General features: G+C 35.0%; 4 protein-coding genes and 1 long non-coding RNA gene across 5 annotated transcripts; 1 reads left to right on the top strand and 4 right to left on the bottom strand.

Annotated features, from left to right (window-relative positions):
- Positions 1 to 21,103: 21,103 nt before the first annotated feature.
- LOC140057671 (uncharacterized) lies at positions 21,104 to 22,975 on the bottom strand. The gene is made up of 4 exons (XM_072103391.1): positions 22,688 to 22,975; positions 22,452 to 22,538; positions 21,346 to 22,362; positions 21,104 to 21,166 (listed from the first exon to the last, which is right to left on the bottom strand). The coding sequence occupies exons 1-4, from the start codon at positions 22,973 to 22,975 to the stop codon at positions 21,104 to 21,106; spliced, it is 1,455 nt and encodes a 484-aa protein (XP_071959492.1).
- Positions 22,976 to 24,968: 1,993 nt separating this feature from the next.
- On the bottom strand, positions 24,969 to 25,874 carry LOC140057672 (uncharacterized). Its single transcript, XM_072103392.1, has one exon. It carries the CDS (start codon positions 25,872 to 25,874, stop codon positions 24,969 to 24,971), a length of 906 nt encoding a protein of 301 aa, XP_071959493.1.
- A 3,698-nt stretch (positions 25,875 to 29,572) lies between these two features.
- On the top strand, positions 29,573 to 30,739 carry LOC140056545 (uncharacterized). The gene is made up of 2 exons (XM_072101949.1): positions 29,573 to 29,978; positions 30,502 to 30,739. The coding sequence occupies exons 1-2, from the start codon at positions 29,860 to 29,862 to the stop codon at positions 30,737 to 30,739; spliced, it is 357 nt and encodes a 118-aa protein (XP_071958050.1). The 5' UTR covers positions 29,573 to 29,859.
- Positions 30,740 to 30,991: 252 nt separating this feature from the next.
- LOC140056544 (uncharacterized) lies at positions 30,992 to 34,741 on the bottom strand. Its single transcript, XM_072101948.1, has 10 exons — positions 34,123 to 34,741; positions 33,687 to 33,797; positions 33,435 to 33,537; positions 33,022 to 33,277; positions 32,369 to 32,903; positions 32,097 to 32,283; positions 31,750 to 32,007; positions 31,494 to 31,665; positions 31,251 to 31,399; positions 30,992 to 31,158 (listed from the first exon to the last, which is right to left on the bottom strand). The coding sequence occupies exons 1-10, from the start codon at positions 34,477 to 34,479 to the stop codon at positions 30,992 to 30,994; spliced, it is 2,295 nt and encodes a 764-aa protein (XP_071958049.1). The 5' UTR covers positions 34,480 to 34,741.
- A 1,007-nt stretch (positions 34,742 to 35,748) lies between these two features.
- On the bottom strand, positions 35,749 to 43,206 carry LOC140056446 (uncharacterized). The gene is made up of 3 exons (XR_011846762.1): positions 42,944 to 43,206; positions 41,817 to 42,120; positions 35,749 to 35,872 (listed from the first exon to the last, which is right to left on the bottom strand). It is a non-coding gene; the product is annotated as an uncharacterized lncRNA (long non-coding RNA).
- Between the last annotated feature and the right edge of the window lie 9,985 nt (positions 43,207 to 53,191).

Genomic DNA, 53,191 nt, shown 5'->3' on the forward strand with positions numbered 1-53,191 from the left:
GCAAGCTACTCAGCCTTACTTAGCTAGCAGCCGACGGAGAAAACATGATACAAAAACAATTTGTGTGTAGGCCGCCTTACCTACAACTATTCATACACAGAGTGTTAACCACGGTAAAAATCAAGCCAATGACATTATGTAGTAGAATATAAATTATAGTTATTTTCCGAGTTTCGATTTCTGAAGCTTTTTTGTTAGTATAATCCATATTTATAAGAATTCAAAACGCGGACGGACACCGACCCCTTTCTCTCTCTCTGTTTAGCCTTCTGCACGTGTATTGTGGACTATACCATTTCCTTGAGTTCGGTAAAAACGCGTTTGGTAATTTAGTGCACGACGTTGTTTAAACAAGATTTTTCGATGATCTGTCTGCTGGATTATTGAGGTGGGTGCGATAAAATATAAATATGATATACTTCCAACGATCTTCGGGTTGAGGTGCAGGTTTAACTTTGGTGCTAAAAGTAAACACCCCTAATTGTACACGTATAATGGACTACACCATGCAGGAACGCACATGGTATTTTGTTATCAGAGGGTGCGTGTACGTCAAAAGGAATTGTTTTTCCAACGATACCATCCTTCGCGTACACGAATAATTTTACACGTATAATGGACTACACCATGCAGGAACGCACATGGTATTTTGTTATCAGAGGGTGCGTGTGCGTCAAATAGAATTGTTTTCCCAATGAATTGCGTGTGTTCGACCGGATCGACGGCGGGAGGATAGGCTAGGCTGGCTAGGAGTGCTAATATGAATATTATTGACATAACAAAATATTTATGCTTATGTTTACCATTATTAGTTAGACTTAAAAAACATAAAAATTGATACCCGTATGTTTTTCCAATTGCAGATGAAACCCAAACAAATTTAATGACACTGCATATTTCACAAAGTTGAACAATATAACACAAACAATAATGATGATGATGATAAATGATGATAATTTAAATTGTGGTGTTATTTAAACGGGAAGACACTTACCGTTATATTTTAAAGGCCAATACATTGGAAGAAAAAGAGATATGGATATTTTTGGGATTAAGTGTACAGTATATAATTAAACATACAGTATAATTAAACATACATTAAGCAACAGTATAAATGATTTACTCTACCTTAAAAACACATATTTTAATTTGACAGATATTATGCTTATTATTTAATTCTTTCCATTTTACGAAAAATATTTACCTGTGGTGATCAAGCATATTCAAGTAAAATGTCGACTACTTTAACGTTCTGCATATCCACCGCTCGCAAGAGTGCGTCCCCAACGTTCACATCGTTTTGTAAAAGAACTTTTACTATTTCTGAAAAGAATTAGGGGATTGATTTTAGAAACCATTGTTGACAAAATAAACATTTTTACCACCTTTATAATTTAAAAGATGAGCTTTCAGAGGAATGTTGAGTTTAAACAAAGTTTAAAAATTTCATCTGTAATTACTCGGATACTTATTTTATTTATTTATTTTTATTTTCAATCTTTCGACAATCACAAACAAAAAAGTTGAACGGGGCTGTCAAGGCAAATGACCCTTCATTTGGGTGGTGGACGCTCATCCTGGAATAGAGAATTGGCAGTACCGTGAAATTATTAAAAGCGGAATATACCTTAATTTGTCGTTTATTTGCATTAAATTATCATTAATTGATCTACACAATATAACAATTTATGCAAGAACTTAGAGAAAGGTTTGAAACATTACCTATTTACCTATGTTGTTTGATTTAATTGCCACTGCTAGTGCATTTTTACCATCTGGGTTTGTACAGTTTTTATCAAAGTCACAATGAGAAAGAGCGAATTCCACAGCATCCAGATCACCACTTTCGGCTCCCTTTAAGTACAGTTGACGAAGGGTATCTTGATCTACCTCCTCTTCCATCATAGAAATATAGCGCGACTCCTAAAAATCGAGGGGGAAAGTAATAAACAATATATTATTTTTATTATATACAAACTGCATCAATGGTTAAGCACCCGTCTATTTACAGGAACTAATTCAGAAGTATAACCCTGTTCGCCAGGGACTCAGATCCACACAAGATATTACTCTTCTTGCTGTTTCTAAAACTAGTAGACTATTTGGTGATAAAACATTTTCTGCCATTGGACCTACTAAGTTATGGAATAATCTACCTCTTAATGTGCGTATTATAGCTCCTCTAAGTGTACAATATTTTAAGAAATTGTTAATTTGTTAAATTTTCTTTTCCCTGCTAATTTGTGGAATAAACTAGAACAGTAATATATAATCAACTCCAAGTATATATGAATATAATATGTACTGTATATAAGTATTTATTATATGAATGTATACATTTTTTAATAAAAATTTTTTTTTAGTGATACTGTATTTTCATCAGCTAAAGAAAAAAAATCTCTATGACCCAAAGGCCAGCTGTCCCTTTAAAAATACATATACAAATAAAAATACATTTAAAAACATGCAAGGGATGCAGAAATTATTTCAAAAAATAGTTATAGCACCCATCCCCTGCGTTTTAGAAGATGTCTCTGGGCAGTCTTTAATTTTGTTCTGTCTGACAGGACTAGGTCTTTGGCCTGGAATTGTGGGTGGCAAATTTGCACACATTTGATTTTGGGGTGATATTAATAAACACTTTGTAAATTTCCCAGTTGTTGTGTTTGAGTTTTTGGATTGTAAAAATGTAGTTTTTCTTTGTGCCGTATCACCAAGTCATATGGTGGAGTTACTGGTTTTTTGAAATAATTTCTGCATCCCTTGCATTTTTTAATTCTGTTTGTTATATTTACTAGTTCATATGGTTGATGCTTCTGCGGCTCCTGTCGTTTTTGTTGTTTTGGTGGTTTTTGCTGCTGCGGCTCTTGATTTTATCAAATAAAGTAAACCTAAGGAAATCGTGCATTGTGTTCCATGTAGTCCAATTCTTTATACTTCATTCTTAGAGTCTTCAATATTGCTGTTTTAATATCAGTTCCTGAAAATTTAATTGAAAATACATGTTACCGTACATATTAAAGTCCACAACACCTTACCCTTATCTTGCCGGATTCTTTTTAAGTGCAGTTCACATGAAAACGCATTCTTTTTTGATAGTGATCATTTTTTCACATTTTTAGAGGCAGTTCCCTTTCTGTTAGTTTTATGGAAAAAGTTTCTAAAAACAAACGTTCCTTATGAAATAAGTACATTGTAAATTTAGTTTTTTGATTTTTTGAGTAATGGTTATAATATAACAAAAAAATGCCAAAAATGCAAAAAAAAAAAATAAATTTTTTTTTTCAATATAAATATTGTTTGAATATAAATATTACATATTTAATGTTTATAAGCAGTATAGAGAACACAAGTATTCAAAAACCTGTGTGAAAAACTATATGATGTTGAATTAGTTAGCCACATATGCAATATGCGACGTCAACAGGGCCGCCACGTGAAGGCTTCAACATGGCCCCGAGGCCCCGGGGAGGGAAGGCAGCAAAAGTGTAATCAAGGTAATCAAGGTGATTGTAATTGAATGATTGATTTAAAAAAATGATGGTTGGAAATTACAGTTACTCTTTCAAAACGCATAGCGATGAATTTGATTGAAAGTGGCTGAATTCCAGCCGTAAACCAGGCGACGCAAGACTAACCATGAAAAACCACAAAGAACTGCAAGAAGAAATTGTAATAGAATTACGGCATTTGTGGTTTTTATACAGTATACAGGTATTAAAAAACAATGCTTTTCACGTCGTCCCTTTAGGCTGTTATTTTCGATGTGTAATAATATGGCCCGCGACCATGGAAGATTTTCATGTCACATGACTCGTACTTAATCACAACTTCTAAAAATCATGACCTTAATCATGAATCCATTACAAGTAAGATCAAAACTATAACAACCTTCTGGTCGAACAGTTTAAGGGTGGACAAGGCGCCAATAACTGAAGCACACTATTAGTTTGTCAGAGTCATCTATGTAATAAAAGCTGTATGTTTTTTTTTTGATTAGGAGTGTATGGAGACTTATTGACAAATTACCACTCATGACCAAACTGTCATTTTGCATTGCCATTCATAGTCAGTAAACCAGAGAATGGCAAGTACGGAACAAAATTGGTAGCTTACGGACCACTTTTTTATGTAGATCTAAAATTATTTTGTGGCCTTGAGTGTGATGTGGCTGTTCTTACCTGTCCTTTTTTGGAGGTGGAGGCCTGGCTGCCGACTTCTCCTCAGAGGCTTTGGCCTGGACCTTTGTGGCAGCCTGCAAAAAAAAATTGGAGTTTGATAATTGCCTTAACTATATACTCTACTACACTCTAAAACTAAATGTCCATTTTAAAATTACATATACAAATACATCATCAATGACGTGCAAGTTGGATGAATCTTTATGCAAATGCGGCTCAAATTGCCCAATAGTAACATGTTAATACACATGGTTTCTATAATATAAAACATTTAATAGGTATGGTAATTAATTATTGGTAAAGCTATGTATGTAAAACTATTAATAAGTAGTTAAAATTTAAACCTATTACAATATTATAAACAATAGTCAAATCTACTCTTGTTGATGTCTTTGCTTAAAGTAAATCTGTCTGTGCGCAGAATCAATCGGAGCTAAATTAAATACTTCGGTTTTGATTAAGTCCATTCTGTTCGCGTCGAGTAGCGCCGTTTTGTCCTGATGTGTTGCAATTTCGTCTTTCTTCCTCGGTGAAGTAGTATTCTGTCAATAGTTGTGCCATCTTTAGTCGGTAAAGCTGAGTAGTTTGTCGCAGTAAGTCCTGTGGAATTTTATTGGGGTCATTGTTCAATGGTGGTTGTTGGTTTATTTCTGCTTGTGGGAGAGAGAGATCCTGCTGCCATGCGGTATGTCCGCCAGGGGAACATATTCTCGACGATACAATTTTTTTTAGAGGGAAAAAGTATCTGTACTTTGTTTCTCTATGTAAATTGCGTTACTATAAAGCGTCGACATATATCCAGATGGCAGTTTGATAATAATCCGAGGTTGTATATCAAATCTTTTCTGTTCGGTTTTCATATATTTTCATCAGTAGAATATTTTGTGAATCTAACCTGTTTCTTGCAGGCGGTTTATACCATCTTAGATCACCACATGATGAAGCAGATAAATACAGTAAAAAAGTAACATCAAAACTATAACAACCTTAAAATAGTAAGACTGATTTAAGAATTTTAATGAATAACTGTATATTTAAAAGAGTTTATACCATTATACGTACATTGAATATTTGATCAGCTTTGAATTCTTGCTAGATGGATAGCTTCTTCTGCTTGGGTTAGATTGCAAAGAACCGTATTGAAACCAGTGGGAAGGCATTTTATAGTGGTGTCGTGTATACTATTTCTGATATTTCTGAAGCACCAGGCTAAAAAATTCCCTCTGAAGTCCTTGATCTATGGCTTTTTCTGTTTGATTTATGGAGTCGGTAAAAAGTATGGATAGCTTCTTTGATGGGCTAAATGATTTCCTTTTAAGGCTCCGAACAGCTCCAGTACAAACGTTCGACCGACAGATATTGAACATGGAGTTTCCGCTCATTTCATCTATAATTGATCAGAATAAAACCAAACAATCTATATCTTCGTTCCTAAAAAATAAATGGAAGAATTGGATTAGCAAATTCATTTAGGAAGCCTACCACCAATCTATTGACTATTGTCAGGAGGGGATGACTGCCATCGCTTTTTGTATCTCAAAAAGTAGATTAGTTCTTGTTCTTTAATTGATGAATCTGTTGACCCATCAGACAAAATAGCCAGATAGCTTGCGTTATCAAGATAATTTGACATTTTTTTTCTTTCAACCTGGGATATTTCATCGGCGAATACTTTTGCCGTTGATTGGTTAGTGTACGTGTTGCCAATGACCAAACTATCTAATTTGCATTGCCATTCATAGTCAGTAAATGGCCTGTTATTCATTGCCAGAGAATGGCAAGTACGGAACAAAATTGGTAGCTTATGGACCACTTTTTTATTTAGATCTAAAATTATTTTGTGGCCTTAAGTGTGATGTGGCTGTTCGTTAGCCTTCACGAGCGCTTTCACTTTTGCGTGTGTTGCCAATGATTCATGTAGTTTTATTGATTCTAGTTTTAAGGCGCTGGAATCTTCATAGAAAGTGTTACTTACGTTAATGCTTGGATCTATTCTCGCTCCATCGACGCACGTCCGACAAGACATGGTACCGGACAAATCGTTGTGGAAAAGCCATGGTCGGCCATGTTGCCATGCTGACAAAAACTTTCTCTTGCATCCTTCTTTTTCATACTTTCTTTGTGATTCTGATTAGCGATTCAGCCCTGCAAAAACAAATAATAAATAATTAGATTTCAGTCAGTAAAAAGTACGGATAGCTTCTTTGATGGGCTAAATGATTTCCTTTTGAGGCTCCGAACAGCTCCGGTACAAATGTTTGACCGACAGATATTGAACATGGAGTTTCCGTAGTACATCTTACCATACATTCAATAATTTGTTTTGAAAACCGAGACATAGAATAGCTCTGCCTACGCCATACTTCCAAATACCAACTCCATTTGCTCTCTAACTTCTTTGGCAGAGTCTGATTAACGGATCGCAATTTATGCCACCAATTTACGGTGGATCAATTGTACCTTTCTGGTTTGGGGACTTTGTAGTCCCCATTGTGATCTTTTTTTTAATCCATCGGCAACATTACTATTTCTTTTTTTGCTTTCTTTTTTGATGGGATGTGCCCTTTTTCGACGGGATGATCCAAATCAGAGGAGGCTACAAAATATAGAAACAAACATTTTGTGTTAAAAATAGCAGAAATTAATTCTAAAAATCTTTGGGAATCTGATTGTCGTTCTGAATTGGTGTATCTGGTTCAGGTTGTCTAACTACTAGTTGTTGTATGGTTGGTGTTTGTTGTTCTAATACATTGATGCGTTGATATAACGGTGCTATTTTTCTACGAGTGCAGCTCAGTCTTTCTTTCTCTTTTTTCTGAAAAATAATTGCTGTTCTATAATAGATGTGTTTTTTCTTCATTTACATGAATTTCCTCAAGTTCCACCTCATCATTTTGGCTGATAGAGAAATTGTGCAAGACGCAACAACTGCTAACTATTAGAGGCACCTTCGAAACATCTGTATAATTCCGTTGCATCAAAATACGCCATCGACCTTTGAGTTGACCAAACGCTTGGTCTACAACCATGCGTGCCCTACTCAGTCGATAATTAAAGGTTCTTTGTTGCCTTTTGAAATTTGCACCTTCTGAGAATCCTTTCATTAGCCAAGGTAGTAGAGGGTAAGCTGGAGGGTAAAAGGAATTGACTGTGTGGCTCTTCGTGTGATTAAATCTTTTAGGCCCAGACCCAACGGGCATTTATGGGCTACTGTCTGGGGCTACTGTCTGGGGAAACTTACAGGATAAAGTTGCTGTCATCGGTATTTTTCGCTATCCCAAGACGTAACAGTTCCAATAAAAAAGGAATTAGCCGTGTGGCTATTCGTGTGATTAAATTTTGTATAGCCCAACGGGCATTTCTGGGCCACTGTCTAGGGCTACTGTTTGGGGCAACTTACAGGATAAAGTTGCTGTCAATGATATTTTTGTGCACCCCAATGTGTAACAGTTGCAATGCAAAAGGAATTAGCCGTGTGGCTCTTGACATGAATAACACCATTTTTTAGTGGTCACTTGGGGCTACTGTCTCGGGCAACTTACAGGATAAAGTTGCTGTCATTGCTGTTTTAACATTGTATACACATATGGGAACAATGTCCAACAACTTTTATCCGTGTGGCTTTTCACATGATTAAATCCATTTTTTACCCCTCCTATTTGGTGTCCCCAGGGTAAATTTACAGGATAGGACCCGGCAGCAATATTGATTATTGAATCTTGGCCATATATCTACCTAATCAGCCCATCAGACCTTTTGTGGCTTTTCACATGAATAAATCTTCTGTTTATTAAATCTTCTGTCTATTCTGATGTCTATTACTGTTGAGCGGCATGCCAGTCTTTTTTCTTGCAAATTTGAGCATACATTTGACAATCATTCGAGTGTGCTTGTGAATGTAGTTCCAAAATGCACTTGTCATTTACCTGTGAGCCAAGTCTCTTCTAAATCCATAACAGTTTTACATTCTAGTAACATAGATGCAAATTCTTCTTCATCACCTGCATCCATTAGGCCCTTTGAAAGGTCATTTCTAAAGACAATATCCAGAAAAAAAAATTGTTTGGATTTCTTTTGTATACCCAGATTTTTCAACTTGTCTTTGACATTTTGTATTTTTAATACTAGAGTAAATCTCTTCCATAGAAATTTTTTTTGTTTCACTTTTAAATTCAACCAAAATCGATTGACTTCAGTCAATTTGACTTTCGCTTGCTTTAAATTACAGTTTTTGTTAAGAAAATCATTTCTTATTTTTTCCATCCAATTTTTTACGATTTGTGTCATTAAAATGGCATATTGAACAACAAAAATTGTAAGAATTATTTTTTCAAGGGGACAATACATCTTAATACTTATACATAGTGAAATTTTAATTTACATTTTCTATATATTTATTCTTCATTATTTGCAATTTCTTGCTCAATTTGTAGAATTTGTTGATTCATTTTTCTCTTAACTTCAATTTGCTTTAGTTTTGGAAACTTGCGGAAAGTTGCAAGGTTTGCTAAAGTAAGATCATATCAGATTCTTTTTGGTCATCTCTTGCCTTATTTGACTTCTCCTTGATGTCTTCCTACATTTTTTCTTTTGCTGCAATTTGATTTAATGTAGTTTATTCATTATTCATTCCTTTATCATCTGCAGGAGCTTCAGATACCTTAACCCCCCCCCCCTCCCAAAAAAAAACAAAAAAAAACAAATTAAATTAAATAACATTAGTCTGAACTTACTCCTGATGCAATATGTGATCAGCCCACTTGTACTTGTTCTTTGATTTGAATTCCTGACCGCTTTTTGGAATCTACAAATCTTTCCATTTCTTAAAAGAATCTCTTGTGCTTTCAAATTTGGTCTTTACATAGTACATATGCTATGCTACGGTAATTAATTGAAAATAAGGTTGTAACTGTATTAAACTACTGTGGAGTAGCTTTGCGTCAGGGATTTGAGTAATTGGTCAGATGTTTTGCCCTACTCTAACGTAACTTGTACTTCATACTTTCATTTGCAAGTAATTCTCGGGTGGAAAGAGTGCACGATAATTGTACCATAATGTAAAATACCTGAGAATTACAAGCCTATAATGTATGTATGTTTGATCAAAAGCTGCAAATTAACCTTATCCCTTCTGTTGTTAATGTTAAGGCATAGAGCCACTTGATTAGAGCCAAGCGATTAGGGAAGTTTCTGGCCACATAGAGTTCTGCGGTGTGACGTTACAATGATAGATGGCGCTGCGTGGTTCCTTTATATCATCATAATTGTCAATAATAACAAAAAAAGTTAAAAGCCTATAGATATTTTGATGTTCCATTGGTCCACTTATTATGCTATCTGAAGTATGCAAATTTTGGTAATATATTACCAAAAATACTCAATAATCATAGTCTATTTCACAATAAAATTAACATGCTGTCTCCATTTCTCTAAACAACTCTTTCAATGTCCTTTTATTCCCCCATAACTGCTCAGTTGGCTGATTATGAACTGAGGACCAAACTGAAGTAGACATTTTGTTCCATTTTTTTAGCATTAACTGCCACACCTTTTATTTTCAACTTTGTTGTCAGGCAATCCATCCTTGATTTTTTTAAATTATTTTTGGTCACAAGATGAACAATTTCATAATTTTCCTTCCTTTCCTTCATCATCTTTTCTTGACCCTCCAGTATCTACAGCCCCTTTTTTATAATTTTGTTATTTACTAAAGCTGCCGTTTATGGCGTTAAGGAAATTTAGGTCTCCATAGATCTAGGACACAAGCATGGACATCAATTATGAATGGTTTTGGAAGCATGTTTTTTTTAGTTGATTCAATCAAAACTAAAGAACAAGGTACTAAAATATGAAACTTCATTTCACAAACAGACTGGTGATGTTATTTCAAGTGTTTTCTGACATCACGTTGTTGTTGAGGTCGCTATGTTACACTGTGTCATCAACAATGCCTTTGTGGGAATAGATGTCTTGCTTCAACTCTGTTCATTGTATCTTAGGACAATACAACCAATTATTCACAACATAAACACAGCAAGCGTCAACATTTTGAACCCATTAATAAGAATATTGTGTGTTTGAATAAATTTGCACAAGAAGTGTCCAGTATGTATGTAGACTATGGTTTCACGTATTTCATGTTGCATAATTGAAAACAAGAACAAATTTCGAAGTAGAAGATGTCATAGAACTGTATTAAACAGGTATTGAATATTGTCTATTATTTTAGACAAGAGAAAGAGATGGAAAACCCAGCAAACATACCTATGGATCGAAGAAATTCATTTAACTTCTAAATTATGGATAATAACAATTGGTTTTTGAAAAACTATATCAATCTCTAGAGAATATTATAAGCCTATTGCACTTGCTGGTCATTGCACCTGTTGTTCATAATGACGTCATATGCCTCTTCTGTTAGTAGATTTAATTATTACATGTGGAAACACGGCGAGAATCAACCAAGCCCACATACTTTAAAAGATGTTGATTACATAAGCAGCCATTACAAAGAATCTAGGTGTATCAAGACCTAGATTTCAACTCTCACTGGCCATCAACATGCTCATAAGACAATGTACGTTGAACTTCTTCCATTTGAAACTCCTCGATAAATTTAGTTGCAACACGTTGAAAGAGATTCAACAAATCAAGTGTTAATTGTTAATACATCAGTAGTGTGGTATGGAAATGAACTGTAACAACAAGAGAAGATATAATACAGAAAAAAAAGAAGAAATTGGTACCCAGATTGGCATAAAATCCTCCAAAACAAACAACAATTAAAAAGGCTGGATGATCATGGAGATCTGTTTCTACAAACAGCAGAACAAAATCAATCAAATATTCAAATTGAAAATTATTTTTTCGGTCTAATCTGCAAACATGTTTACCTTGGAGAAACTGGAATTGAACAATAAGATGCAAGTCCCTGGGACGCCCGTCTTGGGTCCAGAAGATTACAAAGTGTATTCAAACCTGATACAAGTTAAAATACTTAAATAAATCAACCATCACATAAATGTAATTCAATTAAAACATATTGCACATTTGGAAATTCTCCATAAAGAACCATGCTGGTCTAAAAATCCATCTGGATAAAAAAAATCAAAGATACAATGAACTAATATGACACATCTATCTATGATTTAATCATACAGGCGTATAAAAATAAAAGAGTAGCAGGAGCCATTGTCAACACTGCAGTAGTAACACACAACACCCTCAACAACACAGAGGTGAAGCCAGAAAAGAAATTATACCATCAGTCTACTTTAGAGATGTAGTTTGTGTACTTATTTATTTACTTTAGATTGATCAACAAGAAAAGGAACAGCATCTTTAAGATTAATTTCATCATTAAATGAATCCAATCATAAAATGAAATGATTTAGCTCTATTGATCTTCAAAATATTATAATATCATCATTCTCTCTTTACCATTTATTAATTCATGTTGTTAAACTTCACCTTTACGGGATTTTTTTGCCGAATGGTTTATAGTCAACTCGGGAAAGAGTTTAACTCTCGCATAGTTTTTAGCAGAATTGAAATCAATACCACCATTTGGGATGTACAGATACTCCCCTTCTCGGCTAATTGAGCAGCTCTCTTTTTATTTCGATAAGTATAAAGCTTTTTTTGTTTCAGACATGCAAGTGACCAATTTTTGTTGTTGTAATTCTAACCTGCACCCATTGCATGGTCTGACATAATATGATTGTGTAGGTTTGTCATTCTGCACCCATTGCATGGTCTGACATAATATGATTGTGTAGGTTTGTCATTCTGCACCCATGGTCTGACATAATATGATTGTGTAGGTTTGTCATTCTGCACCCATTGCATGGTCTGACATAATATCCTACTCCTACTGGCCAAACAATGTAGGCATCGTACATGAGGTCTACCACTGCCTGACACACTTGCTTGATGAATCTGCATACATTAGACCTGTGCACATCAAACATATTTCCAATTGTGCAAAGGTCGCAACACGTTGAAAACCTCCATAGCGTTATGCCAACTACATGCTCTACGGTCATCCCATTTCCAAAGTTTGTTGTTTCTCTTTGTAAATTAGGCCCCAGTATTCCACATAGAACAAAGTGTCATAAAAAACAATATTAACTTAATTTTGTTGTAGTTTTTGTAATTTATTGATAATTTTGTACCTAAATTTGGCCCGCATAGCATTCGACTGACAACTCCTCTTAGTTCACTTGTCACTCGTTTATTGACATCAAAATCAAACTGTCTGAAATTGCAAAAGCATTTAAATTTACCACAAAAAAAAAAAATCTAGAAAACTGAACCAGCTTTTTAAACAAAAATGTTGTCTTTCAATAATTAAAAATTATTTTAAAAACTATATGTATCATTGACATTTTGTGCAACCTATTGAAAAAAGAAAATTCTTTACTTGCAAGACAGTTAACTGAAACTTTCCCTCATAGAATATGATGCAGGCCACAGCTACCTTTTGTTTACTGCGTTTGTTTACCTCATACATACATGCATAATGTAATGTAGATTTAGAAATTTCTAAAACTGCTATCCATTCCCTTTAGAGCTGTTGTTTGTTTGTAAAATACAGGGCTCTGTATTAAATTTTCCATGCTCTTGCCACAGGGTATCTCGCACTGTGCAGAAAATCCACCCTTATCTTGTCTTGTGGCATTAGAGGTGGACCTCAAATTTTATGACTCTTTGATATATAATTAATACATAGTATGTCGAAAATTAACTAATTCAGTATTCCTTTAATATACTAAAGTAGACAAGTAAACAAATATTGTTTGGTTTCACATCCCATAGTTGAAAGTCCAGTTGAATTTTACACATTTTGGAACACATGATGATACAGTATTTCAATTTTTTGCAAATAGTAAAACAAAATGTTGTGCGGCTCTAAATACAAACTTGCAGATAAATTATTAACACAAATTAAAAACTTGAAACCTATTTTATTAACATCTTAAAACTGCTTAATTTTAACCCAGCACTTCTCGAATCTGGTAGAACAGAAGAAATATCATTTTGGTTGTAAAACACATCTACTTGGATCAGTGTTGCTGATGGTAGCGCATCTGACCTCTTTCTTTGATTCAAGTCTACTTGATATGCTGCACGCTTCATTGTCTTTTAGGCAAGACCATAATTCTTTTTGTAAAGTAGAGTTGCATACTTCTTCTTGACATGCAGAGTTGAGGCCAGCAGACGTTTCATGTATAGATCTTTTTCGTTTCTCTTCTTGTTAATCAAATCCAGATAGTAATCTTTAAAATAAAAATATTTATGTTTAATAATTTTGTGGTAAATAAATTCTAATCAAATTATACAACTGATGGTAAATATACAGTCATAGAGTCTGATGTATCAATTTAACAAATTGAACCGCCCGAACGACGATTATGAGTTACCATTTAAACAATGTTTTCAGGAATAGGCAATTCATGAAAAGTTAAAAAACAATTATTTACAAACCTTTAAAATCCGTGTTCTGTCTAAAACATAAAACTTCACCGCGCTAGAAACAATATGAATTTTTGTATCCATTGCCGTTGTATTTATTCCTGGTATATTTAAGTCCTCGGCCTCTTCCACTGCGGTTTTTAATTAATTACTTCATTAGAACTAAAATAAATATAATGATAATCTTTATAAGCTGTCTTTAATGATTATTAATTTACAAAATATGTTCTACCATTTTTAGTTAGTACCTCCAGATTTGATTTAAAAACGGAATGTGAATTAATGGTGTCTATATCATCAGAAAGAGGCAATTTCAAATCCCTCCCTTTCCCCTGGTCATATATTGTATTGTTGCCTCCTCTGAAGAAATGATTTCAGTTACTGAGCCTATGAACCAGTCCTGTTCATAGGCCATAGCAACAAACAACTGCCTCAGAAAATTGGCCAGGTTAAGGCATATGAATCCTACTGTATAATTCATTTCCTCTGTATACCAGGTCAAGGGATATCAATCCTACTGTATAATTCATTTCCTCTGTATACCAGGTCAAGGGATATCAATCCTACTGTATAATTCATTTCCTCTGTATACCAGGTCAAGGGATATCAATCCTACTGTATAATTCATTTCCTCTGTATACCAGGTCAAGGCATATGAATCCTACTGTATAATTCATTTCCTCTGTATACCAGGTCAAGGCATATCAATCCTACTGTATAATTCATTTCCTCTGTATACCAGGTCAAGGCATATGAATCCTACTGTATAATTCATTTCCTCTGTATACCAGGTCAAGGCATATGAATCCTACTGTATAATTCATTTCCTCTGTATACCAGGTCAAGGGATATCAATCCTACTGTATAATTCATTTCCTCTGTATACCAGGTCAAGGCATATGAATCCTACTGTATAATTCATTTCCTCTGTATACCAGGTTAAGGCATATCAATCCTACTGTATAATTCATTTCCTCTGTATACCAGGTTAAGTCATATGAATCCTACTGTATAATTCATTTCCTCTGTATACCAGGTCAAGGCATATCAATCCTACTGTATAATTCATTTCCTCTGTATACCAGGTTAAGTCATATGAATCCTACTGTATAATTCATTTCCTCTGTATACCAGGTTAAGGCATATGAATCCTACTGTATAATTCATTTCCTCTGTATACCAGGTCAAGGCATATGAATCATACTGTATAATTCATTTCCTCTGTATACCAGGTTAAGGCATATGAATCCTACTGTATAATTCATTTCCTCTGTATACCAGGTCAAGGCATATGAATCATACTGTATAATTCATTTCCTCTGTATACCAGGTCAAGGCATATGAATCCTACTGTATAATTCATTTCCTCTGTATACCAGGTCAAGGCATATGAATCCTACTGTATAATTCATTTCCTCTGTATACCAGGTCAAGGCATATGAATCCTACTGTATAATTCATTTCCTCTGTATACCAGGTCAACGGATATCAATCCTACTGTATAATTCATTTCCTCTGTATACCAGGTTAAGGCATATCAATCCTACTGTATAATTCATTTCCTCTGTATACCAGGTTAAGGCATATCAATCCTACTGTATAATTCATTTCCTCTGTATACCAGGTCAAGGCATATGAATCCTACTGTATAATTCATTTCCTCTGTATACCAGGTCAAGGCATATCAATCCTACTGTATAATTCATTTCCTCTGTATACCAGGTTAAGGCATATGAATCCTACTGTATAATTCATTTCCTCTGTATACCAGGTCAAGGCATATGAATCCTACTGTATAATTCATTTCCTCGACTGTATACCAGGTCAAGGCATATGAATCCTACTGTATAATTCATTTCCTCTGTATACCAGGTCAACGGATATCAATCCTACTGTATAATTCATTTCCTCTGTATACCAGGTCAAGGCATATGAATCCTACTGTATAATTCATTTCCTCTGTATACCAGGTCAAGGCATATCAATCCTACTGTATAATTCATTTCCTCTGTATACCAGGTTAAGGCATATCAATCCTACTGTATAATTCATTTCCTCTGTATACCAGGTTAAGGCATATCAATCCTACTGTATAATTCATTTCCTCTGTATACCAGGTTAAGGCATATCAATCCTACTGTATAATTCATTTCCTCTGTATACCAGGTCAAGGCATATCAATCCTACTGTATAATTCATTTCCTCTGTATACCAGGTCAAGGCATATGAATCCTACTGTATAATTCATTTCCTCTGTATACCAGGTCAACGGATATCAATCCTACTGTATAATTCATTTCCTCTGTATACCAGGGAAAGTTCATAAAGAATTCCTGTGGTAAGAAGAGACAAACAGATAAGAAACTTTTAAGCTATGAACACAGTTTTTGCTTAAAATTTTTTTTTTTAAAGTAATGGAAGACAATGCTATCCCTAATTTATATACGTTCAACAGTACATTACTGTATATGAAAGAAGTAAAAAAGTAACACACTGTCCGACCATTTGCCACTAAACTGACCGACCATTTGCAAAGGAGATCATCGAAATTCCGCTCATCGTCCCCACTAAATTTATCGGTATAAATCATGACGGAAGACAATGCTATCCCTTGTTTATAATACGTTTTACAGAACATTACTGTATAATATGAAAGTAGTAAAAAAGTAACAGAAGACAATGCTATCCCCTGTTTATACTGTATATATTTATAAATTAAAATGAAAAAAAAAAGTAAAAAAGACAATGCTATCTCTTGTTAATATATGTGCTACAGTAAATTATGGAAGTAAATTGAAAAAAATTGTGGCTCTTGCTCTTGAGTCTTGCTCTACTTTGGAAACCATTAATCTGAAATTGCAACATCTTTATCTGGCCGAAGGAAGGTTGAGCACACAGGTGGTGGTGGTGAACTTAATTCAGGAATTGAAAATGTTGCATCTGTCAAAATTGGATAGTTGATATTTTTATGTTAACTTTTAATATGCTATACCAATAGTAAGTGTAAGGATAAGTACCTGCTTAACATGCCATTGTATGAATACCCACCCAAGCATTTTGGGTGTGAAATGTAGTATGGTTCCATGGAACACCTCTACTCCTGATGTTGAGCATGTGGACTTAATTTCTGAACATCCTTTCGTAGATGAGTACTTTCTAGCAGGTCTAGCTGCTTCTCACAAAAGCCTGTTGAAAATTTACACAATTACACAAAACAGTACTAACAAATTATTAGTGATTTTAAAATGCACAAATAAATTAGTACCTGGTTTAAGCCATTTTTTTTCTGCCATCTGGTATGGGTGCATGTAGATATTCTTTAAAATGCTTTTGAATCAGTTGAGCTTTATTAATATTGATACAGTAGGCCTACATCCACTGATGGGACCCCGACACTAAAGGCAACAATGAGATTTGTTTGGATAGATTAATGAAATAGGCCTAGGGGCAGGGGCCTAACTAGGCCTAGGAATGAATACTTACAATAACATCCTGTCTCCGGTGTTTGACAGAACTTGTCCTTTTGCCTTTCTCCGCAGTTTCACTATTTTAATTTTTTCTTATGGTCGGGACTGCATCGGCCTTAAGTTTTAGCGTGGATGGTGTTAAGGTTGTAGGATTGTGAGCCATATCGATAACAGTATTTGACGCAGATACAAATGTTCTATCTAGAACTATAATAACTTTATTGTAATAAACTATACAAAGTACACATCTACACAGTAGGAATAAATATGGAAGAGTGATTCACATAGAAGAATGTTATCATCTTAAGGAGTGAGCAAAGCAATGATGGATTGCTTTGTGGTCTGGGGACAGTTCAGGTATATCATCTATTTCTTAGAACAGGAACTTTCACTTATCATCTATAGGTCAATGACCAGTAGGCTATTGGTAACATTTATTGTACAATGAGAGCACATTTTAACACTCCCACTTGTTCTCATTTTTCTTAATTTTACAGTAATACTAATAATATTAAAAATCAAATATAATACAACATGCATATTCATCAAATTATAAAAGTATAAAAGTGTTTCTCTAATTTACCATATTAATTTTATAAAATGTATTACATTATTACATTGTACAGTGTGTGTATCACAACACATCATTGTCCAAAAATAAAATTCTTAAATTTACTTAACTTTAATTTTGTTGCTGGCTTAGTCATAATATCAGCAACCATTTCAGCTGTTGGACAGTAAACAACATTTATTTTACCATCGTTTAATACATTTCGTATGAAGTGATATCGGATGTCAATGTGCTTGGACCTTTGTCGACTTACTGGGTTTTTAGTTAGGGCGATTGTGCCTTGATTATCTTCAAAAATTTGAATAGGCCCATATTGATATCCGCTAACAATTCCATCTAATAGTTGTATAAGGTACAAACATTCCTGAGTTGTTGCAGCTAGTGCCATGTATTCAGATTCACATGATGACAGTGCTACTGTGGTTTGCTTCTTTGATTTCCAGGAAATAAGTGGACCACAATTATTTAAACTAAAACAGTAGCCAGTAGTACTACGTCTGTCCTCTGGGGATGATGCCCAATCAGCATCACTATAAGCTATCAATCTTAAATTTTCAGAGCACTTACTGTAACACAACTCATGATTAATTGTACCTTTGAGATACCTTAACACATGTTTAGCTGCCACCCAGTGTTCAATTTTTGGATTTGACAAATATTGTGACAACTTTGTAACTATCCAGCCTATATCTGGCCGGGTACATGTCATAGCATAAATTAAACTACCTACAACTTCACGATATTTTGTAGGGTCAATGGCCTCCTGGCTATTACATTCTAGTTTCTGTTCACATGGAGTAGACCTTGGTTTACAAGGTCTACAATCGGTCATTCCAAATTTGTCTAGCATTTTTGCTATATATCGACTTTGATTCATTTTTACGGAACCTTTGGATTGTTTAAAATCAATACCAAGAAAATATGAAAGTTTACCAAGATCTTTCATATGGAATTTAGTTTTAACATTTCTTTAACTTTTGTCATCATGGACTCATTACTTGTCGCAATAATTAAATCATCAACCCATATGAGTAGTACAATCATCTCATTTTCTACATATTTAGTGTATACACAGTGATCAACAGGGTTTTGTACAAAATTATTTTCACATAGAAAAGTATGCAATACATTGTTCCAATTTCTGCCAGATTGTTTCAAACCATACAGTGATTTATTTAATTTGTATACTAACTTTTTGTTAGAATTTGTAGGGACTTCAAAACCCTCTGCTTGCTCCATATAAATTTCACAGTCAATTGGAGCATTAAGATAAGCAGTTTTCACATCCATCTGATGTAAAATCAAATCATGTTGTGCTGCAATTTGCATCAAAATACGTACGGATGTCATACTGGCAGTTGGAGCAAATGTTTCATTATAATCTACACCTCTTATTTGGCTATACCCTTTTGCAACATATCTTGCCTTATAGTTCTTTGAACCATCGGCAGTTTCTTTAGTAGTGTACACCCATCGTCCTCCCACTGAATTCATACCCCAAAAACTATTTAGCATTAATTTGGCCAGAGATCGAAGCCCAGGATTGTACGCAATGTCGTCATGATTCAAGTCGATACCTTCTACGGTTCGATAGTCCGAAATGTATTTTTGTTTATCTTCGGGCGTTTTACACCATTCAGGCCAACCCGAAGCTTCTTGTTTCAATTTTAAAAATGTGTTAATGTAAGAGGCAAATAGACCGGACGAGGGAGAATCTGCAGAGTACGCGCTTTTATTTTTAAAGTGCCATACTACGTGAACTTTACGTATCTCGTACCCAACCTCCACGGCTTTAGCGACCTCGATCGTTGCCCAAGAACCTGTAAATTCTCTATCTGTACCAGAATGATTGCAAGCGGTTTGTTGTTGAGAATCGACGCATGTTCTACAGAGAGCAAACATTAATTTACCGTTTGATCTATAAGGTAAGACTGGATGGAATAAATTTTTAGGCGCTTCGATAGTACACTTTATCAAACCGAAATATTCGTTGATATCTGTGGACAAGTCTTTGCGATCATCGATTTCAGGATGTCCTACGGGGTAGGTACCGTATTTATTTACATAAGGGTACAAGGAAGTATAATCGATGTAATTAATTTCTTCACCCGGTTTTACCTTATAGAACAAACAACTGGCATTAGTCCTCCCACCGAAAAACGCGTCTCTTGGATTCAAAGTTTGCCTAATGAAAGGAACTTTGGAGACGATAGATTTAATGTTAGGGGCCAGCGATTGTTTGATCCGTTTCCATTCGTGTTCCCAAATTTCGACGTACTCAAAATCTGGAAATTGCTCCTTCAGAAACCGTGTTTTCTTACTTGTTTTGACAAAGCATTCCAACATGGCTTCGTTAGTGAAGGGGTTAATGGAATCGGGTCTATAACATTCTTGGCACCCGTGGAACAAACAGCCCATAAATTCAAAAATAATTTTGTTTTCTAAACATGCGCCGTCGACAAAGTAAGGCCCAAACATTTTTTCCCCTCCATTTCTCGCATGATGGATAAAGACCCCCCTTTTATGCGACTCGTAGCACAACCATTCCATGCTAGAGTGAGAATGGTTAACGGTTGTTAGATACCCTGATGGTGGAAATAAAGCGATGGTGGATGGTTTTAAAAAATTTCTAGAAAAGACTACACGCCGAGGCAATTGTCATTAAATTATTTGAAAAGGGGTCAACGCCTCCGAGTAGAGGGTTTTTCGGCGATGTAGTTACTTTAAAAAAAAGATGCCTAAAAGTAAGACAACACTTTCTGAGAATATCTACATCGCTGATGCAATACTCGACGAGTTCTTTTTGGAGATTGAAAATTTGTTTAGTTACAATTTTCTGATTATACCATTTAAAGAATGATTCTCGGCCTGAAGTAGTCATTTTATCGGGGGAATAGGTGTTGAAATAATGAGGAAAGTAACCTTTTTTTAGCTCGGCGATGCCAAAAGTTTTGGGTAATTTGGATAGAGACATGGCTAGAAATGAAAGGGAATCAATGAATCGGATACTCGTTTCTTTAACCTTAATTGAAATAGGTTTACGACCGCGAGCAATAATATCTGGGACAATACAGTTTTTGTATAGGTACTCGAGCACGAAGTAACTATCGTAGCCCTGGAGGTTGTGAGCGATACACGTAATGTTATGATTATATTTGTATTCGTTAAAAACGTAATTGCAAAAATCTACGCATGCAGTCTCCCCGTGAAAAGTCATTGATTTCTCCCCACACACGTCGCACTCGGCAGAGTCATTAGCACCATCGATACAATTAAGACAAGTTTTTTGAAGAACGCATAAATTTGGTTTGTGTTCGCCAGTTTCTTGCGTGCATTCAAAATCAAAAAAGAAATATTTAGTGACAGCCTTTTTTTGGTCCTCCTGATTCTTAAACTTTTTTTCAGTATGTTTAGGGGCTACAACCGGTTCCATGTAGCATTGATGATCGTATGAAACGAAAGTCCGACAAATTCTACAAAAACGGTTTTGACAATTGTGATCTTTTTGAATGATCCTATCACAAGTTGAACAATTTTTAATTTTGTCACATACTGAAACTTTTTTAGAATCAGGAGATTTTTTATGATTGGTGAAGCATTGCAGGTGTTTAAAAAATCTATTGCACTCTTTACACTCTACAGTATTATTTACAGATACGTTAATAGAAGGGTCACATTCGTGATGCTTACAGAGTACACACGTGTATTGACACTTGTGAGAATACTTGTGTGTATAACCTGTAAAACATCTATCACAAAAATAAAAAACTTTTAAAAAGCCTGTCATAGTCGTTATAAGATCATAATGATTAGAATGATGGTAAAGATAAATCTGCTTCTTACAATAATCGCCGCTAAAAATTACAGAATTTAAATTGTCTTTAGAAAGGACAATAATTTGATAATTTGGTAATTTGGATTGCATCTTTTTTAATTCCTCGATGCCGCAAGCTTGCTCCCTAACCCCCGAATCTCTAAGTAAATGAAGGGCGGCTGTCTTTTGCTGGTCATAGCTCTTCCTAATGTTATTCCACCTAGCCACGTTATTAATTTTATCTTCGAGCATAGAAATACCCGTGACAATTGCGCGTGCGCAGCAGATAGTTTCGTTACCATCATTCTTAATCTTAATTATGCTTTTAGCATTAATCATTTTGTCGATACCGTTTCTTCTATAGCCCCCACCCCTAGGCATTCTCATATGGAGAACGTTAAACTTAAATTTGTTGTTAATTAAAATATCCGTTTTGGACTGAAGGACCTTCATGATGGCTGCAAAAATAACATCAGCTGTCAGATGGGCCCTCCGACCAAAAGGAATAGAGATAGGTGTATCCAACCCCTCAGCTTGAATAACTATCCGAAGCATATCGTCGACATGCACGTTAATGCAAAGATTATCAACGACATGTTCGAAAATTCTATATAGAGTGGGAAGGAACACCTCTAAACTTAAATGGTCTACATTAAAAAATTTAACCGTAAAATCGCTAATCGTGGCGTTAAAACGCTGGTTAAACCTATCAGCTAAGCGGTTAATACTACAAAAATGACTCAAATCTACCTCGTCAAGGTTCAATTCATCGCTGTCATTATCGTCAACTTCTTCTTCTTCGGCTATCCTTGGTCTTTTCCTGTTGGCTCCTTTCCCGTATTGTACCGGTACAGGCTGAAATAAAAAAGTATAACGGTAAAGAAATAGAAATAAACGATGTAATACAGTATCAACAATAGCAAAGAAAATAAAATGATAGTTACCTCATCAATAACCGAAGACTCCTGAGAATCACTATCCTCGCCACATTCCCTCATTTTCAAACATTTGGTGTGTGCACCAATACCATACTAAAGAAAAAAAAAATTAAAAAATTAGAAAGGAAACGCATTGGAATTGTAAACGCAGAAGCACATTCGTTTACACAAGCTACTCTACGAGTTATATACGGTAATGAAAAAATTATTACGATAAAAATATATTAAACAAAAACACTTACTTCTACGTGATCAATTATTAAACTTTCCGATAGATCTTGAACAATCTCTATGGCGTTATCACATATATCCGTAAGAGAAAGACTACCGGTTTCAGAAATACTTTGACTGACCGGTAAATCAAAGTCCTGGTCTCCAAACACAAAATCCTCTAGTAAACCCACATCTGGGATATCATTGTCAGGCACATTATTAGCACGCGACAGATTAACTATAGCGTCAACAGCTCTTTGACACTCGATAAATAAACTATCGTTAGAATCAGTTGAGGAAGAAGCGAATTGAGACATTGCAAAACTTTGAAGAAAAAAATCGGTACCAAAACTTTGAAGAATTAGTAAATGAATGATGAACTAAACAAGTAACACACGGTTATTAAAACCTTCCCGCGACGATTACGATTGGTCAGACATTCTTTAGTAATTAGGAAGCCCCCGCCCATAACAGTGACCATTAGAGCTAGCCTTCAACCGTGAATACGGGGGTCGGTAAACGGATTAATTAATAACAGTTGGGAGAATCGTTAAGGATTATTCAAGGTTTTGCAGTGGTCAAACAATATATACACGATTGGAAATTAATTAACAATACCTATTCGAGTAACACTGAAACACTAAGTTATTAAACAAATTTAAAATAAAGCCGCCGTAAACTTTATTAAAATTCAAAAAATTAATCGACAAATTAAGGCCTATTAAGATGCAGGGTAGGGCCAGCCCAGGACCAACTCCCAATTCTGGTCCTCCATCTCCATTGCCCTACCCCGCAGCAGGTACCATAATGTAGTATCTGCCCTTGTTGTGAGCAGTAGTTCTCTAATGTTTTTGTACGAATCGATTCTCTTCACCAGATTCTCCAGGGCTTCAACTGTAATTGAGATTTTTGCTGAATCCATCTATACATCAATACAATAACAATAATTAAAGAGGGTAACAATGATAATAAATAACAAAACAAACGAAAAAATACTAAGAATAAAAATATAAAAAGCAACTTACAGAAACGAATGAGCGATGAACAAAAAAAAAAAGCAAAAGAAAGATCTTCAACTCCGAGCAAAAAAAAACGGTTAATCAGTGGACTAGAGTGAGAGAGAGAGAGAGAGAGAACTATTAAAATCTATAACAAGAGAGAACTCCTCAAAAACAACAAAATACTAAATAAAGTCTACACCATGATAACAACAACTGTACTTACATAACGTGGAAAAATCAGAAAATATTCTTTAAAGAGCAATGTACAAGGAACTACCGTAGCAGTGAATGGATGTACAGGCTGACAGATATCAATGAGTTTTGAGATGATAATTTGGATGTAAAGATGCTTTTATAGGTTTTATAAAACAATCTTTCGATTGTTAAAAGAGGTTCCAATTACGTAAACCCCCCCCCCCCCCCCTAGCCTACACAGAAACCCTGAAATATTTTGAACGGTAACATTGGTAGCCTAGTGTTCAAAGAACAACAAATTTATTGTTAAAGGAATGTTAACATGCCCTCTTGAACTAGTCTTAAAAACGTGTATAGGCTACAAAATAAATAAAACAAACATACTCCTTGAACATGTCTTAAAAACGGGTAACAAAATAAATAATACAACGCATACCCTTAAATGTAGTAATCTACAGTATCTACATTAAAACTATAACCTTGTACCAAACAAAAAGAACAATGAACAAAGAAATTAGAAAATACTATACAAAAGTAACCTTTGCAGTGGACAAGTCGTCGAAATAAAACAATAGCACTCCTCAAACAAAGAATGACCTTTCATTAATTTTTGTAAAATACAAATTCTTTACTAATTAGGAATATAACCTAGGTACCCAACAAAAACCTGTCAAAACAACAAAACCTTCTCAAGCAAAGAATGACCTTTCAATAATATTTTTAAAATACAAATTCTTTACTAATTACAAATATAACACAGGCCAAAACGAAAACCCCGCCAAAATAACAAACCCCCTTCTCTAACAAAGAATGACCTTTCGCTAATTAATATTACAATAACAGGAAATTAAACAATAGAAAATATAATATATACCCTGGGGATATGACATTCCTTTCGGGTCTGGTACAAAGAATGACCTTTCACTAATTATTAATACAATACCTGGAAATTAAACAATAGAAATATGAAATATACCCTGAGGGTATGACATTCCATTCGGGTCTGGTACAAAGAGTGACCTTTCACTAATTATTATTACAATACCTGGAAATTAAACAATAGAAATATGAAATATGCCCTGGGGGTACATTACGGCCTGAAGTCCTACATCTACTACTTATGGGATGTTGCCCCGCAATCTACTAATAAATTACCATTACATAAATTACTATTAATACTTGCTTTGAATGCAAATTCAACTCCATCAGTTTCATCCTTTTCCAGCTGCACTGATTTTGCCGCAGTGACGTTACTTTTCTTCCTGCAAAACTTGGTGTCATGCGTTTTATTCTTGCATACTTTACACCACCTTCCTCGATCCTGTTTACTTCTGCATTCAAAGGATTTATGGCCTTGCTTCCCACATTTAAAACATACAATTCTTTCACTTTCTTGTGTTTTCATTACGCTGTCATCTTTTGTCTCTCTTTGAGCCTTCTCCGACTCTTCGAAGCTTCTCAGCGCAATTTTAAAATCGGTAAAGTTTATCTCCTTTTCTTTTTGCATTATTACGGTCGCAAATGTCCGGAATCGCTGAGGTAGTCCTTTTAGGACCATAGCCACAAGCAAACTGTCGCTGATTTGTTCTTTAGCAGTTTTTAAACTTGTAGCTGCTGTTTCTGCACGAATAACGTAGTCAGTTACACGTTCGTGTTCGTCCATTTTTAATGAAGTAAGCTCAGTATATAGTGATATAATTCTTGGCTTACTTTTTCCCAAATAATGTTCCCGCAGGATTCCTAAAGCCTTTCTTCCATCATTCTTTGCGTCTCTCATTATCAAAGATAGACTTCTATCGTCCAGGTACTGCACAAGTTCGGCGAATGCATTACTATTTTTCGCCTCATCGGGAGCGGCTACTCCACCTTCGCTTTCCGGTACAATAATTTTACTTAATTTTTGTATGTGCAAATGTCCTAGGAACTTGACTTCCCACAACTCGTACTTAGTTTCGTCTCCATTAAATAAAAGCCGTTTACTGGGCCCATAACCTGTTAAGGTTGTAGGATTGTGAGCCATATCGATAACAGTATTTGACGCAGATACAAATGTTCTATCTAGAACTATAATAACTTTATTGTAATAAACTATACAAAGTACACATCTACACAGTAGGAATAAATATGGAAGAGTGATTCACATAGAAGAATGTTATCATCTTAAGGAGTGAGCAAAGCAATGATGGATTGCTTTGTGGTCTGGGGACAGTTCCGGTATATCATCTATTTCTTAGAACAGGAACTTTCACTTATCATCTATAGGTCAATGACCAGTAGGCTATTGGTAACATTTATTGTACAATGAGAGCACATTTTAACAGATGGTAGTCCCAATTTTCTTTTCATCATACAGGACGACTCAAAACATTCGTTTTCCACAAAGTGAACGCTGCATATTTTAGAATATTCATTAGTGCCTAGGAAAATCGGCTCTAGTAAACTGGACAAAACGAATCCACTGGCGTCTTATTCGTTTGAAGTTAGAACACAACCACCAACGACACAATTGACTGGCATAATATCGGAAAATAATGTAAAACTTCGATGAAAATATACTCGCTCAATAGAGATACAATACAACACAATAAGGATAGAGAAGATACTGTGGTACTGTCACACCAAAATCAGTCCGGGCCAAAATCGGTCCGGCGGACCGGTTTTGGCTGCCAAAATCAGTCCGGTGGACCATTTTTGGCGGCCAAAATTGGTCCGGCCTGGATAAAATTTGGCCGCCAAATATGGTACGGTCTTACAAATATATGGTGCGCAAAATGAGTCATAATGTATATATCATTAAAAAAAAAGGCCATGATTAGTCATTATATTGAAAACTACGGGGTTTTATTTGTTATTTTAATATTATAAATTAAGCCTGTTTTTTTTATTATTATTAGTAGTAATTGTTAGGCTTTTTGTATACAATATGTATCTCTGCCAGTTTTTAATCCATTTTGTTCTTTTTTAACATCTTCGTTTCCCCATGATGTTAAAAACAATTTAATCAATATATCAATTCAATACAATTATTATAAAACAATTATCCAATATTGATTAGGCTGAGGAAGGAAAAAGGCCTCAATCATAAATAAAATCTAGCTGGCAATATCAGCATCTCATACCCGTTCGTATGAGTGAATACCTAAGTCATGTTTTTAGATAAAATACATTTATTTATAGTATTTATCCAACAAGATAACTTACTAATATATATAATGGGATATTTTTCTAGCCATAAACAACTTAAAACAGCATCATAGGCCTAGTAATTCAATTAAAATCGACAGAAGAAAAGCCCGGACCGATTTTGGCAGTGGCGGACTGCTTTTGGCCACAATTTTAGAGCCAAAACTGGTCCGGCCGGACCGATTTTGATTGGCTAATAATAAGGCGGACCTGGTCTAAAGCATCCTTCTCTAAACACAGAGAATCACAACATCAATAATATGACAATTATCTAGGCCTAGGCTAGTAGCCTATGCCTGTACTATAATATATTCTTATTTTTAGGACATAAAATTTAGAAGCGTCGACTTTTCTATAATACTTTAAATATTATTTAATGGTTCCAATCAACAATCAACTAGGCCTAGTATTTGATACAATGTAATTATAATTTTATTAAACCGTATTCTACCTTTCTCGGAACAAGGTATCAATCGACGGGTGTGTCCTCGAAAGCGAAGATAAATGGTAGTGTGCACAAAATCTGACAAAAATCGATGACACCTTGAATTTACAGATTCTAAAAAAATATTTCGATTTTAATCGTTATGTTATCAAAAAACATGACTTTATCTGTGAACAAGCTCACGTTTTTTCGCCAATGGAGTTAATATGTGATATAGTTTTACGAACAAACACATTGCGCTATTTGCAAGGCGACGGACACACAAGAAGGACCTCGAATTGAATGCAATATTAAATGTCACTTTTTCCGATAACTTTGTATTGTAGCACACGTCGCCTACAATTTAAAACCATAGCCAACTGTATAGAAAAGTATAGAAATAAACTACAGTAAAGTAAATAAATTAAAGTAAGTAAATTGTAAGAAGTAAAGGATGGCGATAGGCTTATTTAGCCTAATTTTAGAGCCTATAGGCCTATAAAAAGTGTCCGTATCATAGATTTTACACTTGTTTTTAAAAATGTTATACGTACGCGTGAATACAACTTAGAGATCCTTTTTTTTGCCTTTAAATATTATTATGTTGTCTAAATGTATGAATAAATACAATAAGATATTTATTCATCCTTTAGTTATTCTGTATAGTATTTTAAACTTGTACATTTTCCCCATTGTAGCCAATACTACAGTATTACTGATTTAATTATTCGCCAGTTTAAAAATGTTTTTCTAATGTCTTCATAATGGACAAATAATATTATCAGTATCGGTTAGTGTGGTTGGTGAAGCGACAGCACTATGTAAAGAAGAAAAATGTAAAATAAATATTTCATTAACCAACGTATGAACTACTAAACATCCTACCGCAACGTATCGTATTGACGCGCGCGCAACATAAGAAAATACTATTTTTGCATCCCCTCTTCGATCGAGAATCATGATGAACGTAAAGCAGTCGGTGTTGAACACGTCGGTTCCAACTTGTGATGACACGCAAGTTTGTTCTTAAGGCGCACTTTGCGTCGATCTGGAAACTAATTCCAGCTCTTAAAGTATTTCCCGGGCCAAATTTGGCAGAATATATTCAAATTATGATTTGACAAGAAGTAAAAAGAACGAACGATATAGGCATCAGCGTTCTGCAAATTTTGGTTATAAATCGGTCGTTTCCTGCGACATATCATCTGTTTCACGGCTTCCATAATTCCGAATAATTATGCCATTATGTCAACGTTCACAAAGACAAAAGCCATTCAAAACAAAGATTGAAATAGAAAATATTCCCTCCAAAATTACAAGTTGCCGATTTTGTTACGGTTGCAATGTGATTAGTGACGATAGTGTGTTCACGTTTAATTTATTTTTTCGCTAAGACTATTACGAAACTCGTGTTCATCATTCGTCGTATAGCCAAATTCGTGAATGTGGGAACCGGTCGTTCCACTGTGGTGTCGTTTGTCGATTTTTGATCTTAGTATTGCTACCCATATCGATTGTTATTATCGTTGTTGTTTTATACTATTAATAATAAGAGGCCCTTGATGGCCACTTGCGTCCCAAAATGTGGACTGGGAAAAAATAAGGCAGGTGTAATTTCTTACAAAGGAAAAAAAAAAAAATACTGATAGCAGTAATGACAACAACCTAAAATAATTATACTAATAATAATTAACGTTCTATATTTTATTATTAATCATTATTAAATACGCCCAAGACGTGCAACAAAATAAAATAAATATGGACTTATCTTAATACAAAATCAAATGCAACCATTTATAAAATATTATTACATTAAAAAGTATATAAACACTAGGTTATAAAAATACATTCAATACATTTGAGCGAAAAGTAAAAGATTGTGTTATGGAAGGATATTATAAATTTCGTTGCGTTACTAGAGGGCGCTATTAGTTTTAAACGAACTGAACAATAGAATATCCCAAAATCCGTTTAGAGTTTCTTTAATTAGTGTTTCGATAATTTATTTTCGTTTGTACGGTAATATTTAGTATATTTACTTTAAGCTTAGTTTACTTCAACCATTTGGACTGTTTGCAGGCTTCTTAACACATTTTAAAGAATATCACAGATACACCTATATGAGTTGTTGATTTTTGAAGTACTTTTTGTGCTGAACACATATTTGATATAATTTTTTGTTTTTAACAATCGGAAATTGCCGAAAATACATAATTTTAATATTTTTCTAAGCCCCGCCCCCGGCGATGTTCAGCGAAGCGCGTCCAAGCCCTGTGACGTCAAAGCAGTAACATAGCTTTCTTGGGATATCGCTTGCCTCCTCTCCTGCATCGTGCGCTATATACACACAACACAGTACTTTTTTATCAGCTATTCGCTATTTATCGTGTTGAAAGAGATGGATTATATACAGCCGTATCAATTTGAGCCACTAGCAAATGAAGATGAGAGTGCTAGAAGTATTGCAGAAGATGCATTAGTAATCGAAAAACAGAAGAGACTGGAAAATACGGAATGGTAAGTTTCGATTTTAAATTAAAAAGCCCAGCCTCCCCATCCCATTTAACTATTATAGGCCTAGACCTAGCTAGGCTATGCTAAGCATGGATGTATTATCCGTATTAAACCTCCATGGGCTTAGGCTGCCTTACCTTTGATTAGAGCCGGGCCTAGCTAAATAGGCCCTAGTTTAGGAATAATTTGTGACTTTTTAACCCCACTTCAACAGTACAACGAATCCAATCGGTTTTTAAATGTGTTGGAATGGTTTCCGAAATGACGACTACTACTACAGTACCGTACTACTACTACTAGGCCTAGCCCTAATAAATAATACTAGGCCTCTAGGCTAGTAATAATCAAGCAACACTTTCTAGCCTATCTCTTAATTATATTATAATGGATAAAGCCATTGGATAAAGGGTAGTAGTACTGTAGTAGCTGTTATCGGTCACAATCGGTAAGACAATAGAGCCAATTTATTGTTATGTTACATGGTCTCCCTTTTTTAAAAAAAAACAATACTACCATTTTTGTTAAGGTGCACATGTGGGAATTGTAAAATAATGCAGTCCTTTGAAGAGTGCCTATGTTGCACCGAGGTAGCAGATGTCATCAGCACCAGAGACCGTGATGCGGAGATTACAGGAGAATTTCAGTGCATCACCGACCACCCAGGATTTCATGCAAATTGTCTAGATGTGTGGGCTTTACAGATGGCAAGAAAAAATACACCCAAAAAATTCTTGACTAAAGAAGCTAAATCAATGCATGAGTAAGTATTTATGACAACTGTTTTAATAATCAACAATTTTCAGCCAATTCTACAAAATAAATGTATATAACATTATATGGTTTCTGAAATTGACTACAAATCTATATTTTTTGTTATAGAAAGTACAGGCACACAAGTTACAGGAACTTCGTGAAATGGACACATGGATACATGGGTCGAAGCAATCGTGTAATTATCCCAGCATGTGTTGTTTCGAGAATCCGAAACACATTTTCATCCGAGCAATACACCGGTTTCAAATATCCATCTCTTTAGGTTGAAAGCGTGTACGGTGAGCAGCTATTGCTTCAGTTTTGTTGGGACGGGCAAACTCGCTGCATAGTGGCGGTGGCACATCTTCAATTTGCATGATTTCGTTTTTACTGCAAGACATTACCAAGTCAACTAATTTACCAACATACTCTGCAAAATAAAAATTTCACCTTGATAATTTTGTTTAAATCATTTAAAACGTTAGTAATATTCAAAAAAAGTAAATAATTTACTGTACTTACCATAGGTTGGATTCACCATTACACACTTTACAACTGATCCGCCTTTCTTGAACTTTGGAAAATTTATGGCATAACGCATCTCACCATCCTTGGTCTGGGCCTGACAACGTCCACCATTCTCATTGTAATGCAATGCAGCTAATAGTGTTCTGTAATTAACAAATAAACAAAAAGAAATAAAATTTGAAGACTTTTTTTTATATATAAATTGTATTTTAATTATTATTATTTCATATTATTTACCTGCATTTTTGAACCCGAAATGTGAAGTGACATGCCTTTGGCGCATAATGGTTCAGAAGAGAGTGGAATGCTTCTAATTTCGATGTCTGGTGCTTTTCGCTCATCTGTCCAATGTCTTTTACTAACCTCGGATTTGTGACGATGTCTTTAGTTTTGTTGGCAGCAATACTACCTGTTGAAAAAATATATAGTATTATTTGTTTTTTATCAAAACAAGAAAATATTTACATGCGGTTTAAGAAATAGAATATCTCACCTGGGATTAACCATTTCTTCCGTGGTTCACCATCACTGATTTCATCATGGAGGCAACAAGGGAAGAGATCACCATGACCTGTGTGCATATTCTGCATATGCCGCAACAACGAGTTCCACTTTGCAACCATGACTTCCCCGTCCCCGGACGGTGTTGACGTAGCGCACCAATATATGTGGTGGTTGATGCTCTTAGCCCATGGTCTCAAGTCTTGACCACAAACCAACTTTGCTGCTGCGTCAATTTTTTTCTTGATTCCTTAAAAATGCAGAAATAAAATGTTACCAACACCCTATTAAAATAGCCAGATGTGAAATGTAGCGTTTCTAAACATTTGAAAGTCTCACCTTTAGCTATATGCCAAATGTCAAACTTGTGGGTTGTGCCGTCCATATTCTCACGAACCCACTTCTTGATCTGGGAGTGGCGGTCTGTCACCAACACATTAATTTTGACGTTTTCTTTCTTTAAACTCTCAACACCTCTTATAAGCCCTTCCTTTTCCATGGCGCTACTTGACGATACTTCATTTGACTAAAGGACAACATCTATTTTTAATCAATACATGAAGATTTGGTTTAGCATTTATTAGCGATTTTTATAGTGAAATAATACCTACTTGAACAAGCTGTACGTCTAGAATTTTTCCACCACTTAGATCCATCAGAGTATAGCAGCCATACTTTGCAGAATGACCAGGAGAGTCGCACCTTCCATCACCTCCAACCACTAGTTTCTCATACTCCCTTGTATGCTGTATTCTGCACCTCCTATCCTCTTCCCATAGACGTTCGATACTTGGCAACAAAAAATTGCGCTGGTGAACAAAGAACGTCTGTTGGGAAATGGCAGCACATTGCATATGATTTAGCATCCGAAGTGCTTTTGATGGACTGGACCCTGAAAAAAGAATTGCTGCCGATAACAGTAAATTGCCAGCTGGTGCATTCTGTATCTTTGGCTGTGACTCCCAATGTCGTGTGTAGTTGCAAGAAGGACATTGTTGCTTGACGCGGCAAAAGGTTCCTTGGACAAAACTTGTTGAACTGTCAGTTTCAGCACTACACATGGGACAAATTTGAAAAACAGCCAACAATCTGTCTTCGTAAACAATAAACTTTCGACCTCTAAAAGTATCTCCTGCTACATACTCCCTGAAAAATTGTATACAAATAAAAATGTTTAGGCTTACTTCAAATATTTGTTGGTAACTTTCATAGTATTTAAACCATCACATGTTACACAAGTTGTAAGAGTTATTTGAAAACTCACATTTTCTCATCTTCATTTGCATCCATCCCTATGTCTTCCCATGGGTCATAGTCTGGGTCGTTACAGTCATCATCATCGTTATCTTCTTCATCATCATCCTCCTCCTCCTCCTCTTCTTCTTCTTCTTCCTCCTCCTCTTCATCTTTTTCACTGTCTTCTCCATCCACTTCTTCACGGCCTTCTTTAATGTTTGGTGTTCTAGAGGTAATTTTATAATCATTGGTGCTTTGGTCATCCTCTGGAAATATCTGTACTCCTAAAAAACATTAAAAAAAATAATCATTTAGTTTCATGAATTGTAAAATAGAGAGATTTTCCAAGGTGTGATATAGGCCTATAAAAAAAATTGTATTGGAACATGTACTGTATACTGGAATGAAATTTCTTTCCAGGAGAATAAAAAAGAAAATTACCTTTATCAAACATACGCGTCTTGAATTGAATACTTAAATTAGACGTCTTTACTTTAGGCTGCTTATGTTTGCAACAATCGCAATGAACAACAATTGGGTCCGTCTGGAAATGAAGGACATTGTTGAGATAATAAAATTACATTCAAAAGTAAATACATTTTTATATTTGGTTGCTCATTGCATAATTTTTTTATATGTATCAAGTGTTAATTTGTTCCCAATTTACTCATTAAATGTTAATTGTAATCTTACCTGTACTTCTGCAACAGCTGTGTTATTTTCATCATCTGTAGTTTCAACTGATGATATCATGTCATCAAAGTCCATGTTGTCATTCTGTAGTAGAGGAATTTCTTGCAACACCTATCCATAAATAAATATACAGTAATTTATTATCCAATAATTATTAACTGACTACAGACTCAGACTCAAAAATTTCATCTAAAATTGAATAGACTACCAAAAATGTACAGGCTAGTTAGGTAAGCCTAGGTTAATAGTAATACGAATCGTGTAGGTAGTGTAGGCTAGAGAGTAGTAGTAGGTCTGTACTAGTAACTTGAGTAGGTAGTGTGTAGTAGCATGTAGGCCTAGTACTAGTAGGCCTAGACTAGTAGGCCTAGACTAGTACTAGGTAGTAGTAGACAGTATCCTAGCTAGCCTAGCTAGGCCTATTTTATTTACTTACTCTTGCTCTCTCACGTTTTTCGTAGGCATTAGATCGTCTTTTCTTTTTGTTATTTGCAACCAGTTGCCCTGGAGGATCGGGCCGTTTAAAAACAGTTGGTATTGCTCCTTTTACCAGCCGCATATAATTGTTGCCACTCATCCCAATTGAACTTGCAAGTAAACTCCTTGCCTCGTAGTCCGTCTCCAGAAAATGATCGCTACATAGGACCGAATATGCCGAAGCTTGGAAATTGCTCCGTGTTCTCGAAACGGCATTAGTCCACTTCTTCCTCAAAATTTCATCTTTTGGGAACTTATGGAAGTTCACATTGTGTGTATGGTTGTTGTCACAACCAGCAGCTACACAACGAGGCATTTTAAAATGCTAAAATCTCTGTTTGAAAATGTGTGCTTTAAACTATCGATCGGTAAAATATGAATATGCACTATGTAATGAAACCACCGCGCCAAACACTGTTACTGCTTATGCGTCATTTCCGCTAAAGGTCATGTAAAGGTCATAGTCGGTAGGTGGGGCGTGCGGCGAAGAAAACCGTCAAAATCGGTGGTTTAAAAGTCGTTTTATACAACAATGCGATAAAAAAAAATAAAATAGAAGATGAAGATATGTTAATTTTGTAATAGTTTAATGATTTTTAATGAACTGAGTGAAGATTAGTATTGTCACCTTAATTATTCTTTAAAGAATAAATAAGCGAATTTAAAGGCCGGACCAGTTTTGGCCTAGCCGGACCTGTTTTAGCGGCTGTTCAACGCCAAAATCGATCCGGCCGGACCGATTTTGGCCGGATCAATTTTGGCGTGACAGTACCTATTATGCATCATACATACAGTTATACATTGTAGCATAGCATGTTCTAATTTGTTGGTATGATGACGTTATCAAAATAAACTTGAAGATGAAAATTTCGAAAGAATGAATGTAGCAAAAAAAAAATATAAGGTTTGGAAGAAAATTTGGCGTGTACATGTGCAATGCGCGCTCTTTAAAATTGTTATGAATGTGACGAAAGAGATGAAAAAAATTTTTTAATTCAACTGGCCATATCACAACATCCGATGTGAATTTTTATGTGAATTCATATCTAAATTTCAGCAGCTATCAATTTATTTTCACGAATCATTCTATTCCAACTCAAGTTCCATCTTTGCTATATTAACAGTCCAGTCAACATTAGGGGATAGTGAATGAAAACTAACTATACCCTATATTACATAGTAATTTTTATATTAAAAGTCTAGACACAATAATTGACAAATGAGTTTTAAGTCAATTACCAAACCAATGTTTATTAAAGAAAAGCAATAGAAAATAAAAATGCATTTCAACTTTTAAAATCCAAAAGGAAAACGAATTATACGGTCTTTTCATCGTTTTCGATAAATGTCATGGCGGGACATGTGTTATTTAAATTTTTTGGTTGGGAAATCTTTTTTTTTGTGAAGGCTAATGAAAATGTCAATGGTTATAATTATAATTTAATTGGTAAACAATGTAACATAATTGCAAAGAATGGTGAAATTAAACCAGCTAATTTAATGATTATATTGCATTATTTTTTAGGGCAGTCGCATATGTGTATAAAAAGAAGGAAGTATTAAAAAATAATGTATTATAAATATAATAATAATCAATTTACTTACTTCTGAAACAGTCCCACGTACTGAAATCCTATGTTTTGTAGGAATTCGTGGGATATCGGCAATTTTGAGTACAGGGGAAATTGGTAGGCATCAATGAAAAAAAACTGCAAATATAAAAAAAGAAAGAAATGAATGAATGAACTAATTCTGTGATCTTTGTCGGTATGAATTTATGCATTACCGTACATTGAAAATGCTCAAACTAAACAAGAAGCTGTTGTTGATACCAATGAAGGAAAAAAAAGAAAAAAAGGAAACATGGCTTCACAGATGATGGAAATAATTTATATTTGGCTAAATCCTTTTCCATCAATGATTGTGTAATATATTGGTATGAGGTTTCTGACTTGTAATGAAGACTCTTACTCGCTTAACTGTCGTAACACATATTGTTTATTCAATAATACTTGATGCAATAATGATACAGTACAATATACAACTATAACTATAAGTTGATACAGGGGTGTTTAAGTGGGAATGATTGATCTTATCTGGGGAGGTTACAATGATGAATTGGCCCTGTCGAATCTCTGCTTAAAACTGTCAATATCTAATTGTTTTACAATGGGAACGGTTAGAGAGGTCAAATAAACTGTTTACTTTTTGGATTTAATTATGAACTAAATGGACTAAATGTACTTGAAACATCTGGACAATTTCTCCTCTGGTCTTTCTGGGCCAAGTTTGTGAACTTAGTTGAATTCTAATACAAAGGTTGATTTCTTAATTATAAAAGTATATCATTATATTACAATTGCTTCTTCCATCAAAACTCGAAACTCCCCTGGGTCTTGGTTACCTCTTGGGAGATGTTTAGCAGTTACAATTTATATTTGGCTAAATCCTTTTTCATCAATGATTGCTTCTTCCATCAAAACTCGAAACTCCCCTGGGTCTTGGTTACCTCTTGGGAGATGTTTAGCAGTTACAATTTATATTTGGCTAAATCCTTTTTCATCACTGATTGCTTCTTCCATCAAAACTCGAAACTCCTCTGGGTCTTGGTTACCTCTTGGGAGATGTTTAGCAGTTACAATTTATATTTGGCTAAATCCTTTTTCATCAATGATTGCTTCTTCCATCAAAACTCGAAACTCATTTGGGTCTTGGTTACCTCTTGGGAGATGAAGTTCCAAAGTTGAGGCAGTTAGGTATTATCCTTTTAAAATGTGACGTCTAGAGAAAAATCGGATCCTTATTTTTTCATAGAAACCCAGTGGAGGAATGGTATCTGCTCCGCTAACAAATATGAGGAAATCTTCTAGGTTGTTCTTGCCAACAAATCAAGTTACATTATGTACTTGCATAGATCTTCATCATTAGTGTTTTGCTCTTGTTCAAAGTTTACTTTTCCTTTTTCCGTCTCATCAGATATCTCATGAATCCAAGCAGCTGCCGTTAAAACAATCTGTTCATTGCAGACACCAGGCGTCTTTACATTACTGTGAACTGATCCCACTTTAAATCCATATCTGAAATATCTTGTGTAACTTTCTCCTGAAATTAAAACAATTTATTTAAATGATTTCAAATGATAAGATGTATACAATTGATATCTATTTGATTTGAATAGATTAGCCGTCTTGTTGTAAAGCATTAAAAACTCACTTGCCATTGTATCTTGTGTGCCTCAAGGAATTCAGCAATCAAATGTTCACAAATCTATGTGCTTGACACCAGTCCATTTCAGACAGGTATTAGCTTGATATGCGAGGGTATGGTAAAGGCAGTTTTCATCACCTGGTGTTGCGTGTATTCCTACCCTAATGTCAGCATGTGAAAAACGTACTTCAAATGAATTTTTTTAGGAATTGAATATCTCTTACTCGTGATCTGTGGAGTTGTTCTGCAACTTGTGAATTTCGCATTTCTTTTTTTAAATTAAATTGGAGCAAGGTATCGAAGAGGCAAAGCAGTGTCCTCGTTTGGCTGCATTATATTTTCCTCTGTTGGTTCTGCATGTCTTATCGTTTGGGTAGAAACCATTTGGGGCATATGGCATACAACATAATTCTCTGTGTGATGAGTAAAATAGAAAGGAATGTCAATAATGTTTGGGTTTAATTAAATCTCCTCTCCCATCTCACCTGACGTTATTATTTACACTATTTAAATATACCCAATTGAATATATGAAATGACATTTGATTAGTGTATGTACAGTATTCTTTAATGTCACTTAAGTCTAAGACAACAGTAGTTTGCTTAGACTGTCTGGCCTTTCTTCCACCTTCTTTATCTTTAGCAGACGTTCCAACCCTCCCGATTTATCCGGGAATCTCCCGAATTTTAACATCACCTCCCGGTCTCCCGAATTTTTAAATATATCTCCCGATTTCACACATTCCTATAAAATTCAGTATTAAATTAAATCTCTAATCACTTAGAGAATTGGTAAGGTATAGATCTAATCTATACCTTACCAATTCTCTATCGATTGCACACTATTAGTGTGTGGTAACGGGAACTAGAGTGGGCGTTGAGGACAGGTGGTTGAAACACGAGGTTGAGAAAGAAAGTAGACAATAAAGTGTTGATTCATAAGACTGTGTTTCTTGCTCTTATTTAAATTGTGTGGATACTACAAACTGTATTTTTAACTCAATTTAAATTTTAAAAAAGTAACCGTTTTCATGTGAATTAGCCTGACAAAAACCAACAAATACCTTAATCTGCGCTGCCAACATTTTAAACATTATTGCACATTATTTTTCTCTAACTGAACCCAGGTCGAATACACTGTAAAGCTACAATAAAATACCAAAAGACCTTTTATTAGAATTTTTTCAAGGTCAAACCATATATAGCCTCTACTATAAGTACTCCGTTAACTTGTGCTTTTACAAAAACGAAATTTGTCATCTATTTAAAAGAATCATTTTACAATAACTTCTTCCAATAATTAACTTTTTAACAAAATTTTTATGGGTATATACAACATAATTCATCTCAAGAAGTTGAATTGAATATATTGAAAATGACAAGAATGATTATGTTGTATATACCCATAAAAATTTTGTAATTACACAATTCACATGCATGAACTTGTATTTCTGTGTAGGCCTACCCTATCTAAGTATATGTATACATTTATATTAATTTCTTCTATGTACATTTTATGTTTAATGCTAGTAATACTGTAGGTCTAATCAAATTGTCTGACATTGTGCGAGATATTATGCGCGATCCAGCGTTTAAAAGAGATCTTGCTGAGCGGTTGCCGCACCTCGAGAAGCAGCACGTTGTACACGCGTCAGATCTTCCCTGTATACCAATTCAGCAGTAACTGCAACCTGCTCACTTTCCTCGTGCAATACTTCTAAAAGTAAGTACAGTTGAAGTTTAGCTGAAAGAAAATCGACAAGGTAATGGTTACAGTGTTGCAATGTTAGGCATAGTTGAATTCCGCCCTATACTCAACTTGCGATATTCCTGTCCCACATTCTCTATGTTGCCACAAGTCACATCCATCGCACTGTACAGCTTCTTGGTTATCTGTTACTTTGAGATCGCATTCCTTAAATGTAAATGTAAGCGTTGTCGTTTGATGACAGTGGTAATGGTCCGACAAAATCCACCCCTACATGGTACCAAGGGCTTTTGACAGGTATTGGATGCAACTCTGGTCTTGTTACTGTCATTTTACGATTCATCTTTTGACATGTATCACAGCTAGCAATCTGAAATAACATAATGTTTATTTGAAATAGAGAATGCTTTGCTTATACCCCGTTAAGAGTTAATTTATTACACATATTAACCCAATAGGGGAATTGTACAACCATTGTACAAGTAAGCTCACCATTTCTTTAACATCTTTCACCATTCCCATCCACATGAAACGTTCACTTATACGGGCCAGGGTACGTTTAACAGCCATGTGTCCAGATGTTGGATCTCGATGACAAGCATGCGCAATTTTTTGCTGTTCTTCTTTATCTCTGACAAACTGGAGTTTCATATCATGCATGGAACGGACAATTGATAAAGTGGTTTCATAGGGAAAGGAATGTTTTTTATAAATTTACCTGTGAAATGCAACAAGCTATTTTATTTAGTGAATTGGATAATAACAAAAAATCTTCTCTTCTGTACAGAGGCTTCAATTAGTAATATTTAAGTTGTGGTGGAGTAGTATTTCACTAAATGAACAAATAGAGTTGTTTTGTTGTAATTTAATTGCTGCAGCGAACTTAGAGATGCTGTCAGCTGCTGTATTTGAATAAGAAAAAAGTATATCTTACCGAATATCGGTAAGAATATTATTTAACTGCAGTTGCAGTTAAAAGACATTGAAAGCAATTTTCCAACTTTGAATGTATCTTCACCGTTCCTTCTCATTTTTTTTGCTAACTCAAAATCAGTTGTTAATTTGCTTATTTTTCTGATTTTGAATAATTTCCATTTTTCTCTATCCGGTTGTTCGTGTTTATATGGCAATTTTAAAATGTTTGATTGGCCAACCGGCCAATCACCGCTCTGACAATTTTTTTTTCAAAAAAAAAAAAACAATTGCATTTTTTATTTTTCTGTGCCAAAACAAAAACATTACGAAAACTTTCTGGCTACACAACTACAGCGCCCGTTGCCATTAGACTACCAACCATTTGCTATTCAACAGTGAATCTAATGGCAAATGGTCAGTTTAGTCTTTAGCACTAACTGATACACAAGCTACACTAGCATGCCTTGACCGTTAGACCCTAAATTTTTGAATTGGCCCCTAAGTTTTTTAGTATTTTGACAGTCAATATAAGCTGTACAATTCTTACCCTCATAACAGGCCCTAATAGGCACTTCCAGCTTTTGATGACCCCACTCCTCCAATCCGAATCATCTTCATTTATGACGATTTCCAGCTTAATATGGGCATGGGCTTTTTCTTATCTTCTGAATTTTCGGCCATATCCTGCAGGAACAGCGCTTGGCCATGATTTTTAGAAACAATGAAACAGGGTCAATTGATTTGGGTTCACAGAATTCACCATGGCTTCAATCCCTGTAAAAGTTTTGTACAAGGGAAGGTGGGGCACATCCTAAGGTTCAAGGAAGATTTGTTTCATTTCTGTGTGCCTGAAGGCCCTAGGGGTGTGGGTTCACAGAATGCTCAATAGAAATTTTATAAAGAATAATCAGTTATGACATATCTCCATCGTAAGTCAGTTGGATGGCTCATATTTCTGTAGCGTTCATGGCCACAGATTCAAAACCCAACGATGCCTAAATTTTGTTTGTAAACGCCATCTTCTTTCTTGACCATTGTCTTTTCTCACCATTTGGCAAGAGGGATTGGTCTATTTTGTTCCTACTTAAAGGTGTAGGCTACATTTTTGTCCCCCAAAAAAATGAAAAATGAAGTTAGACAGTTATGTAATATCTATTATTAATTGTGGACATGGTATGCGCCTTCATAATGGATTTCGTTCTGGTATTCTCATTGTGCATACCCCAAAATGATCGTTTCCTTCTGTTGATTGAGGCATGTATGGACTCTCCTCCCTGCTCTCCTAGCAGTCCTAACCCTCCCTGATTGAGGCATGTATGGACTCTCCTCCCTGCTCTCCTAGTAGTCCTAACCCTCCCTGATTGAGGCATGTATGGACTCTCCTCCCTGCTCTCCTAGCAGTCCTAACCCAAGTCCCCACTCCTTTATTGATAGTAGCACATGATCCTCAAGTAAACACCCTGCAATGGTTGATACTGTTCTGCACGGCTTAGTATTTAGAGTTGATGTACTTTACTTCAATCTCTGCTGCCTTCGTTGTGAGCTTACTAATGGAAAAGAGATCTACTTCTATACTAAACACTCTAGAAACATTCTTGCATAGATTATGTATGACATAAGACTTTATAAAAATAAATAATACAGTATTATTATAAGTAGTCACCAAACCAAAACACTCACAGATTATACTCTCTATGAAAAAAAATAATAATCTACATTTATAGATAAAGATATTAGTGTATTTGTTACTCTGTTGTAATACATGGTATCTTATCCATGTTTTTAAAAACTGAAACAATAAAACTACATCCACTGTAGACCTACGTGCCAACTGGAATAAACAACAGTAGCTCATTTTTTTATTCCAACTCGCAAAACAGTTCCTTCTAGCGTTCTCTCATTATCATTGCCAGGGCCATCAACTGTGATGCTTACTTGCAGTGATGCTTGCAGCCTGCAATGTTTTGGCTGGTGTGGATTTTAGTTAGGTAATCTCCTGCTTATCTGAACAAGTATTGCTGATCTTGTTTGTGTATGCCCGTATGTCATCACATCTGTTTTTGAGTGTCTTTTTACTGCATTTTACACTCAACACTGATGGATTGGAAATGAATCCAATTTTCCTAGGCTGTAAAACAGGCGTGTTTGAAAAGTTTAGTTTATAGATTTGATTACCAGATAATCTATTGGAAGACTTTTTAGACGAATTTAATGCACTTGTCAATTGTATGACCCACCGTTGGGTCATACAATAGCAATAGTAATTTCTGATTCTATTCTGGTATTCTCATTGTGCATACCCCAAAATGATCGTTTCATTCTGTTGATTGAGGCATGGAGTTGTTACAACTCCCTGATTGAGGCATGTATGGAAATACATCATTTCACGGAAGAATGTTGTTGATGTTACATGTTCACCGCGCATATAAAAGTGACATGTAACGCGTAGGAAGTTGATTACAGATTAATTTTGCGCAATTTGAAATTTGAAATGTGCGTTTGCACGTAAGTTGTCGTAAAAAATGTCATTTTTAGTGTACAAAAATTGACGTCAATCAGAAATATGAGATGCACCAGTTCACATAAATTTCCATATGCTGACTAAGTTATGAAATTGAATATTTACAAGTTGTGAGTTGCGTGCCAACGCGACTTTGCAGCTCAATTATGTCGGTTGGTAGATTGGTTGGTCAGTGAACACAAATTTCTGCAGCTGACTGCAGCTATGGCCTTGGTGACATACGCAAGACACAACAAGGCCATATACATGGCTGCAGTCACGTGCTCAAACTTTAATTAGTGTTTACCGACCGACATTGTGAGCTGTAGAGTCGTGTTAGCACGCGACTAAAATGGAGGAGAAAGAAAGAATAATGTTGGTCTCGGTTTCAGGTTTAGGTTTATTTTGGAATTGGCAATAGCCTACAACATAACATTTATCGGTTTTATACTTTACTATCTGTTACTTCAGCAACCGCGTTGTAAGAAATTGTTGCCGACAACGGTAGATATCGGTTACTGTAAACGATAAGTCTTCAGGAACCTTATAAGTTTTCCCATCGTCAGTCACGATATCTACTGGGTACCTGAAAAAGGGAAATGTAATAAGAACGATAAGTCTTCAGGAACCTTATAAGTTTTCCCGTCGTCAGTCACAATATCTACTGGGTACCTGAAAAAGGGAAATGTAATAAGAACGATAAGTCTTCAGGAATTCCATGGTCACTCGCATTACACATTAGTCATTTTTGTTAGTCTAAGCTTTGTACTTTCTATACTAATTGGATTTTTAAGTCAATGTTTTATATGAACATACTTACGTCAGCATTCACACGAGGAGCGAGCTAGACACCGTGACGCTGGTAGTTTTAGGAGCGCGTGTGTTTTGAAAATGGGTATTTTCCGAAGATTGTAAATCGTGTTTTCTTTTTAAACTCTTGAATTCATAATAGTAATTGAACTCTTAGCTCTTTCACTGTCTAGGCCTATTTACACACAACTATTAATGCTAACCCTAGCTCTAGTAAGTAGGGCCTAGCTAGGCCTACTCTTCTTAATTAAAAGATTAATCCACGTCTAGCGACGGTCAATCGCGATTAGGTTACATCTTTTTTTTTTTAGAATTAAGTGGGGTGGCTAGCCACCCTATTCACCCCCCCCTAGATCCGCCACTGATGAATGGGGTTGCAATTTACCGTAAATTTGGTGGATGCCGTGCTTGAGGCATGGCCTTCTTGGGTAATTACTACTGCGCTCACGATAATGTTATCAGTAAGGGTTGCGACATTTTCCGCCGCAGATCCCCATAGCGTTATACTCATGGGGGCCTCTCTTGTCCCCATGGTCAGTGTTCTTCTGGTGTAGGTTGGTGCCTGAGTCAGTTGGCCGATCTAAAAGAGAAATATAATTATTTTAAGGCAACATTGTGATTTTTATTTTAGAATGAGAAAGTGAAATTGTATGTTTTAACCAAAGATGTAAAAAGATTTAATTGGAAAATTATGAAAACGAAACTCTAACGCATTGATTTTTCTCCGCTTTTTCGTACATCCCGAATAATTTCGTTGTTACGTAATAATAATGAAACTAGCGTTTAAACGAGCACTCTTTTTAGTAGGCAGGTCTTGTTTGTGAGTTTGTTAGGGAAAGTTAAAGGAAAAGTATCTAAGTATATTTATACATTTATATTAATTGTTCAATAGTTCGTTTAAGTGGTATAAGTAAACTATCAATATGTATAGAAAAGTTGTATACATCGTTTGGTTTCTTGAAAAGGAAAATGTATATAGGTGGAAAAATATTAAATGTAATAAAATGACTGATTATATTATTTGATTCAGAAGAGGAATATATGGATTAAAATTTAAAAATAACTTGTGCAGAAAAGTCATAGCTTATTAAGCTATTTTATTGATAAAAAAAATAAAATTGCTTATTCAATATACAAATTGAACACAACCATACTGCGAATAAAATAATATAATCAGAGTCTTCACTCCATGCATCGCCATCAGAATCACTCGATTCTTTGATCTCTGCTTCTTCCGTTTCACTGTCATTTTCCACCTCATCATGTGTGTCATCATTTGAAAACATTGTCCATGTCTTTCTTAATTACACTGTATCCTAATCTCATTATGTATTGGTTTAATTATTTTGTTATGTATTGTATAATGCATAAGGACATATTTAGAAACTGACTGATCTCTATAATGGTTCCCTAGAGAATAATGTTATGTTGATATCAACATTTCAACACAAAGGCTAATTTTTTTTTGTCTGTGTTTCCCCTTGCCTCCTGGGAGGGGCCTCATTATCGCTGCCCTTAAAAGGCGGGTCAGGCGCCTCGATTCCTCCTCTGCAATGGTTACTGAGCCTTGTTGCTGACTGTGCAGATTGTATATACATGTGATCGCCTGTGTTGTGTATGGTTTTCTGTTAAAAGGTTAAAACAAATGGATAAACAACAAATCAGTGGGTAGATGGGCCACAAGTTATAACCAATTTGCATTTTCTGCAACATTTGACATTTGTGAGGAACAAACAATTTCAGAATATATTTTGCATTGGCAAATACTTTTGCCGTTGAGTAGTTAGTGTACTTGTCTAGCATCTTTGTGGTCGACTCCCATTTGGTGTTTTACAAAGTTATCTTTTTTCGGATTATTTGTAACTTTTCCACTAACATAAATGTTTTTTTATGAGCTCCCATGCTAGCCGCAGCGGCCAGCGATGAGGATCCTGGCGCCGATCTCGGTTTCCCTTGAGCTTCATGGGCTTTTCACGGTGGTGGAGGACACAAGTCTCTATCTGTTGATGGTGCCTTCCAGTTGACTGCTGCAGCCGTAATTGCTAGTTGCCTCAACCAGCTCTCAGATGGTACTGTCGCAGGAATTCGATGGGATGGGAGGGGGAGGGGGAGAGGCATTTTATAGCGGTGTCATGAAAACAGGCCCTTCAAATATACTATTTCTGATATGTTAAAGCACCAGGCTAAAAAATTCTCTGAGGTCCTTGGTTAATGGCGTCAGTAAAAAGTATGGATAGCTTCTTTGATGGGCTAAATGATTTCCTTTTGAGGCTCAGAACAGCTCCGTTAAAAACGTTCGACCGACAGATATTGAACATGGATTTTCCGCTCATTTCATCTATAATTGATCGGAATAAATCCATTTAACAATCTATATCTTCGTTCCTAAAAAATAAATAAGAATTGGATTAGCAAATAACAGAACTCAATCTTCTTTAGTAAACTCGTTTTAAACTTTTATTTGCAAATTGTTAGTTTATTTATATATAAAAAGAATATTTATTATTATTTACAAACTTTATTTTTCATTTTTACATTTACTTCATTGGAGCCTTCATATGTCGCCGGGCTGTATCAATTGATTTTTTCGCGCAGGTGCTGGACATATATTAAATGTTTCGGTTTTAACTAATTGCATATGTTTTGGATCTAGAATAAGTGCTCCATTTTTCCAGATATATTAACCTATCGCTAAAGAACTTACGTAATTCAAAAAATACGTCACACGAGTACATCAACGAATTACTGCGTACAAACAGTCCTTCCGGTCCTTGGCCTAGGCAATTAATTGATGTTATGACTGTGTATTTTTGTGAATGGCCTTGTATTAATAATATCAGTCGGCGTGACTGATGCCATCTTCCTGTTTTTCGCCATGGATTCTTGTGGCTTCCTCCCTTTTTTCCCTGCCCTTCCTTTGGCATTTGCACAAGACTGGTTCTAGATGGGTTCTTGCTTTAGGAGGTCGCTGTATATATTTCAAATGTTTCTATAATATTTCTTCTATTTCAGCTACACAAAGACTGTGCTTACATAAAGGACATGAATATTTAACATGATCCTTAAAAATGGTACTATGATACATCCTATTTTTACATGACTTTGCTGCAACACGATATGTAACTCTGTTATTAACCTCCACTGTAGGCATTCTCAACTGCTTGTTTATTGTTTAATAATTTTGTTGCAAGAGATCATCTGACCAGGCACCATCATTTTCAAAGATTTTCATCTGTGTTTTGAATATGTGTACCTTTTATTTCTTTTCTTTGTAATGCTTCATCCACTGACATGTTGTTGAATTTTTTCACATATTTCCTTCTTTCATTTTCATTCATCATGAATGAATCTGTAAATAGTTTACAATATGTGAAAGTTCATAAATTTCACTTATTCCACATATCGCTAACTGAATCTCATGCTGCTGCTGATGATAGTCAACTTCTTTGTCCCATACATTTTTTGTAAACCTTGGCTTTCTCATTCTTTTTTATTGCCTCCTTTTTTTCTGGTTAGTTTGTTGTTAATACTTTCTGATTGGTTTGTGTAGCATTTTAATGGTATGCCCTTACTGTTGAGCGGCATGCCAGTCTTTTTTCTTGCAAATTTGAGCATACATTTGACAATCATTCGAGTGTGCTTGTGAATGTAGTTCCAAAATGCACTTGTCATTTACCTGTGAGCCAAGTCTCTTCTAAATCCATAACAGTTTTACATTCTAGTAACATAGATGCAAATTCTTCTTCATCACCTGCATCCATTAGGCCCTTTGAAAGGCCATTTCTAAAGACAATATCCAGAAAAAAAAATTGTTTGGATTTCTTTTGTATACCCAGATTTTTCAACTTGTCTTTGATATTTTGTATCTTTAATACTAGAGTTAAATCTCTTCCATAGAAAAATCGGTTGACTTCACTCAATTTGACTTTTGTTTGCTTTAAATTACAGTTTTTGTTTAGGTAAATCATTTCTTTTTTTTCCATCAAGTTTTTTACGATATGTGTCATTAAAATGGCATATTGAACAACAATTTTACAATTTTTGTTGTTCAATATGCCAAGAATTATTTTTTCAAGGGGACAATACATCTTAATACTTATACATAGTGAAATTTTAACTTACATTTTCTGTATATTTATTCTTCATTATTTGCAATTTCTTGTTGGATGGATGATGATGGCTGGCGCTGCGTGGTTCCTTTATATCATCATAATTGTCAATAATAACAAAAAAAGTTAAAAGCCTATAGATATTTTGATGTTCCATTGGTCCACTTATTATGCTATCTGAAGTATGCAAATTTGGTTAATATATTACCAAAAATACTCAATAATCATAGTCTATTTCACAAATGTCTTTTTATGCCCCCATAACTGCTCAGTTGGCTGATTATGAACTGAGGACCAAACTGAAGTGGACATTTTGTTCCATTTTTTTAGCATTAACTGCCACACCTTTTATTTTCAACTTTGTTGTCAGGCAATCCATCCTTGATTTTTTTTAAATTATTTTTGGTCAGAAGATGAACAATTTCATAATTTTCTTTTCTTTCCTTCATCATCTTTTCTTGACCCTCCAGTATCTACAGCCCCTCCAGTATCTACAGCCCCTCCAGTATCTACAGCCCCTCCAGTATCTACAGCCCCTCCAGTATCTACAGCCCCTCCAGTATCTACAGCCCCTCCAGTATCTACAGCCCCTCCAGTATCTACAGCCCCTCCAGTATCTACAGCCCCTCCAGTATCTACAGCCCCTTTTTTATAATGTTGTTATTTACTAAAGCTGCCGTTTATGGCGTTAAGGAAATTTAGATCTCCATAGATCTTGGCCATCAATTATGAATGGTTTTGGAAGCATGTTTTTTTTAGTTGATTCAATCAAAACTAAAGAACAAGGTACTAAAATATGAAACTTCATTTCACAAATAGACTGGTGATGTTATTTCAAGTGTTTTCTGACATCACGTTGTTGTTGAGGTCGCTATGTTACACTGTGTCATCAACAATGCCTTTGTGGGAATAGATGTCTTGCTTCAACTCTGTTCATTGTATCTTAGGACAATACGACCAATTATTCACAACATAAACACAGCAAGCGTCAACATTTTGAACCCATTAATAAGAATATTGTGTGTTTGAATAAATTTGCACAAGAAGTGTTCAGTATGTATGTAGACTATGGTTTCACGTATTTCATGTTGCATAATTGAAAACAAGAACAAACTTCGAAGTAGAAGATGTCATAGAACTGTATTAAACAGGTATTGAATATTGTCTATTATTTTAGACAAGAGAAAGAGATGGAAAACCCAGCAAACATACCTATGGATCGAAGAATTTCATTTAACTTCTAAATTATGGATAATAACATTTCGTTTTTGAAAAGCTATATCAATCTCTAGAGAATATTATAAGCCTATTGCACTTGCTGGTCATTACATCTGTTCATAATGACGTCATATGCCTCTTCTGGTAGTATATTTAATTATTATATATGGAAACACGCAAGAATCAACCAAGCCCACATACTTTAAAAGATGTCGATTACATAAGCAGCCATTACAAAGAATGTAGGTGCATCAAGACCTAGATTTCAACTCTCACTGGCCATCAACGTTCATTTCAACGTGCTCATAAGACAATGTAGGTTGAACTTCTTCCATTTGGAATTCCTCGATAAATTTAGTTGCAACACGTTGGAAGAGATTCAACAAATCAAGTGTTAATTGTTAATACATCAGTAGTGTGGTATGGAAATGAACTGTAACAACAAGAGAAGATATAATACAAAAAAAGAGGAAGAAATTGGTACCCAGATTGGCATAAAATCCTCCAAAACAAACAACAATTAAAAAGGCTGGATGATCATGGAGATCTGTTTCTACAAACAGCAGAACAAAATCAATCAAATATTCAAATTGAAAATAATTTTTTCGTTCTAATCTGCAAACATGTTTACCTTGGAGAAACTGGAATTGAACAATAAGATGCAAGTCCCTGGGATGCCTGTCTGGGGTCCAGAAGATTACAAAGTATATTCAAACCTGATACAAGTTAAAATACTTAAATAAATCAACCATCACATAAATGTAATTCAATTAAAACATATTGCACATTTGGAAATTCTCCATAAAGAACCATGCTGGTCTAAAAATCCATCTGGATAAAAAAAATCAAAGATACAATGAACTGATATGACACATCTATCTATGATTTAATCATACAGGCGTATAAAAATAAAAGAGTAGCAGGAGCCATTGTCAACACTGCAGTAACACACAACACCCTCAACAACACAGAGGTGAAGCCAGAAAAGAAATTATACCATCAGTCTACTTTAGAGATGTAGTTTGTGTACTTATTTATTTACTTTAGATTGATCAACAAGAAAAGGAACAGCATCTTTAAGATTAATTTCATCATTAAATGAATCCAACCATAACATGAAATGATTTAGCTTTATTGATCTTCAAAATATTATAACATTATCATTCTCTCTTTACCCTTTATTAATTCATGTTGTTAAACTTCACCTTTACGGGATTTTTTTGCCGAATGGTTTATAGTCAACTCGGGAAAGAGTTTAACTCTCGCATAGTTTTTAGCAGAATTGAAATCAATACCACCATTTGGAATGTACAAATAAAGCTTTTTTTGTTTTGTCCTTCTTAAAACCTGTATATATTTTTGCTTTCATACATGCAAGTGACCATTTTTGTTGTTGTAATTCTAACCTATACCTTCAAATTATTTTATTCCTTCTGAACATTTTTGAATGCTCTTCCCAAATATATATATATTCATCATTTGGCATTAAAGTAATTTCTTCATATGCATCACATGAACTTTTTCCATGTTTTGTTGCAAAAAATGCCATTCTGCACCCATTCCATGGTCTGACATAATATGATTGTGTAGGTTTGTCATATTCATGTGGTTTTTGTTGGCTTTCAAAACCATCACTTAAAATAAATTTATTTTACTTTTCCTGGAATTTGCTCTGCTTGTATGAAATGTATGTTTTGATGAATTCATCAAAAGTATTTATTTAATATAGTCCAAGATTAATATTTTAACACTTGCAGATTTTCATGTTTTAAAGGCAATCTTTAAAGGTTTGAAAGTTGTTTGCAATCTTCAAATGAGTGTGGGGTAATAAGGAAGCGTTCGCTTTCATCCTCGTCTAGCAGGGGTTTTGTGAACTGCTTCTCCAATGATACCATTTATGAAATCCGTTTAAACTCCTGAACTGTATCATTATGGACAGGTCACTGCAATTTGGTCAATAACGTTTCAAAGTGCTACACATCCTCGCTATGGAATCATGGGCTGAATGCAGTGCGTGTTCTGGTGCGATGTCGGGATATTTGTCTACAAATCTCCCATATGCTGGAATACTTTGTTGTACATGCTTCCTGTTCTTAATGGCTGACACATCCCAAAATCTTGTGCGATTGTCTTAAAACTTTAATCTTAGTATAAGTATATTTCTTGAAGCCAAGTCATTGTGCAGTAATCCCAGACTATGCATTTTCTTAATCCTTGAGCCACGGCCAGTGTAATGTCAATTAACTTGATGGCATTGAAGTTTCCATCGTATACTCTCTTCCTTTCGTAAAACTGCATACACTTGTGAAAATGTTAATCATTCTCCAGATATACTTGAGGCATCTGCATCTTTGGTGTCTTTATTATATTTCAATATTTTATTTTATATACATTGAGACATGCCAAGCTCCTCTCTCGACTCGCTTTTTTTTTTCCTTCTCTTTCAAAATTTCAAAACAGTTGAAAGTGAGGTGTAAAACTTCTTTCATTGTGACTTTAATTATCTACCAAATAAGTGAAATCAAAACTACTACATGTTTATCGGGAAAGCGGACAATGCAACCACCAAATGTGTGTGTGAAGATCGAGTTGTGAGAAGTTACCTTGTTCTGTGTATTATCCTTTCCTCTTCCATGAGTAATGCCCGCTTTAATATTTAGTGACTGTATTTTAGTGTAGGTCACAAACAATTTGACAGCTGCAACAGATTCCATTTCAGGGGGCAATCTGGAATTGAATAAAACTCAAACAATATAATTTTAAGTTCAACTATATAATAATCTCACAAAAGTAAGTTAACGTTATAATTCGACAGTAAATATATTTGATACGCTCATGTGACTTATTTATAGTCTGCTGTCCGGTTGTTTATATATAGCTCGTAATAAGCTCTACTCCTCCCTCAAGCGTTAATCAAACATCAATCGGTCAAATTAAAAAATACAAAACTTAAAGAATAATATATTACATTGAACGTACATGAAATTGTGCGACAACTTATCGCATTCTATTGGCCTTCGAACAGAAATCAATCAAATTAAAACATAAAACTCTGTGGCTGATTAGCCTAAAATCAATAATTGACTCAAAATATCAAACTTAATAACTTGAAACTTTAAAGAAACAAATGTGTGTGTTCCGTTAACACAACTTTATCGATTTAAGCATTTATACTCACAGGTAATTACGATTTCAATCGGTCGACAAATTCGACTTTTGTACTCAATGGAAAAAAAATAGAGGAGAAAAAGCAAGGGTCCCAATATAGACCCTGTGGGATCCCACATATACTGTAAGAATATATTTAAGAATTAAATTTACCATACCAATTATCATCTAAAACATAAAAATATACATTATGTAAATATACATATAAAATGAAAATATTTTTTAGTTAATTTTGTTGTAGTTTTTGTAACCTATTGAAAATTTTGTACCTAAATTTGGCCCGCATACCATTCAACTCCTCTTAGTTCACTTGTCACTAGTTTATTGACATCACAGCTTTTGACTGTTTAGGTGCAAGAATAGGGATGTGTGATCCGTCAATGGCACTTGCACATTGAGGAAAGCCATGCAGTACATTGAAGCCTGGTACAGTAGTAGTTAAGCGATCTCCTACTGGCCAAACAATGTAGGCATCGTACATGAGGTCTACCACTGCCTGACACACTTGCTTGATGGATCTGCATACAGTAGACCTGTGCACATCAAACATATTTCCAATTGTGCGAAGGTCGCAACACGTTGAAAACCTCCATAGCGTTATGCCAACTACATGCTCTACGGTCATCCCATTTCCAAAGTTTGTTGTTTCTCTTTGTTCTATGTGGAATACTGCGGCCTAATTTACAAAGTGTCATAAAAAACAATGTTAACTTAATTTTGTTGTAGTTTTTGTAATTTATTGATAATTTTGTACCTAAATTTGGCCCGCATAGCATTTGACTGACAACTCCTCTTAGTTCACTTGTCACTCGTTTATTGACATCAAAATCAAACTGTCTGAAATTGCAAAAGCATTTAAATTTACCACAAAAAAAAAAAAATCTAGAAAACAGAACATCTTGGGAGGACATTCCTTCCTGATCTTCTTCAGTGCTGTTAAGAACATTATAGGTGAAGAAATGGAAACATTAACATGGTTGAATGTATTGTCATCCCGGTTTTTGTAATTGCTAGTTGCCTCAACCAACGGTCGCTCAGCCCCCAGCTCTCAGATGGTACTGTCGCAGGAATTCGATGGGATGGGAGGGGGAGGGGGAGAGGCATTTTATAGCGGTGTCATGAAAACAGGCCCTTCAAATATACTATTTCTGATATGTTAAAGCACCAGGCTAAAAAATTCTCTGAGGTCCTTGGTTAATGGCGTCAGTAAAAAGTATGGATAGCTTCTTTGATGGGCTAAATGATTTCCTTTTGAGGCTCAGAGCAGATAGTAATCTTTAAAATAAAAATATTTATGTTTAATAATTTTGTGGTATACTGTAACTGTGCTGGAGTGATAAAATTAGTTTTCATTAATATAAATAAATTCTAATCAAATTATACAACTGATGGTA

The sequence above is a fragment of the Antedon mediterranea genome, chromosome 8 (assembly GCF_964355755.1).
Source record: "Antedon mediterranea chromosome 8, ecAntMedi1.1, whole genome shotgun sequence".
NCBI classification, from domain to species: domain Eukaryota; kingdom Metazoa; phylum Echinodermata; class Crinoidea; order Comatulida; family Antedonidae; genus Antedon; species Antedon mediterranea.

Bases quoted from the DNA above. Each gene is read 5' to 3' on its own strand.
- LOC140057671 (XM_072103391.1), bottom strand. From the start codon at position 22,975: ATGTCTCAATTCGCTTCTTCCTCAACTGATTCTAACGATAGTTTATTT. The intron at 22,539-22,687 runs GTAAGTGTTTTT...TTTTTTCTTTAG, and splicing joins TAATAATTGATCACGTAGAA to TATGGTATTGGTGCACACAC. The intron at 22,363-22,451 runs GTAACTATCATT...TTTTTATTTCAG, and splicing joins AGTCTTCGGTTATTGATGAG to CCTGTACCGGTACAATACGG.
- LOC140057672 (XM_072103392.1), bottom strand. From the start codon at position 25,874: ATGGCTCACAATCCTACAACCTTAACAGGTTATGGGCCCAGTAAACGG.
- LOC140056545 (XM_072101949.1), top strand. From the start codon at position 29,860: ATGGATTATATACAGCCGTATCAATTTGAGCCACTAGCAAATGAAGAT. The intron at 29,979-30,501 runs GTAAGTTTCGAT...ATTTTTGTTAAG, and splicing joins AGACTGGAAAATACGGAATG to GTGCACATGTGGGAATTGTA.
- LOC140056544 (XM_072101948.1), bottom strand. From the start codon at position 34,479: ATGCCTCGTTGTGTAGCTGCTGGTTGTGACAACAACCATACACACAAT. The intron at 33,798-34,122 runs GTAAGTAAATAA...ATTTATGGATAG, and splicing joins AAAAACGTGAGAGAGCAAGA to GTGTTGCAAGAAATTCCTCT. The intron at 31,159-31,250 runs GTAAGTACAGTA...TTTATTTTGCAG, and splicing joins AATGGTGAATCCAACCTATG to AGTATGTTGGTAAATTAGTT.